General features: G+C 38.6%; 1 long non-coding RNA gene across 2 annotated transcripts; it reads left to right on the top strand.

Moving 5' to 3' along the window:
- The first annotated feature begins 19,472 nt into the window (after positions 1-19,472).
- Positions 19,473-60,862, top strand: LOC138844334 (uncharacterized). 2 transcript variants are annotated; one of them, XR_011380015.1, is made up of 3 exons: positions 19,473-19,514; positions 57,801-57,881; positions 60,728-60,862. It is a non-coding gene; the product is annotated as an uncharacterized lncRNA (long non-coding RNA). The 2 variants fall into 2 exon arrangements; XR_011380016.1 differs by lacking the exon at positions 19,473-19,514 and adding an exon at positions 26,987-27,092.
- Positions 60,863-72,089: the final 11,227 nt, after the last annotated feature.

Here is a 72,089-nt window from a genome sequence, read left to right as displayed (position 1 = left end):
CATAGGACTTGATATATTGTGTTTTTATTCTTATTTCAAAAAGGCTTTTGATTTTCTTTTTAATTTCTTCAATGACCCATTGATCATTCAGTAGCATGTTGCTTAATTTCCAAGTATTCATGAGTGTTGGATTATTCTTGTTGATTTCTAGCTTTATACTTTTGTGGTATAAAAAGATACATGATATGATTTCAGTCTTCTTAAATTTTTTGAGAATTGATTTGTGGCCCACTTTGTGGTCTAGCCTAGAAAATGTTCCATGTGGTAATGAGAATGTGTATTCTGTAATTGTTGGGTGAAATGTTCTGTAAATGTCTGTTAGATCCATTTACTTAATAGTATGTTTAAACTCCAACGTATCCTTTTTTAAAAAAGATTTATTTATTTGAAAGTCAGAGTTACAGAGATGCAGAGGCAGAGACAGAAAAAGAGAGGTCTTCTATCTGCTGGTTTACTCCCCAAATGGCCACAATGGCTGGAGCTGGGCTAATCAAAAGCCAAGAACTTCTAGGTCTCCCATGTGGGTGCAGGAGCCCGAGGACTTGGGCCATCTTCTATAGCCTTCCCAAGGCCATAGAAGAGAGCTGGATTAGAAGTGGAGCAGCTGGACTAGAAGCAGTGCCCATATGGGATACTGGCACTGCAGCTGGTGGCTTTACCTGCTATGCCATAGCACTATTCCCCTGATCTATCTTTTTTGATTTTTTTTTGGTCTGGATGATCTGTCCATTGATGATGGTGGGAGTGTTGAAGTCACCCACTATTATTGTATTGGAGTGTATCCTGTTAAGTCTAATAGTATTTTCTGTATATAACTGGATGGTCTTATGTTGGGTACATATATGCTTTTTTTTTATATATCTTCTCTTTGAATCAAACCATTTATTAAAATATGATGTCCTTCTATATATCTTTCATAGTTTTTGATGTAAAGTCTATCTGGTATCACGATAGCTATGCCTGCTCACTTTTGCTTTCCATTTGCCTGGTATAGTTTTTTCCAGCCCTTCACTTTCAGTCTATGGGTATCTTTGCTTATAAAGTGAGTTTCTTGTATGGTATATACTGGGGTCTTGATATTTTATCCATTCAGCCAACTTAAGTCTTTTGGCTGAGTGATTAGTTCATTTACATTCAAAGATAGTATTGATGTATAAAAACTAATACCTTTCATTGTGTTGACTGGACAATGATTCTACCTGCTCTGTTAGTGAATTTGGTGCTTGCTTGTATTGCAAGGCTCCCTGCAGAATTTCTTGTATTGTTGGTGTGATGGTGGTGAATTCTCTGTTTTTGCTTATCTGGAAAATGCCTTCTTCACTTTTTTTTTAACTTTTATTTAATGAATATAAATTTCCAAAGTACAGCTTATGGATTACAATGGCTTTCCTCGCCCCCATAACTTCCCTCCCACCAGCAACCCTCCCCTTTCCCGCTCCCTCTCCCCTTCCATTCACATCAAGATTCATTTTAAATTATCTTTATATACAGAAGATCAGTTTAGCATATATTAAGTAAAGATTTAAAGGTTACCTTTACCAGATATAATATTCTTGGTTGGAAGCTTTTCTTTTAAGACTTTGAATATATCATTCTACTCTTTTCTAGCCTATAGAGTTTCTGCTACAAAGTCTGGTATTAGTCTAATTGGTTTTCATTTATACGTAACTTGTTACTTTCTTCTTAGTGTCTCAATGATTCTTTGTCCTTAACTTTTGACATTTTGACTACAGTGTGCCTTAGTGAAGACCTTGTTTGGTTGAGTCTGCTTAGGATTCTTTGATCTTCTTGTATGTGGATGTCCATGTCTCTTTTAAGACCTGGGAAATTTTCAACCATCATTTCATTTAGCAGGTTCTCAATGCCTTTTTCCTTCTCTTTTCCTTCAATATTAACTATTATATAAATATTTGGTCTTTTAATTGTATTTCACATTTCATGTAAACTTTATTCATTTTTTAAAAATTATTTTTCTTTATTTTTGTCTGATTGGTTATTTCAAAAATCTTTCCCTCAAGGTAAGAAATTCTTTCATCCCCTTGGCCTGGTCTGCTCTTAAAGCTCTTGATCACATTGTTTATTTCACTGAAGATTTCATCTCTGAAATTTCTGTTTGGTTCTTCTTAACGGTTTTCATTCTTGTCATTCATTGGTTTCCTCATGTTTAAGATGAGGCTGCAAATATTTGTTGACCATTTGTATTTCTTCTTTTAAGAATCATTGGCTTTTTTGACTATGTTAATGTCAACATCCTAGGATGTGATATTGTAGTATAGATATTAATGATATTACCATTGGAGAAAGCAATTATTTCAAAACCAAAAGTTTAACACAATAAAATAAAAAGGTAGGTCATATATTAAAAGAAAATATTTATAGAATGTGGATATTGCAAATCATTTATAACCAAGAAACTGCTGTAACTCTGCAATACAAGACAAATAACCTGATTTAAAAAATTGGCAAATGATTTAAACACACTTTACAAAAGAACTTGTATGGTTGATCAACAAACACAATAAAAAGTGTTCAACATCATCAGGGAAATGGCAAAGGAAAATCAAAACCACAATGGAATACTACTGCATGCTCACTAGAAAGGACACAGTTTAAAAAATTGTTTACATTGATATTGCCAAAGGTATTGTGTAACCAGAACTCTTATACCCTACTGGTGAGAGTTTAAACAGTACAAAAATTTTAGGAAAGGGAATGACAATTTATTAGCAAATTAAAATAATCCTAACTCAGGATTCAAATATTCCACAGCTAGATATTTTCCTGAGAAATGAAAATATAAGCCTATAAAAAGTTTTGCATTAAAATGTCCAGAAAAGTTTCCTTCATAATAGCAAAAAAGAAAATGGATGCAGCTTAGGTGTCTATAAATAGGAGAATGGATAAATACACTGTGAAATATTCATACTTATAATACCTCTCACCAATAAAAAAGAACAAACCACTGATCCACAAATGATATGGATAGACCTCAGAAATATTACACAGAGTTAAAGAAGTCTTACACAGGAACTTGTCCTATAGGATTCCTTTTTTATGAAATTCTAGTACAGGAAAAGCTATCCTACAGTGGACAATCAAAGCAGTGTTTGTTTGAGGGGATGGATAGTAAATGGGAGTGAACTAGGATGAGGCGTCACAGGATTTTTCTATAGAACTGGTAATATTCTCTATCCTGTGGGGGTTTTGAATTACCCAGCTATATATTATTATCAAAACGAATTGAACAGTTCATAGTACTTAAGATGTATGGCATTTCATTGTGCACAAACTTAACAATGTAAAGAACCATATGCAAAATTAATGCTAATTATTCACATTGACTCCCTTTTCTGCATAACCAACAGCTATAAAAGATCAGTGGAATACAGCAGTACACATTTATTTTCAGCTCATGTATCTGTTGCCCAGAGTTATACCACTTCAGGCTATAAAATTGTGAATTTGTTGGGTGGATTTAGCCTTTAGCTTGGTACAGGATTTCCCTGCATGTTTCTTATTCTTGCCTAACCAAAGGCTCTTGAGGTCAGCCTCTTGTTACATCAAAGAAGGAGCATATAAGGGTAAGCCAAATCATATAAGCATTCTTCAAGTTTTGCTTGGGTCATGTCCACTCACATCCCTTTGAAGAGAGTGATTCACATGGCCAAACCTAAATGCAAGGAATGGGAACATATTTGATGCCAAGAAAGTGTATGGATGAATAATTCTAATAAAGGAATGTGTGTGAAGTATTATGACCATTTATTCAATACAACAAGGTATTGTGGTATTGTGTTAACGATTTTTAAAGAAGTCTTTAGTTTTGGAGGAATCTAGTAAAATGTTTATAGATTAAATGGTAGATATTTTGAATTTGCATTTAAAAATCTGAAAGGGGAAAAGTACGCGGAGATGCAGAGAAAAAAATTGGCTGAGTCTGTAATGACTGAAGCTAACTGGAGTACTAAGAGGTTCATTACACCATTCTTTTCTCTTTTGTGTTTATTAGAACTTTTCCATAATAAGATGTTTAAAAATAAGCCAAAAATTTGTCAATTTTATGGATGAGGAAACTGAGGTTGCTTATTTCGTGGTAAGACAGCTAGTTATTTGCAGAATGGAGCTGGGACCTAAGCCAGTACTCTCCAGTTAAGGTGGACCTCAGTCATTTATTTGGTAACTCTGCAAATATTTATTTAATACTGGGCTATGTGCAAAATGTATGAATGAAAAATAAAGGTTTCCATTTCCTCAAGTCCCCTAGTCTGGTGGGTCAACCTATATATCTAAACAGTTGGAATGCAAGGACAAGGATACACTAAAATGCTTTAGTGAGGATATGAACACAAAACATGGGGACACAGGAGAAAGCATCCTTAAATCTGACTGAGAAAATCAGAGAAGTCTTGTTAGGTGAGGTAATCTTTGGATGGAGATACAGGACTAGTAGGATATGCCAGAGACTGCATCACTGGTAGCGGAAGCAGCACATACAAAGGTGTTGAGGTGTATGAGAACATGGCGTTATGTTCTCTTTGCTCATTTTAGGGGAATTTTACGTGACTCAGTGTAGTTTAAGACCAATGGCAGTCTCTGTGTATTGAGGAATTCTGGGGAGAGTAGGCAGGAACAATGTAGCTCAACTTACATGCTATGGCAACAGTTGAGATTTAATTCTTTGGATCAGTGTTGCCCTGACTCATTATAAGAATCACCTGGGGCTCTCATTAAAATACAGGACCTGAAGTTCTGGCCCTGATCTAATGAATCAGAACCTCTGGGGAAAGACAAGTTTGAGAGACATGACCACGGGAGCTACTGAAGAATTTTAAGCAGAGGAGTGATATGATCATATTTGCATGTTATAAAGACCACCCTGACAGCCGTATGGAGGTTAGATTGGAGAAACGCCGATGCACAAAGCTAGAGTCAGAAAGATAAATCAGATGCTGCTGCAAGAGTCCACAGGAGGCATAATGAGTTTCGAGACCATGACAACAGCAAATGATTGAGAGGAACAGAAATAAAGGAGCTGGGATTGGTAGGCTCTGATGAGTAACTGAGAGTAAGATAGTATTTGTCTTTAAATATCTGGCTTGATGGGTGGCACTGTGCACCTGTGGGCAAAGCACTTACAGATTCAGGATGAGGATTTATAGCAGGGTAGATAATGAGCTTACTTTGGGTTTTGTGTAGCCCGAGGTACTTATTGGACACAGACAGACAAGTGCTCAGAGTGTAGACCTTGAACTCAAGAGTAGTCATAGTTAGCGATGGAGATTAGAAAGTGTCAATGTACAAATGTATGTGAAATGTTTAAGTTTTTATTAGATTTTTCCTGTAAATCATGTAGTTTGAGAATATAAGAGGAGCCCAAGAAAGTAGTAACATTTAAGGAATAGTGGAGGCAGAAAGTAATTTTGGGGTAGGAACTGAGGATTATGGAAAAGGAGAACAAGTGTAGTTCACCCTTTCCAGCAACTTTGTCTGGGAGTGAAGTACACCCATAATCTTTGAGTAGGAAAAAGTATTTGGGGGAAGGGATGCATAATTGAGTATGTTACTTTTTTCCCCCTGGTGAGACCTGTGCTTCCTGACAAGCATAAATATTTATTGGTTCATATGTTTAAAATAACTGATATGAATACATTTTGGTTCTTTTGTTGGAAATTCATTAACTAGTCATTCATTAATTTTGAATGAATGATTTTGATTGAATAATTTAGAATTATTAGTGTGAAAGTGTGTAGATATGACTATAGTATATAAGAGAGAATGCATTTTAATTTTACCCATGGAACAACTAAGTACCTATAGTGAATGTCCGGTCTTACAGTGGTGACATTCCTGTGTGTTTATAAGCATTGAAAGGGAAATTTTAAAAAATGCTGGTATAAATTTATAAGTTCAGAAAATACTGGAAATTCATCAGTTTTCCAGATCAGAACTTTGGGAGGATATTGATAGATTCTTAAACGTGAATTTTGAGACAAGCTGTCAGGAAAACCATATGTTCATTTTATTTTTTCCCCAAGTGGTTAGTGTTTCTTTCCTTCACAAGGTCTTAGGGTCCTGAGGTGAGGTTTTAGAATGCATACCTATTTGTGGAAGAGTACCATTTTATGTTATCTGTTCATATCATAATTTAACCACTGGTTTTTGAACTATTACATATTCTATTTCAGTCAAATTGAGAGCATTGATTATATTTCTTGAACTACATGAATCTTAGCTTATTTGAAGTAGGATTGCAAAAAAAAAAAAAACTTGTTATTAAATTCTATTCTGAAACTTGCTGACACTAACGCCCTTCCCCCTTCCTCTCTCATATTCATCTGTGAATTTGAGAACATCCTTAGGCTGACAAGTCATGGGAAATAAATGAAGTGCAGATGAGTTGTAGCTGTTCTATCATCAAAACTTGTGTTGTCTGAGTAAAGAAGCTATTTTAGGCAAGGGCCTTCAGCACTGGGCTCTAAAAGGCTTTTGATAGTCCTTGATGGAAAATGAAATATTGCCCTTGATATAGTGACTGACTGTACCTGTATGGGTTGATGAGACAAGAAAAGAAAAAAAAAATCAAAGAATGGGATTTGGAATGGAGAGTTGAGAAAATAAGTAGAACTTATTTTCTGTAATATGAAAACTGAGATCATCTGAAAGTACCTAGAAATAAATAAGAAGACATGAGAAGTATTTTCTTTTGTAAAATATTTATTTATTTATTTATTTTGAAAGTTAGAGTTGCAGGGAGAAAGAGACAGAGAGCAAAAGAGAACTTCCATCTGCTTCTCAAATAACTGCAATAGCCAGGGCTGGGTCATGCCACAGCCAGGAGCCAGGAGCTTTTTCCCAGTCTCCCACATGGGTGACAGGGGCCTAAGCAGTTGGGCCATCTTCTTCTGGATTTCTCAGCACATCAGCAGGGAGCTGGTTTGGAAGAAGAGCAGCCAGGACCCTAATTTGTGTCCATATGGGATTTCAGTGTTGCAAGAGGCAGCTTTACCCACAATTCTACAACAGTGGCTCCAAGAAACATTTTCTTATATGTATAGCAAAGCTCACACAAAAAAAAAAGGTTACATGTTTAATAGATTACTTATTTGAGAAGCAGAGTTATATACTGAAAGAGGGAGAGACAGAGAGGTCTTCCATTTACTGGTTAACTTCCCAAATGGCTACAACAGCTGGAGCTGGGCCCTACCGAAGCCAAGAGCCAGGACCTTCTTCTTGGTCTCCCACATAAGTGCAGGGACCCAAGCACTTGGGCCATTTCCACTGCTTTTCCAGACCATCAGAAGGGAACTGGATTGGAAGTGGAGCAGCTGGGATTCAAACTGACATCCTGATGGGATGCTGGCACCACAGGTAGAGGCTTAACCTACTATGCCACAGTGTGCCCCTATCCCAATTTTATTCGTTTTTGAGGCTAAGCACCACACAAAAGATGAAATTTGATTCTCACTGAAAGCGGACTCTCTGGCTGCCAAAAGGGCATGAGCTATTCTTGGTTTTAATTATTTTTCATTTCTTTCATTTTATTGTATTTTTTGCATTATCAATTAGTGTGGTATTTATTGTCATAAGTGTAACCTTAAATCAAGTTTTTTTTGTTGTGTCATATTTAAATACAATATTATCTATTTTTATTATTTATATGTTTAATTAGAAACATTTTATTTAATGTATACAAACTTCATGAATTTCTCATATACAAATTTAGGAACCAGTGATTCTTTCCACCCTACCCTCCCTCCAGCCCACACTACCAACTTTTTCCTTCTTCCTTCAACTATTCCCATTCTTATTTTATACAAAGATCTACTTTCAATTAAATTTATAATTAAAATTATCCCTACACTAAGTAAACAGTTCAATAAATAGTATGAAAAAAAAAAAACCTCAAACAAACAAACACTGCTCCTCAATAGATGAGACAAAGGCTTTTTAAAATCATCACATCAAAATCACCACCTCTCAATTTCACTTCCATGGATTACCCTCTAGGTACTCTATTAATTACTACAGATCAGGGAGAACCTATGGCTTATTTAACTAGCTAAAAAGGTTTTCCAATGGTATCCATTTTGTTGCAAATAACAGGATTTATTTTTTTTACTGCTATGTAGTATTCCATAGTGTATATATACCATAATTTCTTTAATGAGTCTTTAGTTAATGGATGTCTGTGTTGATTACGTATCGTAGCTATTGTGAATTGAGTTGCAATGAGTAAGAGAGTACAGATAACACTTTCATATATTGATTTCCTTTCCTTTGGGTAAATTCCCAGGAATGGAATGGCTGGGTCAAATGGTAGATCTATATTCAGGTTTCTGAGGTATCTCCATACTGTCTTCCACAGTGGCTATGCCACTTTACATTCCCACCAACAGTGCACTAGGGTACCTTTTCCCCCACATCCTCATCAGCATTTGTTGTTTATTGATTTCTATATGAAAGCCATTCTAACAAGGGTGAGGTGAAACCTCATTGTGGTTTTGATTTGCATTACCCTGATGGCTGGTAATCTTGAACATTTTTTCATGTGTCTGTCGGCCATTTGAATTTTCTCTGTTGAAAAATGCCTGTTCAAATCCTTTGCCCATTTCTTAATTGAAATGATTATTTTGTTGTTGAGTTTTTTGAACTCTTTATAGATTCTAGATAGTAATCCTTCATAAATTTCATAGTTGGTAAATATTTTCTCTCATTCTGTAAGTTGCCTCTTTGCTGAGTGTTTCTTTTGCAGTGTGGAAGCTTCTCTGCTTGATGTAATCCCATTTGTGAATTTTGGCTTTGATAGCCTGTGCTTCTGGGCTCTTTTCCAGGAAGTCTTTGCCTATGCCAATGTCTTGCAGGGTTTCCCCAATGTTCTCTAGTAATTGATGGTATTTGGTTGTAGATTTAGGTTCTTTATCCATTTTGAGTGGATTTTTGTGTAAGGGGAAGAGGCCTTGCTTCATACTTCTGCATATGGAGATCCAGTTTTCCCAACACCATTTATTGAAGATACTGTCCTTACTCTAGGGGTTGATTTTATCAAAAATAAGAAGTTGCAGATGCATGGTTTGATTTCTGGAGTTTCTGTTCTGATCCATTGTTCTACCTACGTGTTTTTGTTTTTGTTTTTAGCTAATACCATGCTATTTTGATTATAACTGTGCTGTAGTATTCTTGAAATCTGGTATTGTGATGCCTCCAGCTTTGTTTTTGTTGTATAACATTACTTTAGCTATTTGGAATCTCTTGTGTTTCCATATGGATTTTTTTTTTAATCTGTGAAGAATGTCCTTGGTATTTAATTGGAATCATGATGAATCTGTAAGTTGCTTTTGGTAGTATGGACATTTTGATGATATTGATTTTTCTAATCCATGATCATGGAAGAATTTTCCATTTTTTGTGTCTTCTATTTCTTTCTTTAATGTTTTACAATTTTCATCTAAGAGATCTTTGACATTCTTGGTTAAATTTTTTCCAAAATATTTAATTATTTTTGTAGCTACTGTGAATGGGATTGATCTTAAGAGTTCTTTGTAAGCCATGACATTGTCTTTATATACAAAGGCTGTTGATTTTTGTGTGTTGATTTTATATCCTGCCACTTTATAAAGCTGTTTTATGAGTTTCAGTAGTCTATTAGTGGAGTCTTTTGGTTTCCCTATATATAGAACCATGTCATCTGCAAATACAGACAGTTTGACTTCCTCCTTCGCAATTTGTTACCCTTTGATTTCTTTTTCTTGCCTAATGGCACTTGCTAAAACTTTCAGGACTATATCGGATAGTATTGATGAGAGTGGGCATCTTTTTTTGGTTCCAGATATTAGTGGAAATGCTTCCAAATTTTCCCCATTCAATAAGATGCTGACTGTGGGTTTGTCATAGATTGTCTTGATGAATGTTTCTTCTATACCCAATTTGATTAAGGTTTTCTTTTTTTTCTAATCATGAAAGAATGTTGTATTTTATCAGTTGCTTTCTCTGGACCTATTGATATTCATATTGTTTTTGTTTTTCAGTTTGTTAATATGATGTTATCACATTTATTGACTTGTGAATATTGAACCATCTTTGTATATCAAGGGTAAATCCCACTTGGTTCAGTTGGATGGTCTTTCTGATGTGCTGTTGGATTCAAATGGCTAGTATTGTTGGGGATTGTTGAGGATTTTTGTGTCTATGTTCATCAGAGAAATTGGTCCATAATTTTCTTTGTTGGACCTTTTTCTGGTTTAGGAATTAAGGTTATTCTGGTTTCATATAAGGAATTTAGGAGGATTCCCTCTCTTTCAATTGTTTTAAAAAGCTTGAAGTGCATTGGAATTAGTTCTTCTTTAAATGTCTGGTAGAATTCAACAGTGAAGCTCCAGGACTGGGCTTTCCTTTGCTGTGAAGGCCTTATTTACTGATTCAATCTCTGGCTTGGTTGTTGGTGTGCTTAGGTTTTCTATATCTTTATGGCTCAATATTTGTAAGTTATGTGTGTACAGGAAACTAACCATTTCTTCTTGGTTTCCTGATTTGTTGGCATATAGCTCTTTTAGGTAATTCCTGATGATTCTTTCTATTTCTGTGGTATCTGTTGTTATACTTCCTTTTTCATCTCTGATTTTAGTGGTTTGGGTCTTCTTTTTTTTTTTTTTTTTTTTTTGGTTATTTGGGGCAATGGTTTATCAATTTTATTTTTTTTTTTCAAAAAAAAACCTCTTCATTTCACTGATTTTTTTGTTTTTATTTTTTGGTCAATTGTGTTTATTCTCTAATTTTAATTATTTCTTTTCTCCTACTAGTTTTCAGTTTGGTTTGTTGTTGTTTTTATAGGTCCTTGAGATACAGTGACAGCTCATTTGTTTGGTGCCTTTCCAATTTCTTAATGTAGGCACTAATCGCTATAAGCGTCACTCCTAACACTGCTTTTGCTGTATCCCATAAATATTGATATGTTTTGCTGTCATTTTCATTTGTTTCCAGAATTTTTTTATTTCTCTTTTGATTTCTTCTATGACCCACTGTTCATTCAGGTGCATCTAGTTCAGTCTTTATATGTTTGCACATGATCTAGAGTTTCTCAAGTTGTTGATTTATAGTTTGATTTCATTGTGGTCAGAGAAGATGCATGGCATGATTTAGATTTTTTTGAATTTGCTGAGACTTGCTTTATGGCCTAGCATGTGGTCTACCCTAGAAAAAGTTCTATATACTGGTGAGAAAAACGTGTCTTCTGCAACTATAGGATTAAAAGTTCTGTAGATATCAGTTAGGTCCATTTGGTCCATAGTGTTAATTAACTCTGTTGTTTCCTTGCTGATTTTCTGTCTGCTTGACCTGTGCATTGCTGAAAGTGGAGTGTTAAAGTCCCCTATTTCTATTGTATTGGAATCTATGTTTCCCTTTAGATCCATTAACATTTCTTTTAAATAGCCAGATAACCTATAATTGGGTGCATATACACTTATTATAGTCACATCTTCCTGTTGAATTGATCACTTTATCATTATATAGTGCTCTTTTTTGTCTATTTTAACAGACTGAGTGTTAAAGTCTATTTTGTCTGATATTAATATGGCTACATCAGCTCTTTTACTTTCAGTTAATATATGATATCCTTTTCCATCCTTTCACTTTTGGTCTGCATGTCTCTTTGTTGGTTATGTGTATTTCCTGTATGTAGCAAATAGGTAGGTCTTATATTTTAACCCATTTGGCCAGTCTGTATCTTTTAACTGGAAAGTTGCGATCATTTACATTCAAGGTTACTATGATATGTAACAACTTGGCTCTGCCATTTTTTCCATAAGTATTCATATTGTTCACTTTGGATTTCCTTGGTGCTTTTACTGGAATATTTTCCACCTTCACATTCTTTCATAGTAATGATTGTGTTGCTGTGTTTCCTTTTGTAGCACATCCTTAAGCATCTTTTGTAAGACTGGATGCATGGTGACAAATGCTTTCAATTTCTGACTCTTGGTTTTGGCTTGGCCTAGCCCTGGCTATTGCAGACATTGGGAGAGTAAACCAGTAGATAGGCCATCTCTCTATCTCTCCATGTCTTTCTTTTTTGTTGTTGTTGTTTTATAAGATTATTTATTTGAAAGTCAGAGCTAGAGAAAGAAGGAGAGGCAGAGAGGTCTTCCATCATCCGCTGGTTCACTCCCCAATTGGCTACAATGGCTGGAGCTGTGCAGATCCAAAGCCAGAAGCCAGGAGCTTCCTTCAGGTCTCCCACATGGGTGCAGGGACCCAAGGACTATGGGCCATCCTCTACTGCTTTCCAGGCCATAGCAGAGAGCTGGATTGGAAGTGGAGCAGCTAGGACTAGAACCGGAGCCCATATGGTATGCCAGCATGGTAGGTAGTGGCCTTACCCGCTATGCCATAGCACTGGCCCCTCTCTCTGTGTCTTTCAAAGAAATAATAATTTTTATAATCTTATAACTTTAAAAACCTACCTCAAAAATAGTACAGAAAAAATGGCAAGATAAAATGGAAATTACAAAATCCTTAGTCCTGAACAGTAATGAGAGAACAAAATATGCATCCAACATGTGAGATACAGCTAAATTATTATATTCAAGAAAATTCCCAACACAAAGCACTTATGTTAGGAAGAAAGAAACACTGAAAATTAATGATCAATGCATGCAATTTAAGTTGGATAAAGAATAACAAAATATTCTTACACAAAGGAGCATGAAGGCCATATTACAAACAAAAATTAATGAAATAAAAAGATGCAACAGCTAAAATCAACAGTCACTTGTTTAAAAATGTACTCAAATGAGTAAACCCAACAAGACTGAATGAAAAGAGTGAGATTAGCAAATGGTAGGGACAAACAAAGAAAATTACTACAAAGCAGTGATTTCAAATAAATAACAGTATACTCAAAATTTTTATGCTAATATTCAGAAAATTTAGATAAAATGATCACCCTCAGGGAAAACATAATAACGAATCATTAGAGTAATTGAATCAATCATTAAAGATCTACAAACCCCAAATATACACCCTTGCATACAAATAAACATTATACAAACTGTATCCCATTTTAAGATTGAGTTTTACAGAATTTTCATGAAACAGATAATTATAGTCATTTACAAATACTTTCAAAAATAGAAAAACAGGAGACTTTCCTAACTCACTTTATATTTAAATTTGGTAGAAACTTAAAATGCTGGAAGCTTACTCTGAAATAATTATAAAATTAAAACAATTTGGGACATATCTATAGCAGAGAGGCTGAGATTCATTCATTCATCTGAGTAGGATTTGAATGAAAACTAAGAAAATTTCTCTGTTCTAGATGTGACTTCCAATGAGGGAAATGGATTCCCAGTATAAAATGTAGAAAAGCTATGGGAAGGGGGATTAGACCCAAACATAAAAAGTCTTGTTTCCTAAACAACCATGTTGGGTGGTTGGGAGAGTCACTGACTTGAGAAATAAGGAATAAATAATAAAGGCTAGTGGAAAAGCAAAAACAAAACAAAAGAAAAAGCCCCCAGGGCCAGCATTGTGATGCAGTGGGTTAGATCTCTGACACACCAGCAACCTATGTCTGAGTGCCAGAACCTGCCCCAGTTGCTCTGATCCAGCTTCCTGCTGATGTGCCTGGGAAAGCAGATGATAGTTCAAGTGCTTGGGTCCCTGCCACTCACATGGGAGACCAAGCTGGAGCTCCTGGCTTCATTGTGGTCCAGCCCTTGCTATTGCTGGTATAGGAGAGTGAACCAGTAGATAGAAATTTCTCTCTCGCTCGCTCTCTCTTTTTCTGTGTGTGTGTGTGTGTGTGTGTGTCTCCTCCACTGCCCCTCCCCTCTTCTTCACCCTTCCCATCCTCCTCTCCCTCTCTACCACTCTGCATTTTGAGTGAATAATTAACTGTTGAAACAATATCACTTCATGTTAAGCTAGTTTATCAGTGAATTGAGCCTGCCTGTGAAAAGAGGAAAGGTATGTTTACTTGAATGTGTATTATGAATAAGGCATCTGAATGCAGTACTAAATGCATTCATCTTTTATGATCTTTAATACAGCTTTGAAGTACGTTTATCTTAATTTTTCAGGTTAGAGAAGGAGGCTCAGCATCAAGCTAGTAGTGGAATGGGAGTGACCTTAGCGTTGGACTGTTTCATTGACAGACCACGCTTCTTTCTTGACACCAACATGACTGAAGAAAAGATAGAATTTTTCTTCACTTGGTTCAAACTAGGTAATGTAAGCCCATCTAAATAAGAGTAGTTTAGCACTTCCTTACCTAAAGCAGACTCAGATGATCGCTCTTAAAACAAAACAAAACAAAACAAAAAAACCCAAAACTAATGTGAAATATACTATTCCTCCACAATAACAAAGATAACTTGTGAAATCTCCACCCAGGAAATAAATTATTCTTGGCATCTTAGAGGAATCCTGAATGTCACTTCTTCCTGGGATGTCTCCCAGAAGGAAGCATTATACAGACTTTTGTGTTGAACAGTTTCTTTAATTTCTTTACAGCTTTATTACCTATAAAGATATCCTAAACAAGATATGATTTGCTTTTAGAATAGTATGCAAAGCATAATAATGTATTGGATCCTAATCTAGATGAAAATAAATTTATATAAATCATCTGGTGATGCCCTGTAAAATTTGAATTTGGAATGTTTTTTAAATAATCATAATCTATCAACAATGTTAAGTTTTCCAATTTTGTTAAATGCCCTGTGATTAAAGAATAGGAAACTCTTAGTCTTAGCAAACACATATGCATGTATTTATAGATAACATTAAAGTAAATAAATGAAGTTCAAAATGAAAATCTAATTTCCCTGTAGGATGAAGGCTCCTAAGAAAAGAGGAGTTAAAGTCATTTACTGCATCTCCTCTCTGAGAGCTCTCTTCATCCTGGGCTCTGGCTGGATTTCATTTACATAGAAAATTCTAGAATCAAGATACTGGAGTCTAACTGGGAGAAGCACAGTCACACTGACCATTTCTGAAGTATTGATTGTGGGCCAGGTCCTTTATGCAAATGATTTCCAAATCCTCCACATCAAAGTATCTATTATTATTTACAAATTGAAAAACTGAGTCACAGAGAGGGGAGGCAGCATGATCAAGGCCACACAGTTAGTGGGGAACTAGGATTTTGAACCCAGGTATCTCTGACTCCAAAGTCTTTACCTCTCTGCTTAACAATTTCCACTCTTAGAGCTGGGGGCAACTGGATTAAGCCACCATCTGCAATGCTGGAATCCCATAAGGGTGCTGCTTGAGTCCCAGTTGTTTCATTTCCCATCCAGCTCTCTGCTAATGTGCTTGGGAAAGCTGCAAAACATGGCCCAGATGGTTGGACCCTACACACACCTAGGAAACCTGGATGGAGTTACAGGCTCCTAGTTTCAGCCTGGCCCAGGATCGGCCATTGCATGGGGAGTGAACTGGTAGATGGAAGATCTATCTCTTTAATTGTGCCTTTCAAATAAATAAATAAGTAAATATTTTAAAAAAAGAATTCCTTATTTCACATCACACCCATCAGTTTACCTGTTGCATATAGTAGCAACAGCCTACACTAAGACCTGTATCTAATGATAGACAGGCACTTTCAGTCTCTAGTCAGCTCCGTGAGTTAGGCCTGCTGGTCTGTACTTTGGCTTCTTGTTTTGTCTTTATTCCCCTCTGACTCAAAGATGAACTTCAGTATATGTCTTGTGGCATATACAAAAGATGCAGTTTTTGGCTGCCAGTGAAAGATCTTCCATTTGGGACTGAAATTCACCAAGAAAATGCAGTATTTCTTGGAGTACTTTCATTGCCAAACAGAGGGTTGAAGATGTATTTAATCTGCCAGGACACACAATTCAGAAAGACCCCTAAAATCTGTGAGAGTGAACCCTATAGCAATAACCAATAAAATGGAAACTTTACTATAATATCTTTGTTACAATGGAAACTTTATTTTAATGGTAAATCATAATTTATGAATGGGTTTTTAAAATTTTAAAATTTTTATTAATATTAAAATATAAAATATGAATACAGATCAATCAGTCAGAAATACAAAAAATGATAAAAATATAAAATGAATAAACCTATGACATAGAAGTTCTATTTCTGGGTTCATACTACAATAGTATCTGTGGAAGGTATAAAAGAAGATCTGCTTATAGTTGCCATTTACATCGAATAAATTTGCATGGTTGAGGGAAAAGGAGTCAAATTGGTTAATTTTTTTAATTCTATACATTCACTTTCAATCTTCTCAATTTTATACATATTCATATGTCTGTATTACAAATTCAAAGAACACTGGAACAAAAATTATTTCCTGTATTCAATTTTTGTCAAATTTATCTTATGAAACTATAGTTTCACATTTTATAGTTTTTTCCTTATTAAGTCTAAATTTTCCAGTTCAGGTTATCAATTTTCCAACGAATTTTATCAAATGTAACTTTGGTGGTTGTCATTGTGATGTATGTTGCTTACTTTTAGTTATGAATTAAGGTAAAAGACTGACATTTTGTCTTTTGGCTACTCTGTGAAAAAGTTAAAAAAAATTCTCTTCTGTTATGTACTGTCATTATCAACAGCTTAGTGAGCATAAAAATCAAAGAATATCTTTCCCTTCAAAATGAGAGGTCAAAATGTCTAATAAGGGACAACCTCCCACTTTAAGATAATTTTGACATTATTAAAGTTGTATAAGTGTTTCTTTTCTTTTCAGGGGCTTTTGCATAAGTTTTTTCCCCCTTTATGATCCATGTGTTAATGGGTGCTTTGGTATAGATGAAAAGATCATAGAATGATATATCAGACAAACCACTACTCCCCTGAGTCAGGTATATATGTGTATAAAATTTTCAGAAATCTATCAGCATCAAATATCTTTCAACAAGTCAGATCCTGAATGATCCAACTAGGAGTCTAATATTAATATTAATCTCTCAACTTTGACAATGAGAAAGTCTCTTGTTTCTAATATTTGGAGAAACATCTGGTTAGAAGGTTGACATACATAATTATGAAGATAATTACAAAGCTTGGTTAAATTGAGCATTTCTCCAGCTTTTACAGTTCTAATAACCTAGAGTACAGTGGGGATAATATATTATAGACTTGAAAAATTAAGGAAATGGACCTTTTAAAAGAATTAATTGTTTCACTCAACAAGCATTTATTGAGTGCCTACTTTATACTAGACTTAGAGCTACTTTGGGTTACACAGGCATTGAATTTACAGATATAAATAAGACATGTCTCTACATATCAAGGTATTCTGGAATTTATTTAATCCCTGCATTTCCCTATTATATTGCCAGGTAGGTGGATGGAAATAAATGTGGTTATTTCTTAGGTCTTTCACGTACAACCCTGAGACAATTAAAGTCTTCACCTTACAGAGCAGCTTAATAAAACTTATTTATTTATTTATTTATTTTTAACATTTATTTAATGAACATACATTTCCAAAGTGCAGCATATGGATTACAATGGCTTTCCCCCCCATAACTTCCCTCCCACCCGCAAACCTCCCCTTTCCCGTTCCCTCTCCCCTTCCATTCACATCAAGATTCATTTTCAATTCTCTTTATATACAGAAGATCAGTTTAGTATATATTGAGTAAAGATTTCATCAGTTTGTACCCACATAGAAACACAAAGTGAAAAATACTGTTTGAGTACTACTTATAGCATTAAATCACAATGTACAGCACATTAAGGACAGAGATCCTACATGAGGAGTAAGTGCACAGTGACTCCTGTTGTTGACTTAACAATTTGACACTCTTGTTTATGGCATCAGTAATCACCCTAGGCTCTTGTCATGAGATGCCAAGGCTATGGAAGCCTTTTGAGTTCACCGACTCTGATCATATTTAGACAAGGTCGTAGTCAGAGTGGAAGTTCTCTCCTCCCTTCAGAGAAAGGTACCTCCTTCTTTGATGACACGTTCCTTCCACTGGGATCTCACGTGCGGAGATCCTTCATTTAGGTCATTTTTTTTTTTTTTGAAAGAGTGTCCTGGATTTCTATGCCTGAAATACTCTCATGGGCTTTTCAGCCAGATCCGAATGCCTTAAGGGCTGATTCTGAGGCCAGAGTGTTGTTTAGGACATCTGCCATTCTATGAGTCTGCTGTGCATCCCACTTCCCATGTTGGATCATTCTCTCCTTTTTTTATTCTATCAGTTAGTATTATTCAGACACTAGTTTTGTTTATGTGATCCCTTTGACTCTTAGTCCTATCATGATCAATTGGAACTGAAATTGATCACTGGGACTAGTGAGATGGCATTGGTACATGCCACCTTGATGCGATTGAATTGAAATCCCCTGGTATGTTTCTAACTCTAACGTTTGGGGCAAGGCTGATTGAGCATGTCCCAAATTGTACATCTCCTCCCTCTCTTATTCCCACTCTTATGTTTAACAGGGATCACTCTTAAGTTTCAACACTTAAGAATAACTGTATTAATTACAGAATTCAACCAACTTTTTAAAAAACCATCAAATGTTAAAGTTCACTCTTAATGTTCCCTTTGTATTCTGTGCCCTTCAAGATGCCAACTGATAGCTAATTGCTCTGCATTATCCATAAGCCAGCTACAAACAATTTTAATGGCATGCTCTTTGTTGTAATTTAGCGGCAGTGACTACTGTCTATCTCTCTGTACTTTGGAACATTTCTTTCTGAGACTACAGAGTATTTGGCTGGCATGCAGGGGCTTGAGGAAACTAAGGCAGAAACCTGGCTCCATGAAACATAATCCTACCACACCCTGAAGTGGATAGATGGCTGTGTGTCATGCCAGTGGGCACACACAGATTGGTAAGGGGAAGACTTGTCAGCCAGAATTGTGAAAGGTGCAACCACACAGCCAGCCAGTTCTGCCAAAGGAGAAAGTCACCTGCCAGGGGTAAACATGGGAATGGCCATGAAAATCCTGTTTCCCTTCTGTCAAACATGGGACTGAGCACCGAGAGGAGAGGCAGACGCAAAGTAGACACCATAGCAAGTGAACCTTTCCCTGACTAATGGATTAGCTGTGTTTTGAGTTCAAGACTTTTCTGTATCAGAGATGAATAACTGATTAACAAGGAAGATGTTTGAAAAATAGCAATGGCTTAGGTTGGCCTGAAAACTGGAACTCTGAGATGAATGGAGATAGAGAATAACTAGGCATTAAACCAAATGAAATCTGGCTTTAGAGATTGCTTTTGCTCTATAAAGTTTCTCACAGAAGGCCAGGAATAAGTGAGCTCACATTATTGAAACAAATGACCAAAGTAGACCATTTATGTCTCTAGAATAGTTTTAGTCAGGTTGGCATTGATCACATCTTAAATCATCTCCCCAGATCTCCAAATTTTCTTTTCTGATTAAAAACAGAGTAGATTTCTGGGAGAGTTGTTTTATCTACAGTTCTATAACTGTTGTCTAAACAGAATGTTTAGGAAGACTAGTGCCTTAGCAACACATGACTGTCATCTTGTGTATACTCTAGCTTCAGGTAAGAGCAGCCTTTCACTGTGTTTCTAATTAATGGTTGTTTTAAATTCTGGTCTGGATTTACTGGATGGAGAATATTTTCTGCAAAAATAGGTGTGTGCCCATTTATTGTGGACACTCCTGGTGTCCCTCCAGACCCTTTTTGTGCAAGCAGTGCATAATCTTAGCTGACAGTTGCTCTTTCTCTATAGAGTGACATGTGGCTAAAAAAGGAGCCTCTGTATCATGGAAGATACATCGACAACTTATAGCCAATGATTAAGGGAGTACAAAAATCAGCCACTGTCTCAAGGTAGGGCCATGAAGAGAAATTCATGCTCCAGACCTTGCTGTGGGACCAGGCTAGAGTTGAACTGTAGCTGGGACCACACACAGCTTTAGCTTTCGTCCGACTTATTCTGCTGCCTTCACTCCTCTTCCCCTGAGAACACTCACAAGTATCTAGGTCTCAGGCTCTGCATCAAGGAAACCTGCCAATCACCATGATTGTAGTCACGTATCACAGGTGTACAGGAGTCTGAGGGTAGTGGTGGGATTGGAGAGGATATAGTACATAATTAATCCTAATAAGTGTTTATTAAATGAATGAATTTTCCAAGCTAGATGCTTAGATTAAAAGTAGCAAGACTATTATCAACAGATCTATTTCTCAAGCAGGGCCAGGCTCCCTGATTCACTCCTGGGTTGGAAATGAAATGATTAGGAAAATTTCATAAGGTTTATTGCTGAATAGAAAGAAATTGATGATTGTTAATGATGTCAATTAATCAACAGGGATTATGATGTGCCAACTTTTCCCAGCATGCCACTAAGTACTCAGGTCTGTGGTAGGCTCAATGAGGAGGAAACTTACAAAACCTTTTATTTTATAAGTGAAGTAAAGCTTCTCAAGATAGAGACAAAACTCACTCAAATCAAATGATTGGAGAAATTATAAGGCAGTATATAATCATGTGCTAAAATATATTTTTATAGGTAATAAGTTCCACAGGGGTTCAGAGAAATAAGAAATCAATGTGGGTGTTTATGAGTTGGGCAAGTCTCTCTGGAGAAATAGGTATGTGTGGGAGGGGCAGAAGAAAGAAGCCTTCCAAGAGGGAGCAGAGGTAAGAACAAAGGTGTGGAGATAGTAACGAGATTGCGAGTACGTTCCAGAATTCAGAAAATTGAGACATGTGGTTTTACTGGAGTTTGCTTCCACATCCATATCACCACCCCACTGTCTGATTTCCATTCCTTATTCATTTATTCATGCCACCATCAAATATTTTTGGGGCACTTAGTCAGTTCCAGGAACTGCATTATGTCTCAGAGATATGGGAATGAAGAGCATATTCATCCTTGCTTTTAAGGAATGGACAATTTATGGATTGGCAAATGGCAATGGCAATTCAAGGTAGTCCTGTGCTTTAAGAGTAAGCAGAGCAAGTGAGGCGAGAGCAGGGGAGAGGCATGTAATCCAAGCATGGAAGAAAGTTAGAAAAGGCTTCCTGAGTAAGTGACATGTATGGATGTCCATTCTGGATGGACAGAATTTAAGCAAGAGAAGAAATGCACCCGGAAACCATTCTAGATGTACATGGTGCTTTGAAGAAAGTGTAAGGTATGGTGTGACTTATGTGTGCAGAGAATAAACAAGACGCACGAAAACCAGGGGCTAGATCAGAACCACCACGAGACCAAGGCAAGGAGCATGGAATTCATCATAAGGGCCATGGTCACCATTGATGGACTTAAATATTTAAAATGACATGATCAGTTTATTAGTTAGGAAACATTAATTAGATGGAGTAGTTTGAATAAATTGGAAATGACAAATTAGAAGCTGATAGATACAGTAAGTTTTCATGATAAATAACAGTGGGAATAGAGGTAAATGAAGTTAAGAACTACATAAATTGGTATGTGGTTGGTTTTGAGAAAAATGAATAAGAATGAACAAGAATAATACTGGAGAATTTAGTTTAAGCAGCCAGTGTGGGAGTAATGGTATTTTTATAAAGATAGGCAACATAAAAGAGTAGCGTTGGAGAGAAGCTGATTGTTCAGTTTTGGATATGTTTAGTTTGAGCATCCTGGGGAAATCTGAGTGGAGATGTTGAAGATGTAAGTATAGACATTAAAAGAGGATTTTTGGGTGGCTGGCATGGCAAAATGGATAAAGCTACTGCCTGCGATGCTGGCATACCACATGGGCCCTGGTTCATGTCTCAGCAGCTCTACTTCCAATCCAGTTCCCAGCTAATAGCCTAGAAAAAAGCAGCAGAAAATGGCCCCAAGTGTTTGGGTCCCTGCTACTTGCATAAACTCCTGACTCCTGGTCTTGGCCTGGCTAAGCCCTGGCCATTGTAGCCATCTGGAGAATGAACCATTTGGTAGAAGATCTTTCTGTCTCCCTCGGTTTCTATAACTCTGCTTTCAGGGCTTTGACTTGTTGATGTACATTTGGGATTTCTTTTAACAGACTATTCAGCTATTGTTGACCTATTTTGCTTAGTGGAATCACTACCATCCCATTGCCCAAGCTAGAAAACAATTCCCTAAAAGAAATTATGAGAATTATGAACATCCCTGAAATTGTTTGCAAAATTTTGGGTCTGAGTGAACGCATGCATTTTCCTGGTACTGTAGGCAACAGATTATTTTTAAAAAAATTTTTATTTGTTTATTTTTTTTGACAGGCAGAGTGGACAGTGAGAGAGACAGAGAGAAAGGTCTTCCTTTTGCCGTTGGTTCACCTTCCAATAGCCGCCGTGGCCAGCTTGTTGCAGCTGGCACATCACGCTGATCTGAAGCTGGGAGCCAGGTGCTTCTCTTGGTCTCCCATGCGGGTGCAGGGCCCAAGCATTTGGGCCATCCTCCACTGCACTCCCGGGCCACAGCAGAGAGCTGGCCTGGAAGAGGAGCAACTGGCCTGGAAGAGTCCCGGCACCCCGACCGGGACTAGAACCCGGTGTGCTGGCGCCACAGGTAGAGGATTAGCCTATTGAGCCGCGGTGCCGGCCATGGCCACAGATTATTGTGTGATTTTCTTTTTAATGCTTCTCTCTCTCTCTCTTTTTCTCCCTCCCTCACTCCCTACCTCCATCTCTCTATCCCTACCTCCCTCCCTATCCGTCTCTTCCTGACCTTCCTCCCCTTTCCCTCTTTCTTTTGGAGAGAGGGACTGCAACACAGTTGCAGACTAGTCAAAATTGATGCTGGGAGCTGGGAAACAAGGCCTTTCATATGGGTGTCAGGGACCCAAGAACTTGAGCCATCAATGCTACCTCCCAGGATGTGCATTAGCAGAAAGCTGGAATCAGGAATGGAGCCAGAACTTGAACCTAGAATGGAACATGGACTTGTTAACCACTAGGTCAAATGCCTACCCCTTTCATGGGATTTTTAAAAGAATTCTTGATTACTCCCCATACAACAACAACAAAAGACTAAAATGTGAGTTAGGTTTTTTTTTTTTAAATATGTTTTTGCTCATGAGTCAAGTTATTCTCTCTAATTTATGAAATAATGATTCTATCTCTTATATTATTACTAGTTATCCAGTTCAGATCCTTACTGCTTACCATTTGAATTTTTTAATCAGTATGTCTCAACACTCAATTCATGCAACTATATATTCTTTTTTCCAGACTGCTACTAACTATACTAAGTTGAGTCTTATCCTTATGAGTAGTGGGAGAGCTTTCCTCTCTGTCGTTTGAGGGATTATCAGCTTAATTTAGTGACTTTTTTTGCAATTTAGTTATTAAAATAATGGTCTCAGTTCAAAGCATCCAATCTTTAACTAAACTTACTTTATTAGGCTGCTGGAAGCTGAATGCAGAGAGATGGGGTATGATTCACTCACTGTCTTTTTCCTTCCCATGTCAGGCAGCAGGTCTGCTGGTGCTGGGTCTAAGAAAATCAGGGTGAATGAAGGAAGTTGGTCATGTCTTTGTGAGCATGTTGGGGGGTATCAGACTGGCAATCCTTGCTCACAACCAGCTTAGATCTTTAAGGATTTATCTCTGGGTATTGGTAGCCAGCATTTACTTAATCAGTATGATGTCTTAGGTGGTCTTCAATGCCAAGCCTGAAGTCTTAATGGTGGAAGTTCAACTCCCCCCCACCAGTGCTTGTAGTGACTTTCTGCATTCCCTTCATGCCAGTCCATCATTTCTCAGTCTATCCAGCCAGTTACTACCTATTCCCTATTTGGTGAAATAGGCTAGGTCTATAGGAAACTGGGAATCTGTACTATATCTGCCTTAACTTTTGTGAAACTGCAAGGTACCCAGAGGTGGAAGCAACCTTGATGTCTTATGACTCACCCATTTATACTTAAGATCCATTAGATGTTCTGTACAATTTCCTGGGTCTATGAGCCTCCAGGGGCAACCAAGGCTCCTAACAGCTTTTCCTTGCTAATGATACTTTCAGATTTCATGAGAAAGTCTCTAGGGGAGACCTGACTTAGTTGGAGAGGGAGAAGTAAAGCAATCTGCTTCCTTACACACACTCCCTTTCGTATGGAGAAAAGATGAAGATGGTAAGTACTGAGTCTCAAACTCAGGTCCCCAAAAGAAGATACCTCTTACCCTTTCTGAATACTTCAGGGAGGTTGCTCTGCTGATGCTTCTGTGAGGTCCTTCTGATAGAAAGCCCTTAAACAGGAATATGCAGCATTGCATTGAGATGACTCTATTTGGTTACTCCAGTAGGAAAAGGGTTTTAGTACATATCATAACTTCATATTATTGTCTTTTTCTAAAGATTTATTTATTTTTTTGAAAAGCAGAATTACAGAGAGGGAGGGAGGGAGGGAGAGAGAAGGAGAGAAGGGAGAGGGGAAGGGGGAAGGGAGGGGGGAGGAGGGAAGGGAGGGAGGGAGGGAGGGAATGTTCTTTTCCTGATTTACATTCCAAATGGTGCTGATGGCCGGGGCTTGGCCAGGCTGAAATCAGGAGCTGGGAGTTTCATCTGGGTCTCCATAGCTGTGTGAATTACACACCAAAGTCTAATACTCAGTTACTTCTGGATACTTCCAAAATATAGAAAATGCAAGTTGAGCAATTTGAAAAACTATAAACCAAGAACTGGAAATAAAAACACAAGAATAAGCTGAATGGAGAGTTCCCACAGCAATATAGCTGTAGAAAGATACCAACATACAGCCGGCGCTGCGGTGCTGGCACACTGGGTTCTAGTCCCGCTTGGGGTGCCGGATTCTGTCCTGGTTGCTCCTCTTCCAGCTCTCTGCTGTGGCCAGGGAGTGCAGTGGAGGATGGCTCAGGTCCTTGGGCCCTGCACCCACATGGGAGACCAGGAGAAGCACCTGGCTCCTGGCTTCGGATCAGTGCAGTGCGCCGGCCACAGCGCACCAGCTGCAGCGGCCACTGGGGAGTGAACCAATGGAAAAAGGAAGACCTTTCTCTCTCTCTCTCTCTCTCTCTCATTGTCCACTCTGCCTGTCCAAAAAAAAAAAAAAGATACAAACATACATGTCTTAGAATCACATATGTCCATCTGTCAGGAAAGAAGGGAGGCTGGACAACGTTGAACAGTGGACTGAGCTTCAGCTAAATGAAGGGCAGGTGAAAAATCCCCTATCCACTGAACCAAGCAAAACCAATGAAAACTGCCCAAAGCTTTTCAACATTCAAGCATTACACTTCTAAAACCACAGAATGGAGGCAGGGGTTAACCACAAACAAATCACAATCTTAAAAAAATAAATACTGAAAAATTGCCTCTATGTCCATCCTATCTATAACTTAGTGCAACTGCCAGTAAATAATAACAAATGGAGAGCATGAAAAATTTAAAAATAAATAAATTAATTAAAGGTACTTACTGTTAGAGAAAATGTATAAAATGATTTATATAACTATTTAATATATTTAAGATTTTATTTTAGCAGGTATAAAGTAAGGATGTTCATGGGAGTATTTCAAGATCTACTGTTCATTAATTTTTGCAATTTATAAAACTGGTACCATTGTAATAGGTAATGAGCATATTCACCAACACAAAGCACAAAACTATAGAAAATTCCACTTACAATTTGTGAGTGCTTACATGCCTGATTGAACATTTTCTGCTGGTTAGTATCTTGACACACTCTGGATTTAAAGTTCATGCACTAAGTGAGGACAGAGTCTAAAAGAAGACTAAGTATGGATGTCCCCCAGAAATTTGCACCATACCTGATCCATGACTCACATTAGGACATTAGGCAGGTATTGCAAAAGTGGGCATGTGGGGTGAGGTATATCCCAATTTCAGCTGTGCAGTGGTGAGGAAGGAGAAAATGAAGTAATGTGTGCCAAATCTTGTAGGGATGAACAAAGTCCATATGGATGTCAGTTGCATCTTGAGCTTCCTGTTTTGTACAGTCATGTGGCCAGTGCTGAACATCTGGGCCCCAATGAAGAAAAGCTTCTGGATAAATTCCATCTACTTTAGTAAACAGGGTTGACAGTTTTTTTCTTTTAGAGCTAGGATTGTGTATCTCCATTCTCTCCTAGGCTGCAAGGCTTTCATTTATAAATGTAGATGAAATAAAGACTTTCCAAACCTAACAAATTGAAAAACTTTGTTACCACTTGTCCAGCCTTAAAGATGATACTTAAAGATGTGCTAAACTCAGAAATAGAGAAAGATAATCATTATAAAAGAATCTAAAGGTAGAAAATCTTCTAAGTAAAAGTACAAAGGAAATCCAAAGCAAACAATAGGAATACTGATGGGAAAATGACAGGACCAATTCACTTTTTATCAGTAATTACCTTGAATATAAATGTAAATGGCCTAAATTCTTCAATCAAAAGATAAAGACTGGCTGAATGGATTAAAAACAAGACCTATCTATTTGTTGCCTATAATAAATACACTTGACTAACAAAGATACATAGAGGCTAAAAGTTAAATGATGTAAAATATATTCCATGCTAATGGAAGGCACAAAAGAGTAGTTGTAGCCATCCTAAAGTCAGACAAAATAGACTTTAAAACAAAAACTATTAAAAAGGACAAAAAATGGTATTATGAATTATTAAGGGATCAATTCAACAAGAAGTTGTGACTATGGTAAATGTATACACCCCTAATGTTAATGGATGTAAAGGGAGACATAGACTCCAATACGATAATGATGAGGAGCCTCAATACCTTAGTTTCATCACTGGACAGATCAACTAGACAGAAAATTAACAAAGAAACAACAGATTTAATTTACACTAAAGACCAAATGGAACTAATTGATATCTATAGAACCTTTTATCCCACAGCTGAAGAATACACATTCTTTTCATCAGTGTATGTAACTTTCTCTGAGATAGATAATATGCTATACCATTAAGCAAGTCTCAACTAATTAAAAAATTGTAATCATACCATGTATCTTTTTTTAACACAGTGGAACAAAGCTGGAAATTGGCAACTTAAGAAACTCTAGAAAATATGTGAACACATGGAGTTTGAACAACATGTTTCTGAATGAACAGTGGGTCATAGGAGAAATCAAAAGGGAGATAAAATCATGGAAAAGGATAAAGATGACAACACATCAAAGCTTATAGTATAAAGCAAAAGTGGAGTAAGTGTACAGTGACTCCTGTCGTTGCCAATCAGGGAGAACATATGATATTTGTCCCTTTGGGACTGGCTTATTTCACTCAGCATGATGTGTTCCAAATTTCTCCATCTTGTTGCAAATGACCGGGTTTCCTTGTTTTTGACTGCTGTATAGTATTCTATAGAGTACATGTCCCATAATTTCTTTATCCAGTCTACTGTTGATAGGCATTTGGGTTGGTTCCAGGTCTTAGCTATTGTGAATTGAGCTGCAATAAACATTAATGTGCAGACAGCTTGTTTGTTTGCCAATTTAATTTCGTTTGGGTAAATTCCAAGGAGTGGGATGGCTGGGTTGAATGGTAGGGTTATATTCAGGTTTCTGAGGAATCTCCAGACTGACTTCCATAGTGGCTTAACCAATTTGCATTCCCACCAACAGTGGGTTAGTGTCCCTTTTTCCCCACATCCTCTCTAGCATCTATTGTTGGTAGATTTATGAATGTGAGCCATTCTAACTGGGGTGAGGTGAAACCTCATTGTGGTTTTGATTTGCATTTCCCTGATTGCTAGTGATCTTGAGCATTTTTTCATGTGTCTGTTGGCCCTTTGGATTTCCTCTTTTGTAAAATGTCTATTGAGGTCCTTGGCCCATCTCTTAAGTGGGTTTTTTGTTTTGATGTTATGGAGTTTCTTGATTTCTTTGTAGATTCTGGTTATCAACCCTTTTTCAGTTGCATAGTTTGCAAATATATTTTCCCATTCTGTCGGTTGTCTCTTCACTTTCCTGACTGTTTCTTTTGCAGTACAGAAACTTCTCAATTTGATGCAATCCCAAATGTTAATTTTGGCTTTGACTGCCTGTGCTTCTGGGGTGTTTTCCAAGAAGTCATTGCTGGTACCTATATCTTGCAGGGTTTGTCCAATGCTCTCTAATAATTTGATGGTGTCCTCATGTAGGATCTTTGTCCTTAGTGTGCTGTACATTGAGATTTAATGCTATAACTAGTACTCAAACAGTATTTTTCACTTTATGTTTCTGTGTGGGAGCAAACTGTTGAAATCTTTACTTAATGTATGCTAAACTGATCTTCTGTATGTAAAGAGAAACGAAAATGAATCTTGATGTGAATGGAAGGGGAGAAGGAGTGGGAAAGGGGAGGGTTGTGGGTGGGAGAGATGTTATGGGGGGGAAGCCATTGTAATCCATAAGCTGTACTTCAGAAATTTATATTCATTAAATAAAAGTTAAAAAAAAGCAAAAGTAATGTTAAGAGGGATTTTTATAGCAATTAGTGCCAACATCAGGAAATTGAAAAAGCATCAAGTAAATGAGCTATCAATGCATCTCTAAAGAACAAACCACCCAAAATTAGTGGGAAGAAAGAAATAATTCAAATTAGAGGAGAAATAAACAAAATTGAAGCAAAAAATGATACAAAAGATCAGTGAAATGAAGAGCTATTTTTTGAAAATATAAACAAAATTTATACATCGTTGGCTCAACAAACCACATAAAAAAGAGAAGACCCAAATTAATAAAATCAAACATGAAAAAGGAAATGTTACAACAGATACCACAGAAAAAAAAGAATCATCAATAATTACTACAAACAGCTATATACCAACAAGTTAGAAAATCTAGAAGAAGTAGATAGATTTCTAGACATATACAATGCACTAAAATTGAGTCATGAGACAGAATCTCAAAGGCCAAAAACCATGATGGAGATGGAATCAGTAATAAAGACCCTTGCAACAAAGAAAATCCCAGAATTGGATGACTTCAATGCTGAATTTTATCAGACTTTTAAGAAGAGATAATCTCATTTCTTCTCAAATTATTAAAAACAATTGAAAGGGAGGAATCCTTCCAAACTCCTTCTCTGAGGCCTATATCACCTTAATTCCAAAACTAGAAAAAGATAAAGGAAGAGAACTATAGACCAATATCCTTGATGATTATACATGCAAAAATCATCAACAAAATACTAGCTAATCAAATCCAACAACAAATCAAAAAGATCATTCACCCAGACCAAATGGGATTTATTGCTGGTATGTAGGGATTTTTCAACATATGCAAATCAATAAATGTGATACATCACATTAACAAATTGAAGAATAAAAACCATGTTATTTCAATAGATGCAGAGCAAACATTTGATAAAATACAACCTTCTTTCATGATGAAAACCTTAAGCAATTGGGAATAGAAGGAACATTCCTTAATACAATCAAGGCAGTATGTGTGAAACCCACAGCCAGCATCATATTGAATTGGAAAAAGCCAGAAGCATTTCCACTAAGATCTAGAACAAGATAAAGATACTCACTTTCACCATCGCTACCCATTATAGTTGCAGAAGTTTTAGCTAGAGTCATTAGTAAAGAAAAAAATCAATGGGATGAAAATTGGAGAGGAGGAAGTCAAACTATCCCTATTTGAAGATGACATGATCCTATATATATATAGATAAACCAAAAAACTACATGAAGAGAATATTGGAACTCATAGGAGTTTGGTAAATTTGCAGGATATAAAATCAACACACAAAAATAAATAGCTTTTGTATACATATAAAATACCATGGCTAAAAAAGAATTTGTAAGATCACTACCATTCATGATAACTACAAAAAATTAAATACCATGTAATAAATTTAAGAATGTGAAAAATCTCTACAATAAAATTATGTTAAATAAATATATAGAAGATACATAGAAAATATTACATATTCATGGATTAGAAGAATTTATATCATCAAAATATCCATACTATTGAAAGCAATTTATAGATTCAGTGCAATCCCATCAAAATACCAGTGACATTGTTCTCAGATCTAGAAAAATGATGCTAAAATTCACATGGAAACACAAGAGACTCTGAATACCTAAAGCCATCTTGAACAACAAAAACAAGGCCAGACGCAGCATAATAACAGATTTCAAGACATTCTACAGGGCAGTTATAATCAAAACAGCCTGGTTCTCACACAAAAATACACATGCAGAGGAATGAGACACAATAGAAACCCTAGAAATTAATCCAGGCATATGCAACTGACTAATCTTTGACAAGCTAAAAATCCCTGGAGAAGGACAGTCTCTTCAACAAATTGTGCAGGGAAAATTGTATCTTCATGTGCAGAGATATACAACAAGACACTTACCTTGCACCTTACACAAAAATCAACTCTAAATGCATCAAGGATCTAAATCTACAAGCTGATGCCATCAATTTCCTAGAGGAAAGCACTGTGAAAACTCTGTAATACATTGGCATATTGAAAAGACTTCGTGGAAGAGACCCCAGAAGCACAAGCAATAAAACCAAAAGTAGACTAATGGGATTACATAAAACTAAGAAACTTCTGCACTGCAAAGGAAGCAATCAACAAAGTGAAGAGGCAAACAGAACAGCAGAAAATACATGCAAACTATGCAACTGATCAAGGATTAATATATAGAATATATAAAAAGCTCAAAAAAATGCAACAACAATACAAACAATCCAGTCAAGAAATGGTCAAAGGACATGAACAGGCATTTTTAAAGTTATGAAATTCAAATGGCCAACAGACACATGAAAAAATCTCAGGATCAGTAGCCCTAAGGGAAATGCAAATAAAAGCCACAGTGAGGTTCCATCTCACTCAGTTCTAATGGCTATCATTGAAAAATCAAAAGATAGTAAATGCTGATGACAATGTGGGGGGAAAAGGTACCTTAATCCACTATTTGTTGGAATGTAAGCTAGTACAACCATTATGGAAGACAGTATGGAGATACCTAAGAAAAATATGAAAATAAATCTATCTTGTGATCAAGCTATCCTACTCCTGGGATTTTATACAAAGGAAATTCAATCAGCATCTGAAAGAGTTATGGGTACTCCCATGTTTACAGCGGCTCAATTTACAACAGCTAAGACATGAAATCAATACAGATCTCCATCAAATGTTGACTGCCTAAAGAAAATGTACACACACACACTGTGGAATACTACTCAGCTGTAACAAATGATAGAAATCCTGTCTTTCATAACAAAATTGATGCAACTGAAAACCATTATGCTTAGTGAAATAGTTCTCTCCCAAAAAGACTGATATCATATTTCCCCAATTTGTGGCAATTAATATTCAGAGCACAAAAATGTATATGAGCAATATTGACATTTTCAGATTTGATTTTTTTACAGCTATGTCTATACTCTTGAGGGACAGTCATTTTTCTAATTACCACTTGCTGAATTCTTTGGTAGAGGGTTAGGATTATGATTATAAAATAAACTGAAAGTATCATTGTAAAAATTAAAAGAAAAAGTAAGGAAGGGAGGAGAAAGGGTGAAAGCATGGACTATAGGGAGAATATGTTGGGAATTTTCATTATACTTTTAAATCTATATATGAAATATATGAAATTTATTCACCTTATATAAATAAAAAATTTAATATAAAAAGGATTGGCTTTAGGCAGAGATCTTGAAAGAGGGCTTAGGAACCTCTGAGCAACAACGAGGGACTTGACTACTAGAAACTCTGATTCAATGAATAAAGGCTTGGATGTTCTTTCAGCAGATCACTTGAAGTGATCTGGAAATTATAAACAATGAAACTTAATGTAATGTGCTTGAAAGACCATCATGATAAATCTAAATTGAATTTGGCTTGCTAATTTTTGAGAAGCAGAGCTAGTAATGTGCATGCACTACCCGTTTCATACATACCAACCAGCCACCCCTATAGCTATGCCCTTCACCATCACACATGCAGCTACCCATCTAATCACATGACCACACACCTCCATACCTATCTATACCCACAGAGGCATGTGTACACCCCGATGCACTTATCAACACCAAACCTTGGGATCGCTAGCACTTTCTTTTCCTTCTAGCCTATCCAAGGTTATGCAGTTGTTTGAGGTCACCCTCTGACCCACTAGCTATCCGATAGATGGAACAGCTGTAGTCACAAACATAGCCAGGACTCGTTGCCAAGAGAGGGTTAGCGGTGGCTGAGTGAGCAGCTTTTGGATGTAGCTGTGGAATGTAGGTGGAGCCAGAGGAAAAGGGGCACAGCTGATGCCATTTCTTCAAGAGGAAGGTGGGAAGTTCCCCATCTTCCCCAGTGAGATGACTGAAGGCAGCTGTGTACTGCTGACGCAAGGAAAATGAGGTGGTGGAGCTTAGCTTCAGAAGCAGCAGCTGCTGTGGTCTGGAGTGCGCCACCAGGTCATCCTCTGAGTGTGGGCCTCGCTCTGATGTGCATGCATTATAGTACGAAGTGGCTGGCTCCCTTATCTCTTTGGTAAGGATTTTGTTCAGATGCTGTTGGCAAAGTTTGTTGAGGTTCTTTTTGTTTGAGAGCTAGTATGAGAGCATGCACATAAGGGGATGCATTTCCTTGTGCACACACTTATTTATTCAGACATACAGAGAACTGCCCTTGGGGATACTTTTTAGGATTTCAGTAGGAAATGCTGGGAATTATCAGGGCCCAGACTAAGTGCCCCTGGCACATGTGTATACATCCTTTACTTGCCTGCAGAAGTGAGGTGCTCTCTGTCAGTGAGAAGCAAGACCCTTCAAGAGATTGAAGAGCCTGATGCAGGCTACATCTCTCCAATTTTCGTCTCTTGCTACAGTTCATTTAGTCTGGGCCAAAGAAAACCAGTGGGTCCATGAGTTCTATCACATTTGAGATGCATTTGGTGTCTGAGATCCAATGAAGATGAGGCTTTGGTAATTCAATACCAGATGAAGTTCCCATGTCTACGATCACCTGTATTTAACCCAAGAATTCATACTTATTGAGATTTTTTTTTTTAAAAAAAGGACTCATTTATTGGTTTCGACCACTTTGAAGGTAGTTTTTCAGTGTTTTGTTTCCACTGCATTTGCAGTCTCATTCAATAGTTTCTCTGTCAGGCAGGCCTCCATTAAGCTGCTCTATTCAAAACAATCCTGAACTTGTAGTGTAACTGACAGCTAATTATCACCACTGGTAAGAACTATTGTGACTGCAGAAAGACCTGTGGCTACAGAGAGACCAGCTTAGTAATTAAAAACCAACTGCTGAGTAAACTCATTTGTCTTTGGCACACACTTCTCAGCTTCAGAGCCATTGGTAGCCTTCCTTCATCTCTTCTTGCACCCCCAGTGGATGTGCTCCCTATCTTTGACTTGGCAATGGGGTTTGCCACATCTTTGAAGTCACTTGGTCTTGGCCTTCTCAGCAACAGCTGTTTTCTCAGCTTGACTTCAATCTCCTTATTTGCTATGGATAAACCCATGAACTAAATGCATCTGTCTCTGGCAGCTGGAAATTATCATCTCCCTCTATGTGATTCTTTTCTTGGACATGGAATGGACAACAAAGTTTAAAACTTTACATTTGGATTGAAAAGTGCTCTCTTTCAATACTTCCCATCATGATTCTTTCCTCAGTGTCTGATATTTGGAAGATACCATTTGAATGTAAGAGTTCATACTAAAGTATGAGTGACTACCAGGAGGTAAATCTAATTATGTTTTTGAGAATTGCTTCAGAAAAAAGGGTCTCTTTCTGATTTGAGAAATGAGAAAATATTTTGCCAGGTTCTCAAACTGTAAAGGATCTGCTGGACTCATCTTTGGTCCCCTGAAATCAATATTTTTACTTTTTTTGTCCTTCCACATGACATGAAATCTTCTAAGTACTGGGATTATCTCCCTCTGGATAACTCTTGCCTTCTTTCTGGGTGTGTTGTGCATCTTTCCTTGGGGCCCACACTTAGAAATTGAGTGTGTCCTACTCACTGTTCCTGTGGTAACCCTAACTTACCAGTGCCTTAGCTTGAGAGGAAGTATAATGAGGTAAACTCTCCTCCTCTCCAGTAAACAATTTGTGCTTGAGTCATATTGTCAGTGTTTATTTAGAGAACCAGGCCATTTTCTCATAATTATCAAATTTCACAGAAAACATTTTTTCATATATGATTTTCTTCTCTTCATAAACCCATAAACAAAGAATATAAATAACTGCTATTTATGGTTTTTCATTGGAAAGCCAGGTAATTAGAACAATTGTAATAGCTTATACATATGGCTTATAATTGTCATCATTACCCCGAGATGGTAATTGCTTGCCCTGTATTATGGTTAATGAAACTGAGGTCCAGGTATATTGAACAATCCGCCTGAATTCAGAGAGCCAGCAAGTGATTGTTTTGAGATTCCCAGCAAAGTCTGTCTAATTCCAAATCAGTATTACTTCCATTACATCTATTCTGCTATGGTGAAGAAATAATGATTTTCCCCCCTTTAAGTTGAAGACCATATTAGTGACTAGCGTGAACTTTCCTCCTCATTCCCAACCTTCCTCACATTTATAAAGTGAGAACCCTTGCGACTTGCATGTCCTTTTAATGGCCAACCCACTGGCTCACTTCAGGTCTCAGTGTTTTCCTTCTGGTCACCAATAAATGAGATACACCTATGTTATTGACCATAATTACAATTATACCTCCACTTTTATATTACGTAGATATGTGTGTGGCAGTTTTTTTTTTAATTTTTAAATTTTTTTATTTTCTGACAGGCAGAGTGGACAGTGAGAGAGAGAGACAGAGAGAAAGGTCTTCCTTTTACCGTTGGTTCACCCTCCAATGGCCACCGCAGCTGGCGCGCTGCAGCCAGCGCATTGCGCTGATCTGAAGCCAGGAGCCAGGTGCTTCTCCTGGTCGCCCATGCGGGTGCAGGGCCCAAGGACTTGGGCCATCCTCCACTGCACTCCCGGGCCACAGCAGAGAGCTGGCCTGGAAGAGGGTCAACTGGGACAGAATCCGGCACCCCGACTGGGACTAGAACCCCGTGTGCTGGTGCCGCAAGGCGGAGGATTAGCCTATTGAGCCACGGCGCTGGCCGTGTGTGACAGTTTTATTTCTTTATGTAAAGATCTTTTCTAGCAGGGTAGGGCTGTCCCTAGGGTGGGGAGGAGGTGGGAGTTAGTCCTCAATAATAAGGGCTCAGCCTAGCTTTTCACCAAGATGGCGCTGAAGGAGAAGAAGGAAGCCAAAGCAAAGGTTCTAAGACCAAGGAGGCAGAGCTAAATGATGTCCACAGCCACACACACACACACACACACACACACTCTTTATGTTACCCCTGCTTTTGTGGCCCAGGACACTGTACCTCTGGTGGTGGCCCATATATCCTTGGAAGAGCACCCCAGGAGAAGCAAGGTTGACCACTCTGCCATCATCGCATTCCCCTGACTACTGAGTTGGCTATGAAGAAGACAAAAACAACACACTCATGTTCATTTGTGAATGTCAAGACCAACAAGCACCAGGTCCAACAGAATGCAAGAAAACTCTGTGACATCAGTGAGGCCAATGTCAATACCATGATCAGATCTGATGAAGAGAAGACAGCGTATGTTCCACTGACTCCTGATTATGATATTGTTTATGTTGCCAACAAAACTAGGATCATCTACACTGAGTCCAGCTCACTAACTATATGTTTTTATCACCATTAACAAGAAGAGGGCTCAGCCTAGTGTGCCTTGGAGATGGAAACTAATCCAGAGTCAGATATCCTCTGTATGACCACACTATAAGAGGCAATCATCCTCTGCTTTAATCTTCTCAGGGTCAGATACAAGACAATAAGAAAACATTCTTCACAGTACCCAATCCTCAGCTGTGCACGGCCTAGCCTAGCCTTTTCCTCAGAACCTCCAGCAACGACTCTGGCCCAAGCCTTCCCGTTGCTCCCGTTTTCCACTTCCTGTCCACCAGGGGTTGGTCCCATGTGGTGTGCTGTGCCTTCCATCTGTAGGACCTGGGAGTCTGATAGACTATTTCCTGAGCCTCTCCTTTATCTCTGTGGCCACCCTTGATGACCAACACATAACAGAATACAGAACAGTTTCCCACAGAATTGAAGAGGTGATGTAGCCATCTCTGTTGCTGAGGAGTTAATGGGTTGTTGAGCAGAGAGCAAGCTGAGGCTGAGAAGTTGAAAGTCAATGTACAGTTTGTTCCTGACCCATGGACAGAACATAAGCTTTGGAAATGCAGCTGGGAAAGATCCTAAACTACGGATTCCCAATTTGTGAATTCGTGAGGCTTTATAATAAATACTGTGATGGTTGTTACTTCGTGGCAGCTGATATCATCTGTCAGTTTTGCATATATTCTTCTTCTTTTTCTAAGGCAAAGCACAGATGTTTTATCCCATGTGATCACACCTGCAGACCTAAAAGCAGTTTAAGAAGGAAAAAAAAAAAAACACCACAGGATAGCAGATGGTTTGAAATTGGAAGTTATACAATTGGACAGGAAAACACACACACAGGCACACTCACATGCATAAAACACCAAATTATTCCACGATTCCTTTATCTGTACAAATGCCAAAAGGTAACTTCTTTTTATTGTGATACAAAAGACTGGAAGCCCTGGCTTTTTCTGTTTTTAATATGAAACAAAAGACTAGCAGTTCTTAGAGGGCAGTTTTGACATTTAGGTAAAAGATGATGGTTTTCATTCTAGCTCTTAGATTCAACTTACCTTTAATAAATGGTCCTGCAATATTCCTGACCCACCAGCATGAAATAAAGGAACGCTTTTAAGTTATATGAGGGCACCATATTTGCTGATGCAAAAATGTGTTACTCTGATAGAAAAGTTAATTAAGCAATAAGACATGACATGATGTGAATTATTGTGTAATAACTCATGCCTTCAGTGTAGCTAGGCACAAACCTGAAGGCCAAGTACCCCTACAGCATCTGCACATGAATTATGCTACAATAACTCAAACCCTAGAGTTTTCCAATGAAGTGAGGGGTGGGGGAGAAAACCAAGGACAAAAACTGATCTCTGGAAAGTAAGGGAGGATGAAAAGGAGTCACTCTGTAGAATGACATTGGCTTCCCTGAAGTAAAATATATATGATAAGAATCTGAGGATGAAGGACAGCGGGCATCTTTTGACCATTTCTTATAGCTTTGAGAAGACACTCAGATTTCCAACTTAGGGTCTCTGCAATGTGCTTTAGAAAATGCTTGGCCAGACCTCTGGACTCTTATAAATTCAGCAACTACAGTAGATACTTTTTTGATAGCAAAGGAGAAATGACTCTCTTTGTAACTGGAAATTTCATGTTCCATGTTTTGAGTTCAGGGAACTAAATGTCCTAAGAATTGGAAGCCAAGGTTATGAGAGCTAGGCGTCCAGTCACCCCTGGCTTCTGAACTGGGGAAAACATCATTTCTCTTGCTTCCCTGTACTGCACATTAAATCGGAGTCAACTTTTGGCTTCAGAATCAGGCAATGAAGAAGGCCTGATTCCTAGGGCTTCAGTTTGACCTGATGAACCAAAGACAATCTGAACTGTACAGAAGCCTCAGCACAAAGAGTTAAATAGAATGAACCCATTCACTGTTGTAGACAAAAAGTGAGGGGAAAATTAGGTCCACAGAGAGCTTTTCCTGCTTGCTTTTCTTCCCTTTCACGGGCATATTGATTTAATGAATGATGATGTACCTAACAAGTCCCAATTAGTGGATATGGTCCTGTTAATCTCACAGCTGGATAGCTTGACAGCCAATCAGATCGCTCTTTGTTAAAATCCAATTTAATAAAAGTAACGTTCAAAGAAAGCAGCAGCATTCCCCCCACTTAATGCTGCCACGTAGAACTGATTGAGATTGACATGATCGTGTCCTGTCCAGCCTCATTGAACTCATATGGCACATGGAACTGTTCTGCTTCTCCCTTCTTGTTCTCCTCCTATAACCTTCAGCCACAGTCTGCACAGAGATGAGAAGTTCAGCAAATCTGCGACTTCAGAGCTTGCAAGTTTGCTGGTAAAATTCCAAAATTCGTAGTCAGACTGTGCCTCCCTGCATACGACTAACATATGGTATTAACAAATTTTATCAACACTGTCTAAAGGGAACAGCTCCAGAATGTGTTTCTGTTATTCTTACAGTGACTCCGTTGCCTTTCAGCATGGCACCGATATTACCTCTCTTTGGTCCTATTTGAAATGCTTATTTTAACATTTATTTCATCTCTTAAATTGTGTCCTTGTGGAATTCTTACTTTATTTGGTATGCTGCAGTTCAGTCTTTTTGTTGAGCTATGGAGCTCTCATAGTTTCCTATTCATCTTAAAACGATGTGCAGTATTTCACTGATTAACAAATTCTCCATGGAGGAAAAAAAGTGTTTTGGTAAACATAAGATATTCTACAGGAGATATTCTACTTTCTGTAAAGGGCCAAATAGTACTTCTTTTTCTCAATTTTGCAGTCTTATCACAACTACTCATCTCTGTATCTTTCCATAAAAAGCAATCATAGACAATATGTTAAAAAAATGAGTGAAGCTGTGTTCTAATAAAACTTTACTTACAAATATAGGCAGCAAGCTGGATTTGGCCTAATAGCTGTTGTTTTCCAAACCATGGCATATAATCTCCAAGGGAAGAGGGCAAATTTTATTTCCTTACTTTTCTTCATGCATTCTCAGGAGCTGAGGAGGATATGAAGGAAATTTGGCAGTGCAATGAAAAGAATTTAGAATCAGGCGAGTGAATTTTGATGCAGCTTTCTTCCTTGTGACTCTGGGAAAGTTATTTAACTTTTTTGGATTTGTACTTTCTTTATGCTTAAAAGAGTGATCATATTATCTAGGACAGAGGCTGTTAGTTGCCTATAATCTTCGATGTTTCACTTCTTCCTGGATTCAAAGTTAGACTACATTTCCCAGCCTTCCTTGCAATAAGGAACTTCCATGCTGCTCAGATCTCATCAGTGGAAAGTGCAGAGAGGAATGTGTGCTAGCTTTGGTCTAGTGCCTTATAATAGCAGGCCTGTTTTGTCCACACTCTGCCAGCTGGAACCTGGATGTGGTGAAGGCTTTGTCACATGTAAAAGACAATGCGACGCCGGAGTTGCAGAAACAAGAAGGAAGGAGTCGCTCCCTTGCACAGCTACATGGAGCAATACATGCCTGATGAGCTGAGATGCTTATTGGACTGTTTCGTGAGGGAAAAGTAAATATTGTTCTGGACACTGCTCACTTCAGTGTTTTCTTCAGCCACTGAGCTTGAAGTGAACAATATAATACATACCTTGCACATAATTATCTTAAGATAAAAATTGGAATTGTTATCATAGCTCTCCAGGCCCTTCCTGATCAATCCTTGCTGATGCTTCCAGCTGCACCTCGAGTCACTGTGTCCTTAGATCTTTGTCCCAGCCTAACTATTCTTGCAGCTATTGGGACACACTATAATCTTCCCTCATGCTCTCTGGAAGGCTCCCTGCCCTATGCAATCAAAGCTCTAATTGTCACTGATCTTTCATGATGTCTGCTCTAAAGCTTTTGGAAGCATTCCTGAACACCAAGTTGTTAAGTTTTGATTTAGAAATATATATCATTCACTTCCGACATGGATCAGTTTTCATGGTAGCATATAATCACAGTGTTCCAGTACTCTGTTTGTTTTGAGGCACCACTGAATCTTCTTTCACAACTGGACAAATATTGGGTGAGAGAAGTTGACTCTCTACATAATACTTTATGTAAAACTAAATTTAAAATAGGTTAAAGAGTTGTTTTCAAGAGCAAAAATGTAAAAATAATGGAGAAAACCTAGATAATTGTAGAACTTTTTTTTTTTTTTTGACAGAGTGGACAGTGAGAGAGAGAGACAGAGAGAAAGGTCTTCCTTTGCCATTGGTTCACCCTCCAATGGCCGCCACAGTTGGTGCCCTGTGGCCAGCGCATTGCACTGATCCGAAGCCAGGAGCCAGGTGCTTCTCCTGGTCTCCCATGGGGTGCAGGGCCCAAGCACTTGGGCCATCCTCCACTGCATTCCCGGACCATAGCAGAGAGCTGGCCTGGAAGAGGGGCAACCGGGACAGAACTGGTGCCCCAACCAGGACTAGAACCTGGGGTGTTGACGCCACAGGCAGAGGATTAGCCTATTGAGCCACGGCGCCGGCCTGTAGAACTTTTTTATGAGGTGGCCCCTTGAGCATTATATTTTATTATCTAAAACTAAGACTATTAATATAACAATAACAACCATCATAATATAGAAACAAAGGAATATATAAAACAGATTGCATAAAGTGTTCATTTCTTTGATATGGGAAGAAATAAATTTATAAAAATTAATAAAATAATAAAAATTAGAATATTAATAAATTATGAATTGGTATCTATAAATCAATTCAAGAAAAAATTAGGAACATGAGTAAGTAACTCAGAAAAAATAATAAATATGAAAAGCTATTCAATTACTTTTAAAGAGATGCAAATTTAAAATTAGGTTCATTTTCATTGATTAGATTAGTGACAATGAGGTAAATGGATGATTTCCTAGGACAAAAGTGAATTATCATACATTAATAGTAGAAATATAAATCGATATAAAGCTTCTATTAAACTATTTGGCAATATCTATAAAAAGTTTAAATACAGACAGCACATCAAAGAATTTGCCCTGGAGGTAGGAGTTTGGCCTATTGGTTAAGTCTCAGCTATGCTCCTAATTCTGGCTTCCTTCTAATGCATGTCCTAGAGGGAAGCAGGTGATTGCTCAGGCAGTTGAGTTCCTGCCACTCACATGGGAGACCCAGCTTGAGTCCCTGAGCTTTTCCTTGGCTCATCTCACCCCTGGCTGTTGTGGACTTTTGGGGAGTGAGCCAGTGGATGGGAAATTTCTCTCTGTCTCTCTGCCTTTCAACAAATACATATATAAATAAGAATGTATTCTGAAACTATGTTACTTGACTAGTCTTTAAAACTATGTACATGTAGTGGGAGTACTGGTACAGTAGGCTATGCCGCCATTTGGGATGCCCACATGCTGTATCAGACTGCCTGAGATTGAGTCCCACCTCAGATTCCAATCCACCTTGTTGCTATTGTACACCCTGGAAAGCAGCAGATGATGCCTCATATACTTGGGTCCCTGCCAACCATGTTAGAGATCTAGATTGAGGTTCAAACTTCTGACTCAGTCTGACCTAGTCCTGGCTGCTGTGGACATTTCAGAAGTGAAAAGGAGGATGGAAGATAATCTCTCTATGCTGATATCTTTTTTAAAAATGCATATGTGCATGTGTTTGTATGTGTGTGTATGTGTATATATATATACATACATATACATATAAGCATGTTGCAGTATAGATGATAGCACACTCAAAAAATTCATCAAAGTGAGTTCAAATAAATAAGTTGTGATATAAATGGACAGTTGAAAATTAGACTACTAGAAAGAACGAAATAACACGGTTATGTAGACACACTGTAATCTCCGCACAGTTAAATGTTTCCATACTGATGGAAAAATGCTCATTATTTATCAGAAAGTAAAAAGAGCAAGTGACAGATTAATATAGATGCTGTGACTCAACTTCTATAAAGAAGTACATATCCATGGATATACAGTTATTATGGATGCATATAACGTGTGGAATGAGCAGAAACTATCTGATTTTAAGCATTTACCAGAGGCTGCTTCTGGGAAGTGAATATATGTGTCAATGACAGGGAGGTGGGATGGGGAGATGAGGTGTGTGGTAGGAAATTTTTTCATTTTGCTTTCTAGAGTTCTGTCTAGCTTACTTGTCCTTCAAACAGGTAATATTTACTATGAAACTTAGAATAAATCTTTGCTAACTAAGTAATCAAAGCGTAGTAACTTCTTGCTATAATTTAAATATTCAGTTCACGATTGACAATTTCTATGCTATTTAAATTATAATTTTTAAGTATATTTAAACCTATTTGGGTAAGTTTTCTACCTTTTCACTCATATATTTCTATTTTCTTAAATTGTCTTAAAATTATATTTATATATTGGCTAAAAGGATATTAAACTGAGAAGAATTTTCTCTAAAATATTAATTACTTCTATACTTACATAAGTCTTAGTCTTGAATTTTGAGCTTTTTATTGTTTTTTTATAAATATTAATTTTCCATTATGATTATGTCTGTTGATTCACTCACCAAATGCCTGCAATAGCCAGGGCTGGGCCAGGCCAAAGCCAGGAGGCTAGAATCAATCCAGGTCTCCCCCATCTACTGAGCCATCACCTGTTTCCTCCCCAAGTGCACATTAGCAGGAAGTTAGAATTGCAAGTGGAACTGGGACATGAACCCAGGCTTTCCAATAAGGGATGTGGGAGTCCCAAACAGTGCCTTAACTGTTGCACGAAAAGCCTACTCCAGATCTACTGCTTTTGTCATTGTTTAGTTTGAAACTTACCACTCTGGTAAGATAAGTTTTATTACTTTTTATAGTTTCTAGGTGCTTGTCTTGGATTTTCTATGAAGATAATATAGGTATCTACAAATATCTTTTTTGATTCCTCTTACCTATCATTTCCTTTTTTGTGTTGTCTGGGAATTGTAATTCTTATCTTTTCCTTGCAAACTTCACAGAGCCAATTGCTTCTTGCAGAATGCTTTCACTGATTTTTGTAAACTCTTATACAATTAGTCACCATCCAATTGCATCTGAAAGATGTGTTGCAACTGTTGACATTTTAGTTTACATGCATTAAAGTGAAAAATAAAAGTGAAACAAGGAAGATATATGCTGAAATTTTACCTGGTTTTCAACAATGTGAGGGGAATTCCTGGCTGACTCAAATTTTTTAATTCTGGAAGAATATCAACTTTTTTGTGCTTTTCACAGTGTAATAATTACTTTCCATACTTTTAAACTTCACATGCATTTTGAACATTTTCTCCATCACTTTTAAAAATCTAGTTCAGAGGCTGGCATTGTGGGGTAGCAGGTAAAGCTGCCACTTGCAATGCCAGCATTTCATATAAGCATCAGTTTGTACCCTGACTGCTCAACTTCCCATCCAGATCCTTGCTAATGGCCTGGGAAAAGCAGTAGAGGATGACCCAATTGTTTGGGTCCTTGTCACCCATATGGAGGCTCCTGGCTCCTGGCTTTGGCCTGGTCCAGCACTGGCTATCTGACGAGTGAAACAGCAGATCGAAGACTCTCTCTCTCTCTCTCTCTGGCTGTTTGCCTCTCCACTGTAACTGTGACTTTCAAAATAAATAAATCTGAAAAAATAAAAGTCTAGATCAGAAGCTGGCAAACTATGACCAACAGAAAAAAAATCCAGCCCAAAGTTTATTTTTGTAAATAACATTTTTTAGGACCAGTCACACCCATTTTTTATGGTCTGTAGTGTTTTGCATACTTCAATGGCAGTTATGGCATAGACATAATGTGGCACTCAAAATACAAAATAAGAGAATGCTTTAGGAACCCTCTTAATGTTGAATACTCTTAAATGTTGAATTTAAAGGTGAGCTTTTTTTGGTACAAAAATGTTTTAAATCCATGAATTTTTTTTCCATAATATGCATTTTTCATGACCTTTAGGAGAGCCATTGTGGGGCCGGCGCCGTGGCTCACTTTGTTAATCCTCCACCTGTGGTGTCAGCACCCATATGGGCGCTGAGTTCTAGTCCTGGTTGCTTTTCTTCCAGTCCAGCTCTCTGCTGTGGCCCAGGAGGGCAGTGGAGGATGGCCCAAGTGCTTGGGCCCTGCACCCACATGGGAGACAAGGAGAAAGCACCTGGCTCCTGGCTTCAGATTGGTGTGTGGTGCCAGCCGTGGCAGCCATTTGGGGAGTGAACCAACAGAAAGAAGACCTTTCTCTCTGTCTCTCTCACTGTCTACAACTCTACCTGTCAAATAAATAAATAAATAAATATTTTTTTAAAAGGAGAGCCATTGTGTGCATGGATTTTAAAACCTTTTTGCGATTAGAGAACCGGGGCGGAGCCAAGATGGCGGAATAGTGAGGGCGCGCACCGATAGTCTGGGAACATTTAGTTTAATAAAAGGGGAGTTACGGTAGCCTCAGAAAAAAGAACCAGGAAAATATTGCAGAGGAAACTCTTCTGGATTGAGTGGCCGCGAATCGGAGGACCTACTGGGAGAACAAGGTCGCCCACCGTGCGGAAGCCGAGCCGCGGGACCGAGCTGCGCAAGCTGCAGGCTCTGTGCGCCAGTGCTCGAAGGGGAGTGCATGCCACACAGACAACAGCGGGGAGACTTGGGACGTCCAGGGCTCCGAGTCCACACATCGGCGCTGGAAGGGGAGCGGACCTGCGTGGAGAGCGTGGGAGCCCACAGTTCGGGACACCAGTGGCAGACTCAACACACCAGCGCTGGAACGCGAGGTGAGCCGAACCTCAATAGCCCGAGACACCGGCAGGCAAGTGGAGAGAGGAGACTAGAGGGAACGACCCCCGGGGGTGGGGGACTTCACCAGGCTAACTGGAAGGGAGAGAGAGGAAAAAAAAAAAAAGGTGACTGGTACGAACACGGGTTTCTCTCTCTCCGCTCACCTCTCAAGGGTGAGCAAGACAAAGAGCAGGCGCCATCTTGGACATACGTCATAAGCAGAGCGACCTCAGGTCTGCACCGGCCCTGAGCCTAGCAGAAAAACCTGACTCTGGGCGGGGCAAATTAACAGGAGATTAGGACCTAGTAAATTTGTGGTGCTACTGAACTGAGTCTGTGAAATAAGAGACGGTGGGGGAGAGAACTCACGGAATTCATGTGAGCACTCTCCAGAGACGCTACAATTCCGTAACTTTGGCAACCCAGTGGGAGACTGAAGGAGAATTTGAGCCCACTCTGAGGGCCGAACAGATTCCTTGTGTGGTCCTTGGGAAAGAGCTTCTGATCTCTGGCTCCTGTGGGTATATCATTTGCCTACTAACTACCTCCAACTTCATTCAGCTGTGCAGAATAACTTCCCTTTTGAATCAAAAAAAAAAAAAGAAAGAGAGAGAGAGAGAAAGGTTTACCACACCTAACCTGGGAGTGTCACCTTTGGCACACCAAACAGAGCTCTCAGGCCACACCCATCTCAAGCCCTAAGGCTCCATCAAAAACAGATAGTCCACTTAATCTAGAGTCACAGTATAACAAGAAAAAGCACCACAGTGAAGAAACCAAATATCTCCAATATGCCAAATAACAAACGCAAAAACCAAGGTAATAAAAACAAGGAAGTCACCATGAAGCCCTCAAATGAAAAAGACACCCCAATTCAAGATTATGAGGATGATGACATAGAAGAAATGCAAGAAGCAGATCTCAAAAAATTGATAAGAACATTAAGAAGTTCTCAAAAACAAATTCTTGAACTACAGAAATCCTTAATGGACAAGATAGAAAATCTCTCTCGTGAAAATGAAATATTAAGGAGGAATCAAAATGAAACGAAACAACTAGTACAACAGGAAACTGGGATAGTGACTGAAGTGAAGAATTCAATAAATCAAATGAAAAACACAATAGAGAGCCTTACAAACAGAATGGGTGAAGCAGAAGAGAGAATATCGGACTTAGAAGACAGAGAACAGGAAAACATACAGTCAGACCAAAGAAAAGAAGAGGAAATTAGGAATCTAAAACATATTGTCGGGAATCTTCAGGATACTATTAAAAAACCCAACATTCGGGTTCTAGGAGTTCCTGAAGGCATGGAGAGGGAGAAAGGATTAGAAGGCCTTTTTAGTGAGATATTAGCAGAAAATTTCCCAGGTTTGGAGAAGGACAGAGAAATCCTAGTACAGGAAGCCCACAGAACCCCTAATAAACACGACCAAAAGAGATCCTCACCACGACACGTTGTAATTAAACTCTCCACAGTGAAACATAAAGAAAAGATCCTAAAATGTGCAAGAGAGAAACGTCAGATTACTCTCAGAGGATCTCCAATCAGACTCACAGCTGACTTCTCATCAGAAACTCTACAAGCTAAGAGGGAATGGCGAGATATAGCCCAGGTACTAAGAGAGAAAAACTGCCAGCCCAGAATATTATATCCTGCAAAGCTATCATTTGTGAATGAAGGTGAAATAAAGACTTTTCATAGCAAACAGAAATTGAAAGAATTTGTTGCCACTCGTCCAGCCCTGCAAAAGATGCTTAAAGATGTGTTACACACAGAAACACAGAAACACGGTCATCAATATGAAAGAAGGTAAAGGAAGGAAACCTCACAGCAAAAGATCACAGGGAATTCAAAGCATATATTAGAACTTATCTTTGGCAAATGGCAGGGCAAAGTTACCACTTATCATTAGTCACATTGAACGTGAATGGCCTGAACTGTCCAGTTAAAAGACACCGATTGGCTGATTGGGTTAAGGAACAAAACCCATCTATTTGCAGCTTACAAGAAACACATCTTTCCAACAAAGATCCATACAGACTGAAAGTGAAAGGCTGGAAAAAGATATACCATTCCAACAGAAATGAAAAAAGAGCGGGTGTAGCCATCTTAATTTCAGACAACATAAACTTTATCACAAAAACCGTTAAGAGAGACAAAGAGGGACACTACATAATGATTAAGGGATCAATTCAACAGGAAGATATAACAATTATCAATGTATATGCACCTAACTACAGGGCACCGGATTATCTAAAAGATTTGTTAACGGACTTAAAGGGAGACTTAGACCCCAATACAATAGTACTGGGGGACTTCAATACTCCACTCTCAGAAATAGACAGATCAATAGGACAGAAGATCAACAAGGATACAGTAGATTTAAACGACACTATAGCCCAAATGGATCTAACAGATATCTACAGAACTTTCAATCCTACAGCTAAAGATTTTACATTCTTCTCAGCAGTACATGGAACCTTCTCTAGGACTGACCACATACTAGGCCGTAAAGCAAGTCTCAGCAAATTCAAAAGAATTAGAATCATACCATGCAGCTTCTCAGACCATAAAGGAATGAAGTTGGAAATTAGCAACTCAGGAATCCCTAGAGCATATGAAAACACATGGAGATTGAACAACATGCTCCTGAATGAACAATGGGTCATAGAAGAAATCAAAAGAGAAATCAAAAACTTTCTGGAAGTAAATGAGGATAACAGCACAACATACCAAAACTTATGGGATGCAGCAAAAGCAGTGTTAAGAGGAAAGTTTATATCAATAGGTGCCTACATCAAGAAATTGGAAAGGCACCAAATAGATGAGCTTTCAATTCACCTCAAGGATCTAGAAAACCTACAGCAAACCAGACCCAAATCTAGTAGGAGAAGAGAAATAATTAAAATCAGAGAAGAAATCAACAGGATTGAATCAAGAAAAACATTCCAAAAAATCAGCCAAACGAGGAGCTGGTGTTTTGAAAAAATAAACAAAATTGACACCCCACTTGCCCAACTAACTAAAAAAAGAAGAGAAAAGACCCAAATCAATAAAATCAGAGATGAAAAAGGAAACGTAACAACAGACACCACAGAAATAAAAAGAATCATCAGAAATTACTACCAGGACTTGTATGCCAGCAAACAGGGAAACCTATCAGAAATGGATAGATTCCTGGACACATGCAACCTACCTAAATTGAACCAGGAAGACATCGAAAACCTAAACAGACCCATAACTGAGACAGAAATTGAAACAGTAATAAAGGCCCTCCCAACAAAGAAAAGCCCAGGACCAGATGGATTCACTGCTGAATTCTACCAGATATTTAAAGAAGAACTGACTCCAATTCTTCTCAAACTATTCAGAACAATCGAAGAAGAGGGAATCCTCCCAAATTCTTTCTATGAAGCCAGCATCACCTTAATTCCTAAGCCGGGAAAAGATGCAGCACTGAAAGAGAATTACAGACAAATATCCCTGATGAACATAGATGCAAAAATCCTCAATAAAATTCTGGCCAATAGAATGCAACAACACATCAGAAAGATCATCCACCCAGACCAAGTGGGATTTATCCCTGGTATGCAGGGATGGTTTAATGTGCGCAAGACAATCAATGTGATACACCACATTAACAGACTGCAGGAGAAAAACCATATGATTATCTCAATAGATGCCGAGAAAGCATTTGATAAAATACAACACCCGTTCATGATGAAAACTCTAAGCAAACTGGGTTTGGAAGGAACATTCCTCAATACAATCAAAGCAATCTATGAAAAAACCACAGCCAACATCCTATTGAATGGGGAAAAGTTGGAAGCATTTCCACTGAGATCTGGGACCAGACAGGGATGTCCACTCTCACCACTGCTATTCAATATAGTTCTGGAGGTTCTAGCCAGAGCTATTAGGCAAGAAAAAGAAATTAAAGGGATACAAATTGGGAAGGAAGAACTCAAACTATCCCTCTTTGCAGATGACATGATTCTTTATTTAGGGGACCCAAAGAACTCTACTAAGAGACTATTGGAACTGATAGAAGAGTTTGGCAAAGTAGCAGGGTATAAAATCAATGCACAAAAATCAACAGCCTTTGTATACACAGACAATGCCATGGCTGAGGAAGAACTTCTAAGAGCAATCCCATTCACAATAGCTACAAAAACAATCAAATACCTTGGAATAAACTTAACCAAGGACGTTAAAGATCTCTATGATGAAAATTACAAAACCTTAAAGAAAGAAATAGAAGAGGATACCAAGAAATGGAAAAATCTTCCATGCTCATGGATTGGAAGAATCAACATCATCAAAATGTCCATTCTCCCAAAAGCAATTTATAAATTCAATGCAATACCAATCAAGATACCGAAGACCTTCTTCTCAGATCTGGAAAAATTGGTGCTGAAATTTATATGGAGGCACAAGAGACCTCGAATAGTTAAAGCAATCTTGTACAACAAAAACAAAGCCAGAGGCATCACAATACCAGATTTCAGGACATACTACAGGGCAGTTGTAATCAAAACAGCATGGTACTGGTACAGAAACAGATGGATAGACCAATGGAACATAATTGAAACACCAGAAATCAACCCAAACATCCACAGCCAACTTATATTTGATCAAGGATCTAAAACCAATTCCTGGAGCAAGGACAGTCTATTCAATAAATGGTGCTGGGAAAATTGGATTTCAACGTGCAGAAGCATGAAGCAAGACCCCTACCTTACGCCGTACACAAAAATCCACTCAACATGGATTAAAGACCTAAATCTACGACCTGACACCATCAAGTTACTAGAAAACATTGGAGAAACCCTTCAAGATATTGGCACAGGCAAAGAGTTTCTGGAAAAGGCCCGGGAGGCACAGGCAGTCAAAGCCAAAATTAACTATTGGGATTGCATCAAATTGAGAAGTTTCTGTACTGCAAAAGAAACAGTCAGGAGAGTGAAGAGACAACCGACAGAATGGGAAAAAATATTTGCAAACTATGCAACAGATAAAGGGTTAATAACCAGAATCTACAAAGAGATCAAGAAACTCCACAAAAACAAAACCAACAACCCACTTAAGAGATGGGCCAAGGACCTCAATAGACATTTTTCAAAAGAGGAAATCCAAATGGCCAACAGGCACATGAAAAAATGTTCAAGGTCATTAGCAATCAGGGAAATGCAAATCAAAACCACAATGAGGTTTCACCTCACCCCGGTTAGAATGGCTCACATTCAGAAATCTACCAACAACAGATGCTGGCGAGGATGTGGGGAAAAAGGGACACTAACCCACTCTTGGTGGGAATGCAAACTGGTCAAGCCACTATGGAAGTCAGTCTGGAGATTCCTCAGAAACCTGAAGATAACCCTACCGTTCGACCCAGTCATCCCACTCCTTGGAATTTACCCAAAGGAATTTAAATTGGCAAACAAAAAAGCGGTCTGCAGCCTAATGTTTATTGCAGCTCAATTCACAATAGCTAAGACCTGGAACCGACCTAAATGCCCATCAACGGTAGACTGGATAAAGAAATTATGGGATATGTACTCTTTAGAATACTATACCGCAGTAAGAAATAACGAAATCCAGTCATTTGCAACAAAATGGAGGAATCTGGAACACATCATGCTGAGTGAAATAAGCCAGTCCCAAAGGGACAAATACCATATGTTCTCCCTGATCGGTGACAACTGACTGAACACCAAAAAGGAAACCTCCTGAAGTGAAATGGACACTATGGGAAACGGTGACTTGATCAGCATAGGCCTGACTGTTAATGAACAACTTAATACATTATCCCTCTTAGTAGTTTTTTTGTCTGTTCTACTTAATATGACTGGTTTAATTCTGTAATTAATACACAGTTATTCTTAAGTGTTAAAAATTAACTGAAATGTGATCCCTGTTAAACATAAGAGTGGGAATAAGAGAGGGAAGAGATGTATAGTTTGGGAGATGCTCAAGCTGACTTGCCCCAAATGGTAGAGTTAAAAACATACCAGGGGATTCCAATTCAATACCATCAGGGTGGCATGTACCAATGCCATCTCACTATTCCAAGTGATCAATTTCAGTTCACAATTGATCATAATGAAAGGACTAAGAGTCAAAGGGAGCACATAAACAAGTCTAGTACCTGCTAACACTAACCAATAGAATAAATAAAGGGGAGTTGATCCAACATGGGAAGTGAGATACTCAGCAGACTCATAGAATGGCAGATGTCCTAAATAGCACTCTGGCCTCAGAATCAGCCCTAAAGGCATTCGGATCTGGCTGAAAAGCCCATGAGAGTATTTCAGGCATGGAAAGCCAAGACACTCTGGCAAAAGATCTCTGCGAGTGAGATCCCAGTGGAAAGAACAGGTCTTCAAAAAGGAGGTACCTTTCTCTGAAGGGAGGAGAGAACCTCCACTTTGACTATGACCTTGTCTAAACAAGATAAGAATCGGAGAACTCAGAGGGCTTCCATAGCCTTGGAAACTCATGACCGGAGCATAGGGAGACTACTGATGCCATAGACAGGAGTGTCAATTGGTAAAGTCAACAACAGGAGTCACTGTGCACTTACTCCTCATGTAGGATCTCTGTCCTTAATGTGCTGTGCATTGAGATTTAATGCTATAACGAGTACTCAAACAATATATTTCACTTTGTGTTTCTATGGGGGTGCAAACTGTTGAAATCTTTACTTAATCTATACTAAACTGATCCTCTGTAAAAAAAAAAAAAAAAAAAAAAAAGAAAGAAATTATCAATTCCCAACTTGACTCTCACTGGGATTAAACATGACAATAGGTCTGCTCTGATTTCATCATCATTTAAAAAAAATCATCTATTATTTTTCACTTTATGTTTCTGTGTGAGAGCAAACTGTTGAAATCCTTACTTAATGTATACTAAGCTGATCTTCTGTATATTAAGATAATCGAAAATGAATCTTGATGTGAATGGAAGGGGAGAGGGAGTGGGAAAGGGGAGGGTAGTGGGTGGGAGGGACGGTATGGGGGGGAAGCCATTGTAATCCATAAGTTGTACTTTGGAAATTTATATTCATTAAATAAAAGTTAAAAAAAAAAACCTTTTTGCACCAAAATCTCCTTTTCTTTTAACTCCAATTTCCATGAATTCATGGAAGTACCAAGTGTTTATTATTTGGTCCTTTACACAAAAATTTTGCCAACACTTTGGACAATCAATATAACAACAGACCAGATCTGATTGTTAGTGTTTGCCAATTTCAGTGCAATAAATACTCTTATCATGGGCAATTTCAGGCTGCTTCAGAAGTTACTATCATAACATTCGATAGTATTTCTACCATACTGATTTACAATAGCTACAAATACCCTCAGAAGCACAGATGACAGGTAGCAAAATAATTGAATTTGTTTGTGAAAGGTCATTCAAATCATGTAAAAGAACCATCCCATTTCTAATGTAGCAATTTTTTATTGTTGTTACTGTTATCCAAAATTGATGTTGATTTTTATCTATTGCTTAGTGCTTATCTTTTGAGGAGATGGTTCATTTTTCCATGTTTGATCTTTTATATGGTGTTTCTGTCAGAACATTTCCCATTAAGAAACTGTTCTTTCTATTCTTATCATTGTCTGTGATCACAATGCATTATGTTCCTTTATTACTGCACTCAATTTGCTTAAGTAGGATATTCCTTCTGTACCATAATCAAAACATTCATAATGTTCTTGCTACTTTTGGGATTGTTTCTTGTAAGGTTCTATTTTCAAGATCATACCAGCTTTTCAAAATTAATTTTAAAAATTCCCATCTGTTTCTATGAGCTGAAGTAGAGTGTATGTGTTTTGGAAATTACCTGTTTCTTGAAAATATGAAAAAATATCAGATCTGGTTGCTAACATTTTAGGAGAAATTCCTTACAATATTTTAATTTCTCCTAGGTTGTTTCTCAGTATATCAATTTGGATTTCATTTGAATAAACATTGCTTTCCCACATAAGTGGCCATTTCTTGATTTTCAATAGCTTTAATCACCTCTGAATGTATTCTCACTTACTGCTTCTTGACTGTAATTTTGTAAATTTACCTTCTATTTTGTCCTTGACTATATTCACAATTTTGTAGAATTTGTACTTTACTTTAAAAAAATGTTCTTAGGTTTATTAATCTAGAGACTCTATCTAATTTCGTTTTTTTTATCTAATTTCTAATTTTTTTTTGACAGGCAGAGTGGACAGTGAGAGAGAGAGAGACAGAGAGAAAGGTCTTCCTTTTGCCGTTGGTTCACCTTCCAATGGCCGCCACGGCCAGCGCCATGTGGCTGATGCATCATGCTGATCCGAAGCCAGTAGCCAGGTGCTTTTCCTGGTCTCCCATGCGGGTGCAGGGCCCAAGGACTTGGGCCATCCTCCACTGCACTCCTGGGCCATAGCAGAGAGCTGGCCTGGAAGAGGGGCAATTGGGACAGAATCCGGCGCCCCAACCAGGACTAGAACCCGGTGTGCCAGCACCGAAAGGCGGAGAATTAGCCTATTGAGCCACGATGCTGGCCTGTTTCTATTTTTTACAATTACTTTTTCTTTTTATACTAAAAACATGGTAATACATATCCCAAAGTTAACATTCTTAATGATATCACTACATTTTATTAACTTGTGGCTATTAATACTAAATTCACATAATTTATTTTAGTACAAGTATATTTTTTTATTGTAGTACAAGTATACTTCAAAGTTTCTGTGGAAAAATGGAATAAACAGATGATTTTATTTAGGTGCAAAATGTTTGTAATTTATGCATTTGATTTTCATTGTATATATTTCCCACAAATGTTTTTCAAGTACCCTCTTCTCAGGCAGAAATGCTGTTATATATAATCACTATTACATTGCCAATAGCACAGAAAAAACTGAGGAAATCCTCATATAGTATTCAAACCTGTTATTGAGTTCAGTTCAAAGTTTATCATTGGCAACCATGTCTTCATTGTTTTGTGTCTGTCTTTACTCATTAATATGAGCATACATGAAAATGTTAACCACACATTAGTCCTACACTCCTTTGTCAATGACACCCATAGATTAGGTATACATTCAAGAATGAGGCAAGTTCATCGCATTATTTGAGAATTAATTTTCTCTGTGGAAATTATAATAAAGAGCATTATATATTTTATTGTCTTTTTTAAAGATTTATTTTATTTATTTGAAAGACAGTTACAGAGACAGGTAGAGAAAGAGAGAGAGGTCTTCCATCCGCTGGTTCACTCCTCAGATGGCTGAAATGGCCAGAGATGTGCTGATCTGAAGCCAGGAGCCAGGAGCTTCTTCTGGGTCTCCCAATGCGGGTGCAGGGGCCCAAGGACTTAGGCTATCTTATACTGCTTTCCCAGACCATAGCAAAGAGCTAGATCGGAAGAGGAGCAGCTGAGACTAGAACCAGCAACCATATGGGATGCCGGTGCTTCAGGCCAGGGCGTTAACCCACTGTGCCACAGCACCGGCCCCATATTTTATTGTCTTAAGTTGTATTCTATAAAATCTTTGCAACTTATAATCTTATATATACATATATCTTCTAGATATCCAGTTATTAAAGATTTACCAGTACACTGTTGATCCCTTGGTTAAATAGAAGTGATGAAGTGGTCACATCTTTTAAGAGCATTGTGTGTATATTTATGTGTGTGTGTGTGTGCATTATTTCTGCTTGTTTGAAGCTCTTTTATATTCCAATCTTATTTTGGTCTGATGATAAATTTCTATAGAATCTATAATTTTAAGTAGTTTGAATTAAATATAACCATGGACCCTAGAAGTTTGAAAAGTTGAAGAAAATAGTATAAGGAAAAATGAGTTTAGCAAGCTTCATTATCACTTTTTCTAAATTAATTTGCTTTTATTCAAGATTATATTATTTTAGCTATTAAATTGTTTTGTCTTATAAGTGTGTCTTGTAAAGAAATTGATCATATTTTTTTTAACTTAAAAATTGTTTGTTTGAGAGGCAGAGAAACAAAGAAGGATAGAGACAGAGGATTCCTGAATCCTCTGATTCACTCCCAAAATGCCCATAATATTCAAGGCAGATCTGGGCCAGGACCAAAGTCAGAAGACAGAAACTCAACACACTCTCCCACACAGGTGACAGGGACCCAACTATTTGACCATCACCTGTCAACTCCTAGGGTCTGCATTAGCAAGAGACTAGAACCAGAAGCCAAAGCTAGTTACCAAACCCAGGCACTCCAGCATGAGATGCAGAAATCTTTTTTTAAAGGGAATTTATTAATACATTAGATTTTCAGGGTCACAGCAGATATATAATAATTACTACATACAATTATCATGTTAATGTAATATTAGGAACAAAAAGGAACAAATTCCATGTAATTCATAGATGCAATTCTAGAAATATACTTCCTCTCCTACTTCTTCCCACCCTATTTCTTCCTTTTTCTCGCCTCCCCTCCCCTCGCCTCCCCTCCCCTCTTCTCCTCCCTTCTCCTCTTCCTTCCTTTCCTTTCCTTTTCCTTTTCCTTTCCTTCCTTCCTTTTTCAATTTTTGAAAAGACATACTTTTTAACTTATGTTACAGTCAAAAGCTTAATGCTTCACTACCTAAAGAGTTCAAAAAGAGGACCGGAGTTGTGGCACAGTGGGTTAAGCCGCTGCCTGTGATGCCAGCATCCCATATGAGCACTGGTTCTAGTCCTGATTATCCCACTTCCTATCCAGCTCCCTGCCAAGGTGCCTAGGAAGTCAGCTGAAGATGATACCCTGTCTTTCTCGCTGTCTCCTCTTCTCTCTTGGTAACTCTGCCTTCCAAATAAATAAATAAATCTTGGGGGAATTGAGAGAGGGATAGAGGAAAGTTGTCTTCTTATAATTGTACATATGAAATGAAGGAAGTCTATTCATTTTATATTAATAAAAATTTTTAAAAACAATTCAACAAGTAAAACATAAAAACACCACAGTTCATCAGACATATAGGCAATAATAAAATGAAAAGAGGTTCATTTCTCTCATATGTAGTAACTTTTAAAATGATTGTAGATTAGTAAGCTATAGTAGCATATGATTTTTAACCAGTGGTTTGACAAAGATATAAAACAAAGTTTGACAAAACCATTATTTGCAACAATAAAGACACACACAGGATTTTCTTTAATTCTTTTTTTTTTAATCTTAGCCTCCATATACAAAGGAAAACATCAGTATTTCTCTTTATGTATCAATGTATCTCACTCAACATGATGTCCTCCAGTGGGTTACAGGAATCTTAAGGACTAGGCCAAACACTGGTCCCTCTTTTCTTTTAAATGTTGTTAGTCACAGCAGCCAAGACATGGCAGCAATCTAAATGTCTACCAAAGGATTAGCAGATAAAAATATAGAAAAAGAATAAATACATTTATATATACAGATAATATACATGGATAAAATGGATTTTGCATATATATATATATATATCATATTTTCAGCCTTAAGAAAAGGAAATCTTGCCATATTCAGTAATATAATGAACCTTGACAATATTATGCTAAGTAAAATAAGCCCATCACAGAAAGACAAATTTTATGGTATTCCAATTATATCTTTTTCCATTGACTTTTTTCTTTTCAATTAATAGCTTACAATTGGGAGACAGAGTTTTCATGAAAGGATTAACATTAGTGAGGGATGTGTGAACAATAAAAGAACAGATGCATTTATTTCTCTACTCTCTGAGATGGAATTGATAATATGGGGGCTGAGATGGCACCTCTCCATTTCTCTGGTGGAGGGGTGTTAAGTGCCATGGGGCTAATACAGTACCAACCTTGTGAGCAGGGTCTTAAAGACCTTGTAGATCTAGGATCTTGAATCTTGAGGTTTTATTGTCCAGGTTGAACATTCTACTCTTGAGAGTGACTACCTTCTTTCACTTCCTGGATGTCCCAGGAGATTCATCCCTCAATCCCTCCATAAATATTAAAAATGATCTTAAGCAGGATACTTTGCCTGGTGCCACTGAGACATATCATTGACTAAAACATGTCCTTGTTTATCTCGTAAGAAGTTAACTAGTTCTATTCTGGTCTCAGAAAAATCCTGTCTGACTCAATAGTCAAGTAAGATAAGCTAGACTCCCTCCCTGCCCATGAAACAGGTATGAAAATTTCATAAACCCATTGATAAAGAGAATTTTTCTATTTGTAATGATCCTTATTATTAAGGATAGTTTGATCCTTTTTCAAGGGGAGTGGTCCGTAGAGTTTATTAAGGATGGTGCCAGGTATTTCAGGGCTATCAGGCACAAAGGCTGACCTGAAAGACCATGACGAGCAGTCGAGAAGATACAAAGGTGAAGGATTAACTGCAATGCCTTGTTCTGCATTTTGTTTTTAACTGGGTAAAATTCACATAACATAAATCATACCATTTTAACCATTTAAAGTGAATGACTCAGCACATTCACAATGTTATCTACTTTGAGAAAATCACTTTCACCCTTAAAGACAGCCCTGTATCCTTCAAGCAGTCACTCCCTCAGGCCCCCACTCCCTTGCCCTGGAAGCTGCTAATCTGCTTTCAGTCTCCATGGATTTAAGGCTGGTTGGATTTTCATTTCATTCAAAATATTGTACTAGCCACAAAAGACAAGAGGTCAAATCCCCTGAGCTAGTCGGAGTAAGTTGTGCAAGACAATTTGCCTTTGAATTTTTGAAGTTCAGGTGCTTTATTTATCAAATCTAAATAATAATACCTGATTTCTCTGAAGGCATAGACAAGACCAGATGATCCATAAGGTTGCTTTGAGCTCTAAGCTTTATGATTATGTAATTTCATGGTATTTTTGAAAACTGTGAATTGATGCTTTGCAATACACTAACTAAAGCTTTGTTCGTAACCGTAGTAATTAAACTCTAGCAGGCCATCACAGGCCTGTATTTAAACAAACTACAGTACTTTAGTGTGCTGCAAAGTATAGCAAAGAAAAGCAAAACTCCATAGTGACCAGAAATGTTTCCAGAAGCACTGTTTATTTGTGTAGTTAAGATTTTCAAGGGCCAGCATGTGGCATAATGGGTAAAGCCACTGCCTGTGACACCAGCATCCCATATGAACTCCACTTCTGATTCAGCTATCTGCTGGTGGCCTGGGACAAGCAACTTGGGAGATGGCCCAAGAGTCTGGACCCCTGCCACCTATGTGGGAGACTGGATGAATCTCCTGGCTCCTGGCTTCAGCCTGGCTCAGCACTGGCCATTGTAGCCAACTGAGGAGTGAACCAGTGGATGGAAAAATTTCTCTGTGTGTGTCTTGCTCTCTCTCTTTAACTGTGTCTTTCAGAATAAATGAGTAAATCTTAAAAAAAGATTTGCACTGGTCATACCATGACACAAGGAAAGAAGGAGCTTTGTCACTGTTTTCTATATCTTTTTCACTCCCTTGGAATGATAGTCTATAAGAATTCTCACCTGCTGACCTCTGCTTTGATTTCTTCCTCAGTTATCAAAGGACAATTCCTATTCATATAACCAAAGAAAAGGATCTGGAAGCAAACAACCAAAAAATCCATGATGTACCAAAGTAAGAGTCACAGAATTTCAAGTACTTATGGGGACATCTAACTAAGGGAGGGAATACAAGAGAAAGGGGAAATGCATGAGATCACTTCTGACACTCTGGTTTGAGGCAGGATGCTGACTTGCTGCACAAGCTCGAGCCCAGGTATAACACATGCTGCACCAGCTGTTCCTCTGTACATGCTCACTTCTCTGTTTGCTGTCATTTTTTCTTCTTTCACAGTATTATGGGTCAGGAATAAAAGGCCGGAGGGAGTGTTCATTGATTATCAATATCTCACAGAGATACTTTTAGCAACAGTTCTCTTTAGGTTAACTGGAAAGTGACTTATAGCTGACTCAAATTATGGAAGTTTTAAAACATTCTTAAATGTGCTAAGCATTAGCCAAATGGGGAGGACTTGACCTTGAAGGCTTTCTGGTGACTATTCTAAAGGAAAATAGTTGCCAATCCATAGAAAAGTGAACATCTGGGCTCATGGACTTCTATAGCTATCTGACTACCCCTATTTCCCCTTCCTCTTCTTTTTCTTACCCATCCGATCTCCTCTCCCCTCTTTTACTATCTCTGTGACTTGTCACAGAGGGTCAGTTCTGTCGCTCCCCGTCTTCATGGAGGAACGACACAGGACCCTGCGCTGTTCTTTCGTCTGCTCGGCCCTCCCCGGGTTTGCTGCTGGTTCTTCCCGGGTTGGCTACCATCCCTTCCACCTCCGTGGAAGGGCGGTTCCTCCTAGCCACTTTCCCCACTTCCACGGGGGAGCGGCACACCGCCGGCCGGCTCTCTCGGGGGCTGCACAGGTGTTCCTTCAGATAGATGTTCCCCCTAGATGTTCCTGGTGCATGTTGTCTCTCTCCTCCTTTATAGTCCTTTTCCGCCAATCCCAACTCTGCTACCCACACGCCGAGTACGCTGCTCTCCTCCAATCAGGAGCAGGTCCTACAGTTTATTGGTTGAACTGGAGGCAGCTGCGTAGAAGCTGTTTCTCCCTTCTCAGCGCCATATTGTGGGAGAGCAGATGCATAGAATAAGTCTTAATTCCAGTAACTTAGTCTAGTCCGGGTTGCTCCCCACAAGTTCTGCCTCAGTAGCACAGCCTATACCTTGATCACGAAAGTTTCCTGCATGCTGAGGTTATCAGACCCTGGACTCCCAGCCTGGATCTTCTGAGATGTTTGGGATCCTGGGTGACTTCAAATTCTGAGGAGCTCTCCATGAAAATAAAGAGGCACGGAGCCCTCGGGTCATAAGTTCTGCCTGGATTGAGTATTGCGAAGAGTGTAACTTTCCTTCTTTGAAAGAAAAATTTGTGAAAAGAAAGTTGTAAAGTTCTGGGTATTCATTAAGAGACATGTAAAAAGTCAAAAAGGCCCTCTATTTAAACTAAGCTGAGTAATTTAAGAAAATGTGCCCATAGCCTAAAGCCCTGTGGATGGATTGTCCTTACTCACTAACAGCTGTGTAGGATTTGCCATTTCTTCCATGTTTTATGTGATGATAGTGGATGCCGGCTCTTAGCTTCCAACGCTGATTGCTATTCAGGGACTGGGATTCTGGATCCACTCCAATCATGTGGAATCTATTTTGGACCCGTCATGTCACACTTGAACTCTAAAATATGCCTATCAGTGAAAGGTTCTGTTTATCCTTTTCTTTAGGCAGACTCACACAGAAAATGGAGTTCAGTCCTCACACCCCTGGTCTTTTGTTTTACTCGAAAACCCTCGGATTCCTCAGCAACAGCAACAGAAATGACAAGTTTTCAGAACTTCTCGATCGGGTGGTTGAATGTTCCTCAGCACACTGGCCTTGGCCTTCCATGTTACTCATTCCCATCTTTGCAAATCTCCCCCACGGACAATTAAGGTCATGATTGACGCTGGGTTTCTTCTTCCCAGGCAGAGAGCAGCTCAGTGCTTTCGCAGGATGCACAGCTGTGGCTGTCTCTCTGGGGAGAGAATGCACGCAGGCAGGGTGTGGGGGCCTGCTAGAGGTGCCAGAGCCAACATCAGGGGTGACGCTTCGTGCTCAGAGGACAGAGACAAGCGAGAAAGCAAAGAGGGAGAAGGTCAGGCTTTGGTGCTTGGAGAGCAAAGAAATAACCAAATCAGGGAGGAACAAACACAGACTCAGGCCTGTGAGGCCACACCTCTCGGCAGAAGGCACGGTACTGAATCTCACCTGGAAGGGTGGCGAAGCAGGACGTGCTCTTTTTACTGTTGTGAGGGTGCAGACAGTGGCGTGGTTTTCTTTGCAACTCACTATTGCAACCAGAGTGAGACTAGGACTCTGGACTTCCAGTTTCTGAGAAATGTATTCTTAATTCAGAAGACCATTCGATAAAGCTTTTTGATATCCTCCTCTTCAGAATTCTTTTTGTTTGTTTGTTTTTGTTATTGTTGTTGTTTTTCCCACCCTGAGCAGTGAGCCAAAAATGTAGTTCAGACTTTCTGTCTGGGCCATTTTGAGATTTGAGTCTGATAAAGTTGTCTAGCTTAGACGGGCTAGAATCTTTTTTCTTGGTGACGGGAGGGAGGAAGAGGAGGCAGGAAGGAGGAAACGTTCTTAAAGTTCCTTAAAATGAGTAATTTTAGGAAGAAGGCATTGCTTTGCTCTGGAAGGCATCTGAATCCTCAAACTGTGGTGCCTTTGAAAGGAGATCCCATATGCGATGTGGCATGATTGACAAGAAATGTGTTTGAAATGACTGAGAGGCCCTCATTAGGCTGGGACTCCTCACCATCTGGGTTTGAGTTTTGATAATGGGGTCAGGCTCTCTTTTGCTCCGTGCGTTGAATAGCTGAGCATAATTTGTTAGTGATTGTGGCTAAAACGCAAACATTTTTCAGTCACATTCACAGGAATTTGAAACTAACCGCAGGCCTGGGGCACAACAGTGAGAAAACACTTTCCAGCTGCACTACTGGACTTGGCGACCCATTTGAGAAGCGTTCTCACGGAGCTGCCAGTCTCGCTCCGGGCTGGATGTGTGCCATTGGAAACAGAAGTGCAACTTTATCACTTGACTTCAAGAAGAGCTTTCCCAGCGGCTCATGGAGATAATACAGAGACAGAGCCCATAAAGGAAACGCTCTTTCCTTGTGTGGAGTTGGGAAGGGTGCTGCCCCCACTGGGCTTGACCGGGATTTGGGGGGCAGGTGAGGCAGAGCACCAAGAGGCAAAGGAAGGGCCAATATTTTTTTTCTGATAGAAACAATTTTGTTGATTTCATCCTGCAAGATAGTGCAACAGATGTCAACTTGAGGCTTTCTATTTACCCATGAGACAGAGATGACGTCCAAGCAGTTACCATCCAAAGCAGCACCAAGAAAACCGTTACTCAACAATGACAGTGATTACTCTCAGAACAATCTCCTAAGGAATCACTTGGAACTTGTGCCCAGAAGAGCTCCAACTACTTTTTAAATTATTATTATTATTCTTTAACAATGTCAACAGCCCCTTCAGAATCTGAGGTGTGCTTTGAACTTCTGATTTTGACTTTAAGTTGAAGAAGGGTAACAGCTTTGGATGGGCTTCTTGCTAGCATAGTGCTAGGTTCACTGGAGAATCTGGAAGCTCCAAGCCCCACATAAACACAACAGAAACTAAACTCCAGGAGGAAGTCCATTAAATTTGTTGTATATAATGATTGTCTAAAAAGACTTCTTTATTTATTTAGAAAGGCAAAGTAGGAAAGAGAGAGGGGGAGGGAAAGGGAGAAGGAGAGAGAGAGAGAGAGAGAGAGAGAGAGAGATCTTCCAGTCTCCAATCTACTCCCCAAATGCCTGCAACAACTGGGGCTAGGCCAGACCAAAGCTAGGAGTCTAGATCTCTTGGGTCTCCCATGTACATAACAGAGACACAAGTACTTGGCCCTTTATCTGCTGCCTTCTCAGGTGCATTAACAGGAAGCTGAATTGGAAGAACAGTAGCTAGAGACAGTTTAACCCACTGTACCACAGCAATACCTACCCTAGTAATACTTGTTTTTGAAAAGAAGGATGCAAAAGCTAATAGATTCTGTGTGAAAATTAATCACAGTTATGAAAACATTCATCTGTTTATAAATCTCCCCAGAATCAACAAAGCGTTTAGTTTCTCTACAAATGTGAATAATGAACACCACTCTTGATATACAGCTAAAACTCATGGATAGCTATGGCAAATAGATTCACTCCTGATTTTATATTCATAAATATATAAGAAGCTGTATGATCAAAAACAAAACCTAGAAGCATTGAGGTCACCATTTTTTCTTTTCTTCAAGTAAAAGCAATGTTGAGGAGCACCAGCCAGGAGTATAATTTGAGACATGGGTTCAGGAGAGAAAGATATTACATTGGTTGAGTTGTGTTTCATTTGCATCAGAACTATAATTCTCCTCATACTTTTAAAATTATTTTAGGTTGTTATAAGATATAATTAAGAATATTTTTAAAGACTTAGGAGGGATGTTATGGGGGGGAAGCCATTGTAATCTATAAGCCGTACTTTGGAAATTTATATTCATTAAATAAAAGTTAAAAAAAAAAAGACTTAGCTACAAGGATATTCACTGTAATACTACGTATATCAGTCAAATTATATTTTTTTTTAATTTTTTTGACAGGTAGAGTGGACAATGAGAGAGAGAGACAGAGAGAAAGGTCTTCCTTTTTCGTTGGTTCATCCCCCAATGGCCGCTGCAGCCAGTGTGCTGCGGCCAGGAACCAGGTGCTTCTCTTGGTCTCCCATGTGGGTGCAGGGCCCAAGGAGTTGGGCCATTCTCTGCTGCACTCCTGGGCCACAGCAGAGAGCTGGCCTGGAAGAGGGGCAACCGGGACAGAATCGGGCACCCTGACTGGGACTAGAACCTGGTGTGCCAGCGCCGCAGGTGGAGGATTAGGCTATTGAGCCGCAGCGCCAGCCTATCAGTCAAATTATAAAATGTTTTAACATCTCCAACTTAAAAGATCATTAATTATATTTTGGTATAGATGCAATGGAATATAATAAACACTTTAAAAAGTTAACAGAAATACTCTATAAGTTGAAAGAACATGGGAAATGTATCATGTATGTTGATGTATTTGAAAAACAAGCTATAAAATAATAAACACATGTGCTTCAGGTTATGAGTATTTTCTATTTTTTTGATAATCTTTGGTAATTTGTTTTCTTTTGATGTTCTTTAGATAGTCTACATCATCTAATTATAATTGTGTTGTCACTGCAATATGACAAATACGATGCACATTGCTTTTAAGTTAAAAACTAATTAATATCCTATTTTTTATGAATTATTTTATTTTTGCCCTACTCCCAAAGGTCCAAGCATTAAAAATTTTCTCAACTGTGTAACTGCTTTTAAAAATGAAGTTGTTAGAATAAAGAATAATTAAATAAATAAAATAATAACATAAAAATGTATGCCATGAAATTCTGAAATTATTAAAAGTAGGTGTATACCTACTTTCTCTGAACTTCAGAAAATGGAATAAGATGGTAAAACATTTCATTATGAGTTGTAGATATGCCAATTAATCTGAAAAAAATACATTGCTCCAGGTATTGGAGCAAGAGAGATTTTGATTTTAGCAAAGATAAAGAGTGAAGGAGTGAGAAGCAGGCTCATGACATCTTTCTAGTAAATTCTAGACTTTCACAGAACCAGTGTATACAGAAGAACACATTGTATATGTCTACTGTACAGCTCCCCATCATGGTCTGTGTGAAGGTGTCCCCTGGAATTGAAGCTTCCTGTCTTATTGGATTCACTGCTCAAACTAAGGTCATAAAATTAAATTTAGAAAGAATAATTCAAAATAATCCAACATTATTCAAATTTGCAGTGTGTTGGATAAGTCCAAGGTTGATGTGATGTATTATGAAGTGCTTGCCAAATAAAGGGTATTTAATCAATAGTGGCTTTTTGTTTTAAAGGAAAATAAGGCAATAAGTGGGGAATGAAAATGAAGAAATGCCGATGTACATGATGTATGATAATAATGATGAACAAAGAGGAATTGTGTTGTCTTTGGATGCTCTGTGAAGGGTAGCTGCTGAGTAAAATTGGTGATTGTACACTCAGCATCACTTGTCCTACCTGGCCGTTTCCCTTATTGGTTCATTACTTTCAAAGTTACTGATATGTGTGTTGCAGAAATGTCATGACACTTATAAGGGTCTTAAAAGGTCATGAACAAATGGGCTGAGTGGGTGGTTATCACAGCTAACAAACAGATGCCAACTCGTCACATCTTTGAAGTGCCCATTGGCTCTGTTGCTTTGAGCATTTTCCTACATATTACTTACCTGGGTTGCGGGACAGGTTAAACATACTCTGTTAAAAATAAAGATTTTTATTGTAAGCTAATTATGCATACACAGCTATCTCATTATAAAATGTATCTTTAAAGAGAAAAGTATTAACATCTCTCAAGATTATTTTTAAAAGATAAAGCTTTTAGGCCATTTTGGGTTTCAGATTAGAATGGATTTTCCCAACCTCTGAGGTTGGCATGATTTCCATAATTCTATGGGAGTCTCATCTGAAATAGAATTGGAGGGGAAGGCAACATGATTGACAAGGGCAGGTGATGTGAGCTCATGCATCCTGCTGAGGGGGCTCACTTAGGATTCCAAATTAAAGTCAGCCACAGCCCCATGCTGGTTTGTGCTGCCCTGATGCAGACACCGAGTCAATTCTGTGCTAAGTACTGATGATGTACAGATTAGCAAATACAAAGGTTGAGGGTCTCAGTACATCCTCTGCCTTTCAGAAACAAGCAGGCATAGTTGCAATAATGAGGAAATTAACTATGAACTGACATGAAGCCTTACAATGCATTTTCTAAGCTTGGTATATTTTCATGTGATTGCTAGCAGTTCCTTGCATAATATTGTATGATTTCATTTTGAACACATTTTTTATCTCTTACTCTTCTTCAAAGCCTTGATTAAGGTGCTCTGGACCTAAAAAAGAAACTGATATTAAAAACTGACTTTAAAAAAATAAAATTAAGTTGAATTTTCAACGTTAATTTTTATGGTAAGTATCACTATATTAATTTCATCTAATTGAGATCTTTAAATGCAAATTCACAAAAGTCAACACAGCAAATACTGTACATATAACTTAAATGAAATATCTATATTCATAGAAGTAAGAGGCAACCCCAGCATTCAGAAAATCCAAGCTATGAAAGGATTAATACAAGTGGGTATATGGAATTAAAAGACAAGAAAAATATCTTTATTTCTCAACATAAACTCCACTACATTGAAAACACTTTTGTAAGCAATGCTTACAGTCATTTAGTCCATCTCTAAAGAACTGAAGGTCCTGGAATTCAAACATGTCAATGCAGTCTTTTTTTGTGTTAAGATTTGCTTTATTTATGTGAAAGGAAGTATGACAAAGAGAAAGATACACACACACACACACACACACACACACAGAGAACTTCCATCTGCTGGTTCATTCCCCCAAATGGCTACAGGTCTCCCACATGGGTGGGACCCATGGGTAGCAGGGGCCCAAGAACATAGGTCATCTTCCACTGTTTTCCCAGGTACACTAGTAGGGAGCTAGATCTGAAGCAGAACAGCTGGGACTCTAACTAGTGCTCCAGTATGGCATGCCAGTGTTGTAGGTGGCGGCTTAGCTTGCTATTTCAAAGCACCAACCCCAGTGCAGTCTTTTTTACATTAATAACTGAAGAAAAATGGGTGGTCTTTAAAGAAGCTTTGGGATTAGCTGCCTCCCGTATGGGAGACCCAGATGGAGTTCCAGGTCCCTGATTCAGCCTGCACCAGCTGGCCATTCTGGCCATTTTGGGTGTGAACCGGTAGGTGGAAGGATTCTTTTTCTCCCTGCCTCTCTCCCTCTGCCTCTGCCACTCTGCCTATTAAATCAATATATTTTAAAAAGATGGTTTAGGGCCGGCGCCACGGCTCACTAGGCTAATCCTCCACCTTGCGGCGCCGGCACACCGGGTTCTAGTCCCGGTCAGGGCGCCGGATTCTGTCCCGGTTGCCCCTCTTCCAGGCCAGCTCTCTGCTGTGGCCAGGGAGTGCAGTGGAGGATGGCCCAAGTGCTTGGGCCCTGCACCCCATGAGAGACCAGGATAAGTACCTGCCTCCTACCTTCGGATCAGCGTGGTGCGCTGGCTGCAGCGCGCCGGCCACGGCGGCCATTGGAGGGTGAACCAATGGCAAAGGAAGACCTTTCTCTCTGTCTCCCTCTCTCACTGTCCACTCTGCCTGTCAAAAAAAAAAAAAAAAAAAAAAAAGATGGTTTAGGATTAGGCTCTAAAAATAAGTCATAAGGAGTCAAAAGGAGGAGTGTAAGGTGGGCGTCTCTTGATTTCTCTTTGAAACCTCACAAAATTTCCATTGTTTGATGGGAAGGCTGAGCAGGGGCATTGTTGATATGGAAAACGACCCTTTGATGATGCTTCCCCAGGTGTTTTTTGCTAAAGCTTTGGCTAACTTTCTCAAAACATTGTTATAATAAGCAGATGTTATCATTCTTTGGCCCTTCAGAAAGTCAGCAAGGAAAACGCCTTGTACATCTCACGAAGCTCCTGCCATGTGTCCTGCTTTCGGCAGCTCCACTTTTGCTATGACTGGATGCTTCCACCTTTTGTTTTGGTAGCTGTTGCTTTGATTGTGCTTTGTCTTCAGAATCATACTGGCTAAGCCATGTTTCTTCTGTAATTAGTGCCTAGCTTAGGGCTTTGTACATAATAAGTATTCTATAAATGCTTACCATATTAATGAATAGAGAATATACACAATAATACAGAAATACTCCTTTTGAAAATATTTATTTATTGATTTGAAAAGCAGAGTTACAGAGAGAGAGAGGGAGAGACAGAAGGAGAGATCTTAGATCTGCTGGTTCACTCACCAATGGCCAGGGCTCAGCCAGGTCAGAGCCAGGAGCCAGGAACCAGGAACTCCATTCAGTTCTTTCATGGGAGTGTCAGGGGCCTAGGTAATTAGGCCACTTTTTGTTGCTTTCCCAGGCACATTAGCAGGGAGCTGGAGTGGAACTAGAACAGCCAGGCCTGGAACTGACACTTATATGGGATGCCAACATTGCAGGAGGTGGCATAACCTGATATGCCACAAAACACTCCCCTCCCATATATTCCTGGAATATGAATTCTGAAACAGTTCTTTTATAACAACAAATCTATGTTCAACCAGGCAACAAGATAGGATTGGAAGGGAATGACACAGGGCTTGTAGTGATTTAATCTGCTATCTTCAGAAGAATGTTTTCAGTAACAATTCAGAGCAATTGACTCTCAGTATTTATGCTTGCCGTCCTGGATCCTACATGCTTCTTCCATGACGAAAATTGTGTTATTGAGGATGAGATTATTGTGGGCCAAATTTTTGTAATTTCTTCCCTCATATGTATCCTACACATAATGAGCCTACTCTCATCTCAAATATGTTCTAATATATTTGGAGTCCTAGCCGAGTCAGAGCTGAGATTTAGTTTTTTTCTTTTTTCTTTTTTTTTTCTGGTGAATGAAATTGAGTGGTACTTTTCCTCTCTGTCTGACTTCCCCAAGCAACTATTTGCATGTATGAATTTATGTAAAAATAGAAAAGAAAAAAAAGTGGTAGCTGTTTGGTTTAGAGGTTGATATGTCACATAGGATGCCCATTTTGAAGTGCCTGGATAGGCATCTCAACTCCACTATTAATCCCATCTTCCAGATAACACATACCCTAGGAGGCAGTAAGTAATGGCTCAAATAGTTGGATGTCTGCTACCCTTGTGTTATTGAGTGCACCCATTTAGGGAGTGAAACAGCAGATGTAGTGCTAGCTTGTGCCCTCTCTCTCTCTCTCTCCCCCCATCTTCCTTTTGAGTAAATACATAAAAATTAAAAAGCAAACAGGAAATAAAGACTGTAAAACTTATCCTTTTTTTTTTTGACAGGCAGAGTTAGACAGTAAGAGAGAGACAGAGAGAGAGTTATAGACAATGAGAGAGAGACAGAGAGAAAGGTCTTCCTTCTGTTGGTTCACTCCCCTAATGACCACCACGGCTGGTGCTGCGCCAATCCAAAGCCAGGAGCCAGGTGCTTCTTCTGGTCTCCCATGCGGGTGCAGGGACCCAAGCACTTGGGCCATCCTCCACTGCCCTCCTGGGCCACAGCAGAGAGCTGGACTGGAAAAGGAACAACCGGGACTAGAACCTGGGATGCTGGCGCCTCAGACGGAGGATTAGCCAAGTGAGCCACAGTGCTGGCCTAAACTTACATTTTTGACTTGACATTTTCAATTCTATGATAGTGCAAAACTGATAAACATTTGTTATAAACCATAATTTGAGTTTTCCATTTTGATGTTTTCCTGTGCTAGCAACATACAGTGCAGAATTCTGAGTTATGCAATTACTGGCAAGGAATGACAGGTCCGAGTCAAGGAGAATGCCACTGAGATATGATGTTCAGTAGGTCATGTGTATTCAATGTGATTTTACTTACGGCATTTTCTTCCAGGTCTCCTATGTGGGTGCAGGGGCCCATGGACCCAAGGACCCATTTTGTACCATTTTCCCAGACCATAGCAGAGAGCTGGATCAGAAGTGGAACAGCTGGGACTTGAACTGGCGCCCATATGGGATGCCAGTGCTTCAGGCCAGGGCTTGAACCCGCTACGCCACAGTGCCGACCCCTACTTATGGTATTTTCAACTTGTGATGGGTTTATCAAGATGTAATCCTGCCGTAAGTTGAGTAGCATCTGTATATGAAATATATGCAATAAGGATGAGAGTAGAAAGTTACAAAGCATTTATTTTAGGTGGAAACAGAAGGTTCTTGAGAAAAAAAGGCTCACTCAGGAACCTAGCTGCTGGAAGGTTTGAGGAGAATGAAGAAACATTTTTACAGTTGGAACTTGAGCTTGTAACCCTGTCTGACTCAGTCAAGAGGAGAAGGGCCTGAAGAAGTAAGGCATGGGAATGTTGACAGCTCTCTGTGTAAATTAAGAAAGCTCATTCAGATTGAGAGCATGCAGCAGAAATACCCAGACACAGCCTTTTCAATAGTTAAACAAGGATAAACCAGTTAGTATAAATCAATTCTCATTTCCATTCACTACTGGTTGGTTGAGATCGTTGAATACTGGGGCACTGATACCTGGAGACAATGGTCTGGGTATGCTCCTCAGGAGCACAGGACAAGGGCAAGAGTAGTTGCTTGGTTAGCCCTGAGAGTGGCAGCAGTGAGGTCAGTTGCATCCACAGGTCTTGGATCTACCAGCCTAGCTGTCTATAGAATTTTGAGTCAGCCCTGAGAAAGTGGGGGAAGAGGAGCCTGATGCCAAGGCAGCTATGCAGCCATGGTGGTGGTCAGGAGACCTGGGAGATCATGGAGTGTGTACAGGATACTCCTGGGACATCCATGATATACCCTGGAGACTTTTCAAGATTTCCTCGGTGAGTTGGAATGTTTTTACTGTTTGAAATAATGTTTAACTTTCTCTCTACATCAACATGGATAATTCTCAAAAACAAAATGTTGAGTGAAAAAAGCAGATTGCAAAAGGATAAGTGCAATATGCCGCCACTTATATATGTTTTAAAATACAAGAAACATTGGAATATATTTTTTTGGATGCATACACATATATATGGTGACATTTTCCAAAAAACACGGACAGGAAGGAATACAAATAGCTTTGGGATGGTGATTACCTCTGAGACTATTAAATCTGCGAGAATGGGGACCTGGGGAGGTACATGTAATTTTTCAGCTTCATGTATCTCATTTGCCCTGACCCCTCCCAAATAGTTCTGAAATAAGTATGGCACAAGTTTAACACTCATTATATCTAGGAGATAAGTTCTTTGCTTTTGTAAGTCAGGTTTACTTGTTAATGTGAAACCTCTTGAATACATAAGCTGATGAGACATGGGGCTTCTGGATTACACTCTTAATGTTGTTACCATTAAGTAACAGGGTTACAATTATTCCAAGGATCTACTTGCCTTGTGGATCAGACATATGGAAAGTTTTGACTTTATAGTTCATCTAGGTTTGTGTTATCTGTACATGAAAACTTATCTTCAATAGTTGTGAAGGTAGAAGTGTGACTTTTTTTCATCATCCATACTTAGCTAGAAAGCAGCTAGGGATATTATTGTTCAACTTCTTAAAACTTTGCCTTTGGGATAAAAACAAGTGTTTAAACTCAAAAATGTTAATGAATAGGAAAGTTCTGATTCAATGAAAAAGTAGTTTTTGCAGGAATTCTACTCAATCATGAATGCTATTATCTATTACTACATTTCAGACTAAGCAATTTGTATGCATTCATGCCATTACTTGGACACGAGTTTTGATTTTTATTTTTAAAAATTAATTTATTTGAAAGAGAAAACTACTGTTCACTGGTGTCATTCTCCAAATGCCCATAACTGCAAGGGGTAGGCAGGGCCCAGGCTGGGAGTCGTGAACAGAAGAAATTAATTACTTGAGCAGGAAGCTGGAGTCAGTAGCTGGAACTAATTATTGAACTCAGGTATTATGATGTGGAATGCAAGTGGCCTTAACCAGTGTCTTAAACATTAGGTAAAATGCCTGCCCCTAAGTTTCTTTTATTCAAAATAAATAGAACAGGAAATGGAATCTTTATTCCTTAACTTCGAAGAAAATCTAAACATTTGAACATTTCTATTTTTCCTCCTCTTTCTTTCCTTCCCATTAAGCATCTTAGTGTAGGTAGACTAGCAGGTAGACTAGCTGTGTTTTGTTAGATAATGGGTACAAAGCTGTGAGATGGGGAGGAGATGGTAACTTTTTATTCCAACAAATAGGACTAGAAATCAAGTGAGAAGTGGTTGCAGAGGTTTTAGGGGAATTATAGTATGCTTTCTTGTGTACATGCATTTGTTTTTCTGAGGAGCTGGAACCCTGGACCAAACTTTTGGTTTATGTTAACAGAACTATGGAAGTTATCCCAGTGGTCCTGAGCAAAGACAGCAATTGCTCTAGTCCTGCCTATCATCATTCTTACATATACTTTTTCCACATTCTTCATGCTACTCAGACCTCATCTTTTCATATCCTTCACCTTCCAAAATGGTGACCCCTCGGAAAACATCTGCTATTGTATCTATGTTGACAACACAAATGCACACATGCCCCTGCACACAGTCATTGTATCCTATCTGGTATTGCTAGTAATTTCATGAATACTTTTTCTCTAAGAAGATTTCACCTTCCTTAAGGGCATAGAACACAAACAGTTTTTATTTTGGATATTGGTTTTAGTTCATATATCAGTAGAATAAATAAGACAAAAATAAATCTCAAACATCCCTGAAAAGAGATTATACCTCCATGATATTGAGGTAGTGGAAGAGCTGCAGGTGAAATATTTGGTTCAATGACAACAATGAGTCTGTTGGATTGACATCAGTTCCTACAACCTATTGGTGGTAGACCCCTGACCTGACTCAAGCCTGTTAGGTGAGAAATCCCAAAATCTGCCTCCTCAGAACTTGTCACTTTGTAAGCCAACTTGAAGTGCTGGGAAATCATAAAACTTGGAGTCAGACAAATCTTATGCCTCTAATTATGGGGGCTGCATGACCTTACTGAACCTCCAGTTACTCATGTCTAAAACAGAAGTAGTAGTACCTCCATAAAATGTTTTGGTGAGGATACATTTCACAATTGTATGTATGTTGCCAAGCACATGTCAGATGCTCAAAAAATTTAGTTCCATTCTTCTCTCTGCCAGGCCCTGCTATTTGGCAACTGGCACCAGCTTCATAAATATTTTTCCAAATCAAACCAAGTGACAAAACGTGTCAACTATAAAACTTGTTCTCCCCCGTCTTCAGTTATGTAGTTCTCCATACATTATCTCAACTTTATTTGAATATCCATGGCAACTCAAGTTGAGCTCCACATTGTCATGCCATTTGAGCTCTCTGATTCTCATGGAGAATCAGCCAGAATATTATATATCCTCAAAGTCCCTCCTTTGCAGATTATGGACCTTCCTTACTGGTTCACTACTAGGATGCCATTGGCTAAGCCTACCCTAGGATATGCTTCCATGAAATTGGAACTGAGATAAGATGAAAATCTAGTTCCCATAGGTCCTAGTCAATTGATCTTTCTGTGCTGTGTGTTCACACTGGATGCCTGATAAATCAGTGCTGATCTGTCCTGGAGATATAGAAAGA

This window comes from Oryctolagus cuniculus, chromosome 1 (assembly GCF_964237555.1).
Source record: "Oryctolagus cuniculus chromosome 1, mOryCun1.1, whole genome shotgun sequence".
NCBI lineage: Eukaryota > Metazoa > Chordata > Mammalia > Lagomorpha > Leporidae > Oryctolagus > Oryctolagus cuniculus.
Note: the sequence above shows the minus strand (reverse complement) of the source record. Positions and strands in the feature narration are given on the sequence as shown.